We start from the raw sequence: 72,089 nt of genomic DNA on the forward strand, positions 1-72,089 counted from the left end.
TGAAAGCCTTGTTGACTGAAGCACCCATGTTAGTTTAGCCTGAATCGGGTAAGGAATTTATGATTTTTAGTGATGCATCATTGAATGGTTTGGGTTGTGTCTTGATGCAAGAAGGTAAAGTAATAGCCTATGCTTCTAGACAACTAAAACCACATGAAAAGAACTACCCGATACATGATCTAGAATTAGCAGTCATTGTATTTGCATTGAAAATTTGGCGACACTATATGTTTGGTGAAAAATGTCACATATGCACTGATCATAAAAGTTTAAAGTATCTGATGTCACAAAAAGATTTGAATTTGAGACAATGCAGGTGGCTTAAATTATTGAAATATCATGATCTAATTATTGATTATCATCCTGAAAAAGCTAATGTGGTTGCAGATGCTCTGAGAAGAAAATCCCTATTTGCCTTACGAGCAATGAATACCTAGTTGTGTTTGTCTGATAATGGTTCAATCATAGGTGAGTTAAAAGCTAGATCGACATTTCTATAGCATATTTCTGAAGCTTAAAAAATGATGATGAATTACGAGCTAAACGAGTACAATGTGAGTCAAATTCCGATTCAAAATTTTGGATTGCATCTGATGGTTATCTGTTATTTAGGGGAAGAATATGTGTACCGAAAAATTCAGAACTTGTACAGAAGATACTGTGCGAAGCTCACAATGGTGTTATGTCTATGCATCCGAAGAGTAACAAAATGTAAAATGTTTTGAAAAAGATGTACTGGTGGCCGGGAATGAAACGTGATATTTTTGAATTTGTATCTAAGTGTTTGATATATCAGGTACCTTCGGGATTATTACAGCTAGTTACGATACCAGAATGGAAGTGGGAAAGAGTTATTATGGATTTTGTATCAGGGTTACCTTTATCTCTGAAAAAGAAAGATGTCATTTGGGTAATTGTCGACTATTTAACAAAGTGTGCACACTTTATTCCGGTATGTATGGATTTCTTCCTAGATAAATTGGCTGAATTATATGTTTCTGAGATTGTTAGACTACATGGGGTACCAGTCTCTATTATTTTTGATAGAGATCCCCGGTTTACATCCCGATTCTGGAATAAGTTGCAAGAAGCTCTGGGTACACAGTTATATTTCAGCACCGCTTTCACTCCTCAGACTGATGGACAATCCAAACGTGTGATATTGATTTTAGAAGATATGCTTCGGTGTTGTGTGTTGGAATTCGAAGGTAACTAGGAAAAATACTTGCCTTTAGTTGAATTTGCATACAATAATAGCTATCAATCAAGTATTAAAATGGCACCATAGAAGGCTCTGTATGGTCATAAATGTAGAACTCTGTTGTATTGGACTAAGCTCAGTGGTAAAAAGATACATGGAGTTGATCTAATTCGTGAGACTGAAGAAAAAGTGAAAGTGATCAGAGACAGTTTAAAACAGCTTCTGACCATCAAAAATCTTATGTTGATCTTGAACAAAAAGAGATAGAATTTCAGGTCGGTGATAAATTATTTTTGAAAGTATCATCTTGGAAGAAAGTTCTTTAGTTTACCCGTAAAAGAAAACTGAGTCCACGATTCATCGGACTATATGAAGTTATTGAAAGAATTGGACCTATTACATACAGATTAGCATTACCATCGAAGCTTGACAAAATTCATGATGTTTTTCATGTGTCTGTGTTGCAACGGTACCGGTCAGATCCTTCACATGTTATTTATCCGACAGAAGTTGAAAGTCATCCTGATATGATTTTCAGTGAAGAACCGATCAAAATTTTGGCACGTGAAACAAAAGAATTAAGAAATAAAAAGGTAGCTTTAGTGAAAATTTTGTGGCAACGACATGGAATAGAAGAAGCTACCTGGGAACCAGAGGAAAAATGAGAAAGCAATATCCGAACCTCTTTACTGGTAAGATTTTCGAGGATGAAAATTCTTTAAGAACGAAGAGTTGTAACAGCCCATTTTCAATAAAATCAGAATATTGGTTTCAGGACCACAAATCTGAGTCAGAAAGAAAATTTATTTTAAAATTATTGCATGGTCCGCATCATGATAGGAAATACGTATAAAAATTTCAATAAGAAAATTTTACCGATTTCATGTTTAATTATGGAAACGACCAAATTGCCTAAAATGAAAAAGTTGAGTTCTATTAGCTATAAGTATCAAATAGCTATGGAATTCAAAACTTGAGGTCCTTATATGGTAATTAAACCATTAAGAAAGTTAGTAGATTTTTTTATGATTCATCCATGGAAATTTAGAAAAAGAAAAGGACTAATTTGAAATTGAAATAAATAAAATATGATAAATAAAATAAATGTTTAATATCATCATTTTATATCATCTTCTTCCCAAAATTCTATGGAAACCCTAGGAAAGAGAAAGAAAATCAAGCAAGTTTAATTAGGCAAGCAATCATGTCCCGTTTTTAGTAATTTTCATATTTTTGAGATTGTATAACTTAATCTATCTATTTTGGGGATCAATTTGAAAAGATATTAAGTGTTAAAATTATTCCATGGATGAATATACTGAAAATTTGAAATTTATGGTAGAAAATGAAAGGTTGTTGATAGATAAACAACTTTTGTTGATAGGTAAACAACTTTTGTAAAGTGAATTTTCATGAAATTGTGATTTAGGGACTAAATTGTAAATATGTAAAATTCATGGAAAATTTCTGATTTTTATGAAATATATGTGCTATAAATGTAATATGTAAAAATTGGTTAGAATTGGAATAAGGATTAAATTTCACGAATTTTATTTCCCGAGATTAGGGACAAAATCGTCATTTATGAAAAGTATAGAGGCAAAATGGTAATTTTTCCTAGGGTGTGAACTGGATTAAATTGAGTTGAAATGGATTAAATTGATGTTAAATTCATTTATATAGATTCGGATAGACCCTAGTACAACGTTGGATCGAGGAAAACAAAAAGTTTCAGATTAGTAGATCCTTATATACGAACGTTTATTAAGGTAAGTTCGTGTAACTAGATCATGTATATAAATATGTTTGAAATTTAATGTTGAATATGTATGAATTGTATAAATGTTTAATGTATAAAATCAATTACATGCCTGATATTTCTTGATAAGTATAAGTCTCGTTTAAATAGATGGAATTCAATGGATACAGGATTTCCTGATTGGTTGTGGTTTTGCATATGTTGCTAACACACCATAGCTCGAAAGAGTATCCTATTATAAGCCCTCTTGATGCTTCCCATTACATGGTTCCTGCGACCATCCTAATTGGTAGTAATCTTGCATGTGTTGCGAACTACCGTAGCTCTTTGTGAGCGTTCTGTTATACGATCGGTTGTGACCCTGTATATATTGCGGACACAAACGCAGCTCTTTATGAGCGTCCTGATATAGGCTCTTTTTGAGCTTCCTAATATGGCTAACTTGAACTTCCTGTTATATGGCTATCCGGAGCTCCTTGATAATAGTTTTTCAGAGTTACCTGTTAAGCTCAATGAGCTTCCTGTTCTAAACTCTTATGAGTTTCCTGTTATAGCCTGGATAAACTTCCTGTTACATGGCTCACATGAGCATCCTGCTATATAGCTCGAGAGAGTGCTTCCTGATTATGTGCCCTAATTGGGTACCCCAAATATGAGTTAACGGTTTACAGTGTTATACACTTCAAGTGTACTACATGTGTATCCATCGATATTTCAAATAAATTCAACGGGCAAAGTTCTGTCATGGTTAATCTGAACTTGAGATGATTTATGATAGAAATGTATATGTTATACGGAAATATGATAAGAAAAGTATGTGTATGAAAGTTATTACATGATGAGCTCATCTTTATTACTTGAAAAGTATTTAAAAATTCATGACTAACTTGCTTGATTGAGTGTATGTGATTAGGCAATTGGTCAATTTGTTGGGATGTATGTTATTTACATGATTACTTAAATTGAATATAAACGGTAAGTTAAATTCCTGTTATGCGAACTTACGAAGCATTAAATGCTTACTTTGTTTTATTTTCCTCTGTTTTATAGTGCTCGGAAGCTCGTGAAGGTTGGAATCAGTTGGAGCACCATCACACTATCCTTCAGCTCTTTTGGTATAAATAAAAAACTTATTTTGGTATAATGGCATGTATAGCCTAACTTGGCCAATGTTGGCACATGAATGGTTGTTTGTAATCTAACCATTGGAATGGCTAATAATGGTATGTTTAGTGAATATATATATGAGGTTATAATATGGTTAATATATATGTCCTTGGAATGGTTAGATTGATTTATAGAAAGTGTATAAGTCTTACAAAAGGTAAGTTTGAATACATGTGATGATATATCTTATAGAATATTAATATTCGCTTGGTTTTAATGTCTTGAATTGGTTGGTATATGTATGTGGGAGTTGATGTATGAAAACAATTTGGGTGATAAAAGATGCCATGAAAATGGCCTATTTTCGTCCACAAGGGTAGACACACGGGCGTGTGTCTCAACCGTGTGTGACACACGGCCATACGCACGGGCTTGTGGTTTGGCCGTGTGTCCTCTGCATCTTAAAAATTGATAAATAGAATGCTCAGAATTGGTCACACGGGCAGTGACACGGGCGTGTGTCTCAACCGTGTGAATCCTGCACCTAATTTTTTAAAATTAAATTCTCCATACGACCTAGCATACAGGCATGTGGCTGGCCGTGTGACCCAAGTCAGTAGCTACCATAATTTGAACACGGGCTAGGACACAGCCGTGTGCCTTACATCAAATGTGTACACGTCCTAAGACACGGACGTGTCACCTGGCCATGTAAGCCACACGGGCGTGTGTTTCCTGCACCTAAGAAAAATTTTGAAATTTTGCTAAAAATTTTCTGAGTTTCCGGTTTAGCCCCAATTTGATTCTAACTTGTATTTTGGGCCTTGAGGACCCAATTAAGAGATGATATGATTAATTTCGAATATGAATAGTAAAAAACATAAATTTTTGTAATTGATCTGTAAACTTCGGTAATGTTCCGTGACCCTGTTCCGATAACGAATAGGTTAGGGGTGTTACAAAATGAACACCTATATATGTTATACAGACTTATGATTTGATTATGTACGTTGGTTACACACTGAGTTATACTCATTCTGTTTGTTTACTGATTTTCAGGTAAACCATCGACTTAACAGGCTCAGCGTGTCAGGAGCTCGATCATCTCTCCTTTCTGATTATCTTTATTGTTTATATAAACTTATACTATCGCATGTTCTTTCGGGTTACAGTGTTTAACTTTGAATTAACTTGATGGGTCAATTGTTTAAATGTTTTAAGATAACGAATTTTTAATGGTTAAGGTTGGATTGTTCTTAAACTTTTTGATGTAACTCTTCAGACTTGGTCAAAGTTTAGGTCGGGTATGGGGTGTTACAAATCCAAAAATTCCTAATATTTTTTTTCTCTCAACATTTATCACTTCTTTTCCCAAATTTTTCTTATTTTCCACACACACTTTCCAAAAATTTTACTAGATATGTAAACTATACTTTAATACTTCTAAGTTGGCCTTCCTAATTTGATAGCAACTCTTATTTTCTTTACAAGATTTATTGATTAATCTCTAAAAAGTCAACATTGTAACTAATGATGCATTAGGATTTTTGGCAAAGTTCAGTTTTTATTAATTAAATGATTTTTGAGATATTGATTTTGTACAAAATGTCTAACCTCTTGATTCAATGATAACTTTTAGATTTGTATTAATATAAGTCCTTGAAGAAATTAAGATTAATCATATTTATAATCTTGAATTTCATGAATATTGATTAGAAATATTTAACTTTTTTTTAAGAAATTGTTGTTGCTAGTGTGAATTTCGTGGTTGTGTTAATCTTGTGTTTGACATATTGCATTCGCATAATATCAAAAAGCACTTATGTGATTTTTATTTTTGTGAAAAAACTACTAAGAGAATGCATAGAAGCAGCCACAACCCCTCCTCAACACTTAAATATTAGTTATATGTTGGCTTCGTGATTTTTTTTATATATAAAGAATTTATTTTTGTGTTCTCAATTTATCTTATATTTCATATAATTTTTCATAATAATTATATTTACTAAGTTGTTATTTGATAAATGATGAAAAATTAAATACTGAATTTTTAGTATAGAAATTTATAAATATTGAATTTATATTATAAAATTGTTTGGTATATTATCAAAAACGAAAACTACAAATAATCGTATTATTTGATAATAATATATCTTGATTTTTTTTAAAATTATTTATTTCATATTTTATTTAAAAAAACATTGATAAGGGAAAAATAATTCAATAATTTCAACACGTTAGAAAGTGTTATGGACAATTGTGAAAAAATGGAGTTATTGAAATTTATTTGATGTACCTTTTCTTTTAGTTATTATTTTAATAATTTTATAATACTCTTACATTTAACTATATTATACATTGATTTACCAGGAATTAATATTATATATTAGTTTATATGACATTTTTAAAGGTTTTAATCTTTTTCTAATTTGACCCCGCACTCCAAATTATTTGGCTCTACCACTGTATTTGAGAGAGTTATTTGTAACAATTTGGATTCGATTTTGGAGTTGCAATTATTCATTGGGATAAGTATATTGGGTTTAAGCTAGTAATTGTATTGGGTTAATTGTTACATAAAATCACTCTACGCGTAACTTTGGCGGAATAGAATTGTTGATCTGAGCTACATTAACAAATATTGCATGTTATTTCTCTCCTTACTTTGCTTCTTGTTTTAGTTTGTTATAAACTATTTTGTCCCAACATTTGTTCCAACAAAAGTTAGAACGACAAAATTAGAATGAAGTGCAAACCGAAGGATTTTTCATTTTCCATTAATCAACCACCGAATGTTGGCCCTCCGGCACCTACTCTTGTTCCTGACCTGATGACTCCTACTCCGTCAGAGTCGTTGATCACTTAGGTTATTCTAGACGAAAAGAGATGCATGATACATATCCTATACCGATGTCTTCGTTTTAAATTCTGACCCCAAGTGATGTTGATTTTCCCATTGCCCTAGGCAAAGGTAAATGCCAATGTATCTATCCTCTTTCCAATTTTGTTTTATGCAACCATTTATGTCATTTATCTATTCCTTAATTGCGTCTCTAAACTATATTTCTATTCTTAAAGTAGTTGACTTGAGTCATCCTAATTAAACTTAATTATCATATTCCAAACTTTAAATAGTTAATAATAATTGTATCATACTATGTTTATGTTATTAAAATAAAATTTTCTTATCATTTATATTAATATCTTATATAAATTTTAAAATTATATAGTTACTTTACTATATAACCCTTTACTATAATTTATATAAAAAATAATTAAAATGATATTCATTATATTACATTATATAAAATTTTAAATTTAAATTCAAAAATGAATAAATATAAAAATTATTAAAGCATAATATCAATTAAAGGAAATATAAAATTTTTCTTTATTTGAAAACTTTCTATATGCATTTACATGTGAATTATTTACAATATAATTATTATAATATTTTATAATAAAATATTATTAATTAATTTGATGTAATACGTTAAAAAACGTACAATTTGTAGTTTAATTATAAGTTTATTTTTAAAATTATAATTATAATATAAATAAATAATCTATTTTCAATTAGGTATTATAAAAATGATATATATAACTTTTTTACTAATATTTTTAAAAAAAAATTCAAGATCTAAAACAACAGGAGTTGAAAATAATTATGAGTTAACATATTAATAATTTTTTAATCTAAAAAAATGCAATTTAATGAATTGACCTATTAAATACTACATTACAAACCTTAAACTTTGGTATTAAAAAATTATGTATGTATTCAACAATTTATTTATATACTTTTCAAATATCTATGGTGTACAATTATAGCATTTTTACTACAATTTTATATGTTACTATTGTGTTATTAATCATTTACTTCTATTTATCAATAATTTATTTTTATATTATTTATCCTATTTTACTATTTTATAATTATTTAATTTTAGTTAAGAAGTTTATTATATGTTATGAATAAATTATATAGATACTTATTTAATAATTTGAGGAGCTTGGACTCAATCACCCAACTATTAAAATACCAATTTGGGTGATAATATTAACAACATAAAATTTGGGTCACCTAAGTATTAAAAATTAGGCATAATGCTAAAAATAACCTCTAACATTTGGCTATTTGATCACTTTGGCCCTTTATGTTTTTTTTTAAGCATTTAACACTTAATTTTTTTTGTCAAATTGATCTATTTCTAACAGACATGCTGATGCAGCCATAAGTTAAGTAACGATCAACATTAACCGCTGATGTGGCAGTCCAAATATAATTAAATGCTAACGTGACACTATTTAGTAAATGATTTTAAAATTATTAAAATTATTTTAAAATCATCATCATCGTCATCGTTTCTTCTCCATTGCTTCTTTCCATCGTTCACCGTTTCTACTTCTTCATTACCGATTTTCTGGGTTTTATTAGTGAATAGATCTGGGGGCAACTTAGGATAAAAAGCTTATTAAAGCATAATTTAATTGTTGTATATATATTTTTTGAATTGCTTTTGTGTCGATTAATGTTTTGTGTTGTATTTTCCCACCTGCATTTGCTATGTTTTTTTTAGTCTTTACCAAATTTCAAACCCTTAAAATTTGAAGCTCCGAGTTGAGTTCCGAAAATGCTCGCATTTAGATGCTAGAAGTAGATTTGGAAACAAAGAAAAAAAATCAGATTTTGAACTTTAAACTATGGGTGTTGGTAACAAACCCTAGAACACAAAAAGAAAGCGAGGAAGGAAAGGAGATCTAACCTTGAAATTATGAAACCAAGCCTTGTCAGTAGTAGATCTCGAGGTCGTGAACACAGTGAGTCGAGAAATTTTGGTCAATGAGTTTAGGGAAAAGAGGGACTGAAGGAAAATTCGAACGAGGTTTAACCGATCTAGCCTTGTAAGCATAAATTTGTAAGTTTCCTTTTGAGTGGCATATATGGTTGCTTGCTTATATGGTTGGACGTTATCATTTTGTTAATGAAATTTTGAAGTTATATTGACGATTGTCTCAAAAGATTGGAGGGGGAAATATTGTTCCATCTAGAAGCAACAGTAAAAGTGACAAGCTTGAGGATAGACATTGAACTAGTGGCGATCAATGGTGTTAACTTATCAGACAATTGTGTTGTTGATGAAGCAACAGTAAAGCTACAGATTTGAATGATTAGAGATGGAAAAGTATGCAACTTAGGGGATACATTTTGGGCCTGGACGAACAACTTTATTTTCCATTGCAGATTTGAATTATTGTTTTTTTAATAATTTTGAAATCATTTGTTGACATAGCATATAAAACAGATTAGTGTCATGTTAGCATTTAATTACATTTGGACCGCCACATCAATGGTTAATGTTGAACGTTAGTCAACTAATGGTCACGTTAACATGTCCGTTAAAAATAGATTAATTTGACAAAAAAATTTAAGTGTTAAAATGCTCAAAAAAATATAGAGGACTAAAGTGACCAAACAACCAAACGCTAGGACTATTTTTGACATTATGCCTAAAAACTAACGATTAGATAACGTGGTAGTGTCATGATACCTATAGATGATGCGTGGTATTATTATGTACTTGAATATAATTTTTAAATTAAAAGAAAATAAATAATACTTTTCACCCATAATTTTTTGAAAATTTTTATTTAGTATAAATAAAAGAACAAAATTACATCTATATAAATCAATTTATTGATGATATACCACAAATTTTTATAATATCAAGATTTAATTTAATAAATAATTACAATATTTACAAAGAAAAAATACTACTTTAAAATAATAATATTGTAATAAATAACGGATGGTATAGTTATTAATAATTCATAACAAAGAAGTAAATTAAAATAGATAAGAAAATAGTCATAAATGTCATCATTAAAATGTTAATATTTGCATAAGCTATTAATAAGCTTTTATATATTTATAAATGTCTATCATTAACATTATATTGATTTTGCAAGTTAATTCACGAATCTTAGATCATTAAATTGCATGTTTCCAGTATTGCAAAATATTTCAAAATAAAATTATTAGCCATTAATAGAAAATATAATGAAAAATATTTATAGTAAATTTTTTAATTAAAAATAATTATTATTATAAAATGATAATGCATGATGCACGATGAATGATATTAGTAGCAAACCATTAATAAATTAGTATACTTTGATAACAAAAAGAAGTAAATTACATAAATATATATATGACCACTCAGTGATTTTTATTTGACATCAAACTATCACATTAATTTATTTAAGTGCTAAAGTTACGGATGCTGAAATCATTTAGTTTTTAGTTACTAATGGTGTAACCTCCTCAATTCGGCCTAAACATTAAATCCGAATTCAGAAGATTATATTAGTCACAGTTCAAAGATAACATATTATAGACCATGAATAATAAAATAAATCGAATAATGAGCCTAAAGTGAATGTATAATTAAAAGTTGAGCCGAGACCCACTTGATGTTGTGCTCGCATCCTAACCTAGTAGATTATCTGAAAAGATGGAAACTAAAAGGGAGTGAGCTATAAAGCTCAATCTGAGTTCCATCACAAGATAATCGGTGTAACCGATTAGCATACAAAATCACACATCATATAATAACTCGCAATAGAAGTTTCAAAATATTGAATTAACATATCATATCATCTCTGATTTCTCAAAATCGTTTGCACATACTCTGTGAATGCAACACAGTTTCAGAATTAACAGAAAAGATCTTACCCCACCACTACACACTATAATAAGAGTTCCCCAGACCTCATTCATCCCTACACCTGAGTTGTGGTTAAACCATATAAGTTACAAGTTAATAGTTGCCAGATCGATGTGAATACACAATATAATTGCAGATAAAAGTTGGCAGATCATGGGTGGGCAAACCACCAGTGTTGGAGGGTTGTGAGTTCACAACATAATTGTATATGAAAGCTACCAAATGTATGTGGATAAACCACCAGATTTGCAAATTAAGAATCTGTTAGAACTTCCTCTTCAAATCTTCCTGCCCCATGCAATACAATATGGCATATTTATAACAGATCAAAATAAAAGTGAATAATATGCTTATGATAGACCGGTAAGGCAGCTATAACATACCCCTAACTAATCATTATAATAGCATATGACATACTTATAATGGTTTTGATTTAATGGTATCATAAGGCATGTTGTAAGTACATTCACAAATTTCAATACAATAGATTTATATATATTGTTCACATATTATGCGTATAGGTATAATACTAATTCAATCATTCAGACATTGGATTCTAACATTAATTATATTATCAAGACTCAATTGTATACAATTAAACACTAAAAATAGTTCGGGAAACATTCAAGGACTATATTGCATAAAACATAAAATTTTAGGAAAAATTATTAAATTTGAGAATCAGAGGACACATAATTGTGTGACGGACCGTGTGGGAAGCCCTGGACCATGTGGAGGGGTTACACGGTCGTGTGGCTAGGCTATGTAATAGACTAAAGTCGTGTGGAAATTGCAAAATTAAGCCGTAGGGGAGCACAGCTGTGTAGAGGGCCCTAAGCTGTATGAGAATTGAATTTCCTAGGGGTTTTAAGGGAAACATGGTCGTGTGAGGGGGTCATATGGCCCACATGTATGGCCCATAAGCCCGTATGGCTGGCCATGTGGCCTTATCCTGAGGCGATTTACCCCGATTTTCTTGTAAAGAAACACACACTTGTCTCTAGGATCTCGAGTGATGTTCCTCATGTTCAAGTTTGATTTGAGGTACCTAATGTAACAGCCCAATTTAGGGACTAGTCGGAATAGTGGTCTCGGGACCACAAATATGAAGTTGGAGAAATTATTTTATTATTATTTTGGAGTCATAGCATGTTTATATTAGTACATGAAAAATTTGGAGAGTTAATTTTGACGTTTGTGAGCCCGATTGTGAAAAAGGACTAAATCGCATAAAGTGTAAAAGTCCTAAATTGATATCTAAAGGTGTTAAATAGCTAGAGAAACTAAATTTGGGGCCTTTAAAAGGTAATTAGACCCCTATAAATAGGGTGGCCGGCCATAAGAGACATGTGTGGTCAAAAATTTCAATTTTTGGTGGATTAGGTGACCAATTTTGACTAAAATAGAAAATAGAAAAAGGAAATGATATCACCCTATTTCCCATTTCTTCTTAGCTGAAAATATCAGCCATTTTTGGGGTTTTAAGCTTCAAAAATTTTCAGCAACTTGAAGCACTCACAAGTAAGTGATCCTAATGGCTTTTCTAAAATATTTTTGTACTTTTGAAACCATTAAAGCATGAGTTTTCAAATAAGGGTGCTATCTTGCAAAATGATCAAGAGTTTAGGGTTTTTCCATGAAAGAATTTGTGTTGTTTTCTAAGTTTTTATGGAAGAAAATGAGTCTTGCTTGTCTTATAAACAACTTTTGTGAAAGGTGTTAGAATGAAAACACCTAAAGGGACCATTTTGCATAAGTTGCAAAATAAGTGATAAGTGTGTGAAATAGTGGAAATTTTAGGTTTCTATAAGAGTAAAAAGAGTTCAGATAAGCTTAAGAGGCAAATAAATTCGATAAAAATCAATTTTCGGGCATAGGGGTAAAATGGTCATTTTGCCCAAAGTCTAGGGGAAAAATGGTTATTTTACCAAAAATGTGAATTTTCAATTTCCTAATTGTAATTAGTAACTAAACGAATGTATTTTGCTAATATAGATCAAGAATTGTCAAATCCGAACCAAGACAGGGGGAAAGCCAAGCAAGTCGACTAAATTGTATAGTCACTACATTTTGAAATCTGAGGTAAGTTGCATGTAAATAATATAACTACATTTCTACTATTCGTATTTAAATTTTCATTGAATAGATATGGCATGAATTGCTTGATTTCGAGATTGAGAATATGTAATGATCATTGAGATGGTAGAATTCCCGTTGGGACCTTAGGAAGTAAACCGAATATTCATGCCGTATCACTTAGGTTATGTGTGAGCTAGTGTAAGACATGTCTGGGACATGCATCGGCCACATTATGAGAGCCATTGTAAGACCATGTCTGGGACATGGCATTGACATTGAGACGAGTACTAGTGTAAGACATGTCTGGGATATGCATCAGCCTTGGGACGTAAGCCAGTATAAGACATGTCTAGGACATGCATTGGCTACGAGATGTGTCAGTCTGAAACTATGTCTGGGACATGGCATCGGCATGGTTATGTGAGAGCTATTGTAAGACCATGTCTGGTACATGGCATCAGCCTCGAAGATGACAGCCAGTGTAAGACCATGTCTGGGACATGAATCGACACTTTACCCATGATTGAGGCCTATGGAATATCCGGTAGTGTTCCGAATGGTTCAACAACGAGATTTATAAATTTAAGTTAATGAGAAAAGTATAACCGTGTTGTGAGTATTACAGGTACCTAAGTGATACATATGTATAAGATGTGAACTCATTGTATATGCTATGTGAGTATGGAGTAAAGAGTAAGTCATGCTTATGCCCACTTTGGTATCATAAGTTGTTGGTAAATTGTAGACTTATTGTTGTATATTTATTTATATGCAACTTACTAAGCTTTATACTTACTCCCTTTCCTTTCCATTTCTTTCAGTGCCGCCTAACTAGCTCAAAGATCATCGGAAGTCAGAGATATCGATCACACTATTAGCCGAAACATTCAGTATAGTTGGAATTATATTTTTGAATATGGCATGTATAGGATTAGAACTTATTATTTTGAGTCTTGGAGATTTGGCCAAATGTGTTGGCTTAAGATAGATCCCGCACTTAGTATTAAGCCATGAATGATGGCTAATATATATTTTGAGTTTATAAAAGTTGTATCTACATGGTTGAATGAATGTCTATTGTGGCTGGTTTGATTTTGGAAATTATGCTTGTTTTGGTATTGACTGGTATTTGCGTGAAAATAGGTATGCAACGGTGGCAATGAGGTTTGGTAAATAATCTTATATTGCCCACACGGGTAGACACACGGGCGTGTGTCTAGGCCGTGTATGACACACAGTCAGCCCTATGGGCTTATGGTCCGGCCGTGTGACCCCTGTACATAAAAATTTCAAGTTACTATGCATGATAATAAACACACGGGCAGAGACACAGTTGTGTGTCTCAGCCGTGTGAAGGACACGGCCTAGTACACGGATGTGTGCCTTGGCCGTGTGTCAATTTAAGAATGCTAACGTCAGAAACAGAATACCCAAGTTTTTGCACATGGGTTAAAACACGGGCGTGTCGTGGCCGTGTGAGGGACACGGGACATTGACACAGGCGTGTGTCTAGCCGTGTGAAAGCCCTTGTAGGTGTGAATTAGAATTTAATTCCACACAGGTGTGGGACACGGGCGTGTCCCAGGGTGCTTAGGCCGTGTTAGCCACACGGACCATCAGCACGACCATGTCGAAATGGCTACATGGGCGTGTTACCCTTCCACACGGGCGCATGCCCTATTTGAAGGCAAATTTCTTAAGGTTGGTTTAAGGACCCAGAATGGTTCCGAATAGTTTTTAACGGTCGATTTGGGGCTCTAGGCCCATAATAAGAAGTTTAAAGTAGAAATTGAAAAAGTTTTATTTTGGACCAAGTCTCGGTGACTTGAGACTGTTTGTATGCCTGAGATAAGGTTAGGTAATGCCTCGTACTCCGACCCAGCGTGGGTTACGGGTATAGGGTGTTACACCTAAATTGAGTTCTTCAAATGATATTTGTGCAATAATTAATAACGGTTTTCAAGATTTACCACGATTTTCAAGAATTCGACAAGAAACTGTAAAAGATTTTATTAATCGGGTGGAAGATTAGTGTGGGGACCATGATATTACAAAATATGAAATTCAATTGACGAAACAAGGCACTTACCGATTATTGTCAAGGTTAGAGATGAAATTGAAGGCGTTACACTAAACCGATAGAAAGAACGGGTTGAACGGAGATTGATTTCGTATTCAAGATGCAAAAATATTTTCAGCAATGTAAAGAAAATATTTGCAAAGGAGAAGATGGGAAAGAATAGAGAGAAGAAATAGGGAAAAGAATAAAATTTTAGTTTAATTGGAAAAGAAAACTATAATTTTATTATGATTAGGAAAGAGATTAAATACCTAGTGTTTTCAAACTTTAGGGGTTGTTTGGGTAATTAATTCATTTTGGTGAAAATAAAAAGGGAAATGGGGAGAAAGAGTAATGTGGATTGAACTTAGAATTAATGGGAAAGGAAGAGTGCTTAACCATTATGTTACTGCCCATACTTAATAAGTTTTTACTACATTTAAAATATTAATTCTAAAAAAAATAAAAGGGATTTTAAAAATATAAAAATTTTCAAAACTCATTGTTATCTAAATCGGACCGGATGGACTGAGAACCAGTTGGGATATCAGCTCGATGAGAGGTAAAAAATCAGCTAACTCGCAAACATGGTATAAATTGGTTAAATCGAGCTAAAAATTGATTGAACCTACAGTTGAACCGATTTCAAACTAGTCTGACTAATGGATTCCCAAAACGACTGACCTGACCGGTTCAAAGAAAATAAATTATTAAAAATAAAAAAAATTATAAAAGTCGATTCAACTAGTTTTTAGCCCAGTTCAACCAATCTGTACTGGTTTGGGGGTTAATTGTTTTTAAAATTTTAAAATATTTTAGCTTTCAACATTTACAATTTTTTTGTCAATCTGGTCATTACCCTTTAAAAGTACAAAAAAATGAAAATTTTTAAAAATTATTTTTTTCTTTTTTTAAATAAAACATAAAAATTTATAGTTTAAAAAATTCAAAATTTTATAATTTTTTAAAAAATAAAATATACATGAAAAAATTAAAAAAAATCTTTAAAATTCAAAATAAATAAAAATAATTTTTAAAAATATAAAAAATTCCAAAGTTCATTGTTATCTAAATCGAACAAGATGAACCGAGAACCGATTGGGATATCAGTCCGGTAAGAGGCAAAAAACTGGTTGACCCGCAAACATGATACGGACTGGTTGAACCGAGCTAAAAAAATCAATTGAATTGACAGTTAAACCGATTTCAAGCTAGCCTGATTAATGGGTTCTGAAAACGATGGGTCCAACCGGTTCAATGCAAATAAATTATTAAAAAATTATAAAAATCAATTAAACTAGTTTTTAGACGGATTCAACCAGTCCATATCGGTTCACATGTTAACTAGCTTTTAAAATTTTAAAACTATTTTAGCCTTCAACATTTACAATTTTTGTTGTCAATTTGGTCCTTACCGTGAAATTTTTTTAAAAAAGAATTTAAAAATATTCATATTTAAAAAAATTAATAAATTATAATTTTCGAAAAATAAAAAATATATGAAAGTTTTTTAAAAATATATAAAAATTTAATGTTATTTAAACTGAATCAGATAGGTTGGATCAAGAACCCGGCTGGGGTATCGATCCAAAGAGAGGTAAAAAACTAGCTAACCTGCGAATTGATACAGGCTTGTTGAACGAGTTAAAAAACTAGTTGAACTTATTTTTATAATTTTAATTTTAATATTTTATTTGCTTTGAGTCGATCGGACTAGTTGTTCTAAGAATCAATTGGTCAGACCAATTCAAAATCGATTCAACTACCAATTCAACTGGTTTTTAGCTCGGTTCAACTAATTTGTATTGGTTCGCGAGTCAACCATTTTTTTACTTCTCATCGGATCGATACCCGAACGGATTCCCAATCCAATTGGTCCGATTTAGATAATAATGAATTTTGTAATTTTTTATTTTTTGAATTTTAAAGAATTTTCATTTTTTTCATAAATTTTATGATTTTATTTAAAATATTAAAAAAAATTATGTACTCTTTAAAAGGTAAAAACCAAAATGAAAAAAAAAACCGTTAATGCTAAAAACGTTATTCAATAAGTCATAATCTCTTTGCATTGTGGTTTCTCTTTTTAATCTTAAACAAACAGTCTTGAAGCGTCAGAATGAGTAAAAAGAACAACAAATAGAAAGTCGAATCAATGACGTATCGATGCAATCTGCACTAGAAGAGACGACGCAATGAACATGAAATCTTGTTTTATTTCTAGAGTTCATACAAAATACAATAACGATCCCAGATTTTATTTTAAACAGGATTCAAATCCAAAGCTGTTTATTCCAACATAACTTAAACAGAAGTAGGGATATTAATACAATCTGAATGCCAGAGATCTTTTTGCTCTCAATTGCAAACTTCATATATTTCATATAAACAAATTTAAGATAAAACAACATAGAGATTTCCAACACTGGATGGCCCTGCACTGCTTTATATTTTCATACAAACCATTCTATGGTCTTCCACTAACAAAACATAGATTACTCAACATATTTGTAGCAGCATTTCCATCCCTCATCTATCGGACTCCCAAGTACAAGTTTTGCAATCTATGCCGGTTATTCAAACATAGGTAGCTCCAAACTGCATCTATATTGGGTATGTAGGGCTTAGAAAGCTTGAAAAACTGCAACAAATGCTTGGGGTGGCAACGATCAAATGCATATAAGATAGCTTATCTACTCAGGTAAAAGCTGTTACAGGGGTTCGGGACGTGTCTGAACCACATAAATATCTTTTCCAAGAACACATCCTTCCACATCCTGAGGGCAGCCAAACTTCCTCTCCAGGAAAAATCCAACTGCAGATAGACGCTGACTAAGCTGTTGACGAAATACCGGATCAACCGTCAAGGGTTTTTTGCTGTAGTCTACTGTCAAACGGATTACTTCCCCATCAGCAGGACTTGCACCTGATACCACCATCTCCTCACTGAAATTTGCAAATGCTACTGTTTTCACAAGCCCATCAAACTTCCCGGAAGATAAACGCCATGGTGTGCCCCTAGTTCCTGAAGCGAGGGTTTCACCCAGCCCTGGCGCAATCTCAGCCTCAACATAGTTATGGTCATGATCTGTTGGGCTGATTGTGTGGAGTACAAATGAAAGATCAGGTGAAAGCATTTCCTGAACCAGGACTGCCATTGTAGCATCTTTCTGGGACACACCAGCAGCTCGCCGACTTAGTACTGCTCTTCGGGTATAGAGCGAGGCCCATACTTGGCTAACAGCACTGGCAAAAACAGTTGGATTTGAAGGACTGACATTTGGGATGGATTCATAAAGTCCAGCAGCTGACATCCCCGCCAAATCCTCAACATTGGCACTTGAACGAACAATTAAGCGTACATTGCCTGGGAATACTCTCATTATGCTATCAATTATGTCTTGTGGGGGCTGTACGGAAGAGACCAGCTGCTGGAGTTGGTGGCATAAATTATCAAGCTCACCATCCTCCAGACCTGCTGTTTCGATCTTTTCTCGAAGAGACATGAACGTTTCCATGGATTTGTTTTGCTCTAAAGCCCATTCCATGGAGCCAAATGGTATAACTACTCCAGCAGGAACACGAAATGAAGCTGGCACCCCTAGGTCACTGTAGACTGCAATAAAGAAACAAAAGAAAAAGATGAAAAAGAAAATCATGCAGAACAACATATAAATGTACAATTTATAACACAGAAGATGAAAGTCCATACAATGATAACAAATGAATTTATCAAAAAATTAGGTGGTTTGTTAAACAAAAAAAAAAAAATCATTGATTCTTATTCATATATAAATACTTCTTATGATCAATATGAAGTTAGCTGCCAAGAACAAAAATGTTACCCTTATCAGAAACTGCTGCCAAGGAAGCTAAACGGCCACAAGCAGCTGCCTTTGCTCCTGAAGTTTGTGCATCTGCATCAGCAAGCAGTATAAGTCCAGCTGAAGAACTACCCTGTATAAAGAACCATTATCAGTTTGATTACTAACATAAAAAATAACTTTGAGATTGCTAGTCTCTTGCAACCTAAGATAGAAGAGAGAAAACCTTGCCTTATTGGAGTAAGAGGCTTTAGGAGACAACCCCGTCAAATCAGGAGGACCACGCATGTCAACAGCAGATGAACCATTAGTTGAAAGATTTTTGGCAACAGAATCAGCATCACAATCATCTAAAGAAGATGGACTTATGCTCACACCACTTGACGATGCATCCAATCTTCAAAGAATTTATGAAATCAAGAAGCAAACAAAACAAACCATTCAAGTGTCAGACTCAATGGTATATAGAGCTTAGAGCTAGCTATCATTAGTTGATTGATGAGAACAAACATTGACTATACTGCAGAAAAGTTCAGAAACAACCTCACACATTTTCCTTCAAGCTTTTGTATATAAGAAACTTTTTCTTCATCTTCACATGTAACAAAAATGACCTTTTCCTGAACAAAAATATGTACTTTATCAGTATGTCATCTACTAATCAATGTTTCCATCACAAATTCTAAGGTAAAATTAATATCATAAGAGGAAAGAACTTGCTTGTCTGGCCCTAACACCAAGATGAGATAAGTGAGGCAGCTCCTGCAAAAGTACAACTCCTGCAATATTAGATCCAGCTGCTGTCACCTGCAACATGTAAATGAGATTACATGATCACTTTGCTTGTAAACGAGAAAATGGTAATAATATTCAAGCATCAAACAAATAGCTAACTGAATGGCCCAAAACAACAACAAAAAATAGCTAACTGAAAACTATCTCAAACCTCCTCGTCTCCATCAGCTTTATTAACCACAAGAATAAGAGGTCCTTCTAAAGATGATGGCAGCGATCCAGGGACAATGTTCTCAACCTGAAGCAAAAGTAATTTAGCATCACATGGAACTAAAAAATTTGCAGAGGTACACACGTAATAAAGGGGCACAATTTCACATGCATTTATTGGAAATTGGAACAATTAAAGTTGACATCAGATTATCAGATGACAAAGTTTAATGTCATACAATGTTGATAGTCTTACTGTGAGGAGCTTGTTGCAACACCTGCTAGTGACATTGTTAGGGATTTAGTTCTTATTTGATTCAGATTTTAGCAGGATTTGATTTATCAGATTTTACTTATTAGTTTAAACAAAACTTTCCTGATAAACAAGGATTTCCTGCTGTCATAGTTTAGCTTGAATGAAACTAGGGTTTTGGATCTTATTTCCTAAATTTAAAAGGAAAATTATTAATGAATAAAGAAAGTTAAAACTTAAAAGTTCCAATAAATTATAGGAAACTCCCTTGGAGTTCCAAGGTAGGCAACTCCCTCACAGTTCCACAACTATAGGCAAAAGTAGGAATTTGAATAAGGACAAAGACCCTTTCTTCGGATCTAATTTTGTGTTAATTCTCAGGTAACTCAATCAATAACTCGGGAACTTAACATATGCATTTGACCCCTCTTTTTTGGTCGAGTACAAGTTGTGCCAGTGGTTCTCTTCTAGTGGCTAAAAAGTATTAAAAAACATCCATCATCGAAAAAGAAAATTTGAAATCCTGGAATTTTGAATTATTTATATTTTTTAAACTCTAAAGCCAAGATCTAAGTAAACATCCTTAAGTCTCGTCAATACCAAATAATATTTACTTTTGGTTAGCCCCAAAAGATATTATTATAGCCTGTAGGACCATTCTAAATATTGCTATATTTTGAGAGACCAAAAAAACCATGTTGCATCAGGAATCAACCGTAACTGGACATCACCGTTCTATTACTTCTCTATTTTTAAAATCCAACTAAGAATTTTTTAGATAGAAGTTAAATATTTTTATGCACCTAACTCAGGGATAGTTGCAATTAGGACAATGCATGTTGTCTTATTTCACTAACTTATTTTCAATTGCAAAAACATAACTAGGATTTACTTCCTAATGTAATGTGCAACCTCTTTGATGCGACAATGTGTTTATGGATTCAGAAGGAATGGAATGAGCGAGACAAGGTGTAATAATAATATCCTCGTCAGTTGCATTAAAGTGATTGAGGTACCTGAACTAATGTTCCGGACACCACTCCTGGAACAAGGACATCCCACCCTTCAGAACCAAGTGCTGTTCTAACAGCTTTCAGGAGAAGGGAACAAAGTTTTGAAACCTGAAAAATCACCCTACAAATGAAAATTTCAAGTTACGAAAATAGAAAATAGTAAACTACACACAGGTAATATGATTTTCTCCGTGCAGCTTAACTAGCAAAATCTCACAAACATAAAGAGCAACATTATCAGGGAATTCATCAGAAAGATAAATGTTACCATACCCAGCTCGGATCTCAGCTTCAGCATATGTCCTTATGCTGTTCTCTGGAATTCCAAGAGCTTTCCCTAGCATCTTCAAGATTGACCAAACAATGTCTTAGGATTCCAGTTCATGTATAAACCTTAAATTAAATTACTGATGATATAAAGCTGCACCAGTGGAGGTTGGAACATTGAGGAACAAACTGATCTATATATTGAAAATTGCTTATTCTTCCAGAGTTTATCTGACATTGCCTCTAAAGGTTGCATTTTAAACAATTCATTAACTTTAGCAGTAAACGAATTTAAACATTTGGTTCCATAGAAAACATTTGTTAAGCTTACATCAATCTCAAGTATTTACATTCACAAAAGTTTCATCATATAGCACAAAACTTTGCTTTTCACAAGAACATTTCTTTACCTGCACTTTTTGAGGGAATAATTGGAGAAGGACTTCAGAATATTCCTCAGTCAGCCTCCTTGATCTGTCAAGTGTAGCTTTGAGTCTTAATGCCCAGATTCTTTTGCCATCTTCACTTCCTTTATAATAAACAAAAGGGGCCCAGAAAATGAAATAAAGCAATATAAGGAGATCTATTCTACTAAACATGAAATTTTTTTCCAGATTTAAGCGATAAAAGGATAATAAAGGTACCTTCCTTCTCAAAGAGACCTTTCTCTTGCCAGGCAGTAAGTTCACTCTGAATAGCAGCACATTCTTCAGGTTTCCAACCAGATAAACTAAGCTGATGAACACCCACAATTAAGGCACAAAGTGGATCATTCCAAGAGCTTATGTTCTTTGATTCCAGATTATCTGCAAACCAATTGGCCCCTCCTACAGCTTCGAGCATGTTGAGTAGCCTAAGTCAATGCAAGTCAGTACTGCATGAAGAGAAAAACGGAGAAAGAAGAGCATAAAACTAAAAGTAAAACGTATTGCTTGCAGAATCTAACTACAAACATGGGAAACCAGAAAATGCACTGTTTCTGTTTCCACAGAAATCTTGAATAATTTTTCACTGGAAATGCAACAAAGGCTTTCTGTTGAGGCTGAATAAATATGAAGTGCATGACCATGATCACCTTTTATAAAGGTTCCACTATCTGCAGGTTTGGTTGCAAGGTAGAGCATATCTCTAGCTTTTTGCATGATTTGCAGATTTGATGTATGAATACCAAGAAGCTAATGTCTATTATGTGCTAAAAAATGAGAAACAGTAAGTTTCAGGTCTGAAATTAGAAACTCAGTTTAACAACCCAACCAGCCCAATAAAAACATGAAATAGCTTTTTCTAGCTTCAGGTTATTGCCCTTAAGATTGTCAAAACTCATTAATGTGACATCACTCCATCCTATTAATATGAGTTCTCGACATCAAACGTGGATATCTACTAAAATTATTCAAGGAAAATAATATAGACAAGTGACATAGGACATCAAGAGGCACTGCCTCTAACTGACAAGAATTTGGCAAGTAAAATGATAGGTTAATTAGTATTTTGGCAAAAATACTAAGATTGGAGGTTAAAACAATGAGGACGCTAAAAGAAAAGTTATGGTTTATAAGTGGAATGTTCAAAATTTAAGAAGAAATGAAGAAATTAAAATGCTATCCAGTGGCTGTTTTGATCCTGTGAAGGTACAGTTGAGCAACAAATTAAGAGTTTTAGGCTTTAGTGTTGGTAGCTGAAGTTAGTACGGTTGGGGTTAGTTTCTAGTAGAGCAGATAGTGAACAATGTAGTAAATTAACAGACAAGAAAGAAGAGAAAAGATATAGGACTCAGAACGACACCCTAAAGCCACATCAAACAATGTCCACACTCAAAATCTTCTTGTAAATTAATCTCGGCTTTTCCTAACCGCTTTGTTTTCAGCATGAAGAAGTTCGTATTGGTTGGAGTCATCCCATGTAAACACAATCTTACAGTAAACAAGTGGATAAGATGCCAATGGTTCATCTGAACTAAGTATGACATAACTCATTCACTATATATCTGGAATATTTCTAAAGAGTTGACTATCTTTACAAATTCAAGCACATCAAGTATCAAAAGCAGACCAAAAATTTAGATATGTACCTGCTTAAGAGGACAAAGGAATAGTCCTCAAGACCAGTCTCACATAGTCGCCACTGATAGTTGCACACAACAGCACCAGTTAAAACAAGACACGAGTGCAAAAAGAGAAAACTTCAAGCTAAATTTCTGTTTATTTTACGCTTGCTGAAAAACTAAAAAGAATGGACTGACCTTTTGGCGCATTGCTATTGCAGCATCAGGAGCATCATTTCTAAGACCACTTTCAAGACCCTTCACAATTACTTCTCTCAAAGCACCCAAAGATCGCATTGTCTTGATTAAATCCAAAACTCTACTCGATCCTTCTGCAGCATCCAGACTCTGGAAATATAAAAATGCCTCTTAGAAAAATAAGGACTACAACAAAAATTCATTGTCTAAAAATAAATAATTAGAACAAAGACTTTTCAACTATGAACTTTTTCTATGGATTCTCAGTTGTATAACAAGCTTTTTTCCAACTAAGTGGGACTGGCTTCATGGATCAGAATCTGCTATCATATTCTATTTGGAAACATATCCAAGTAAAAATATTAAAGGAACTGAATGCATGTTTTTTACTCAACGATGAACTTTCTGTCAAACTCCATTAATCACTAGATAAAAACTCTAACTACAAAACCATAGCAATAAATAAAAAACAAGAGCAAACAATTATAAAGATACCTTTTTGCACTCCAGAAACATTACAAGAGCTGCAATGCCCCGTTCATCAAAGGATTCTCTAATTGACTCAAGTTGCTCAGTGAGGCTGCAATAACATAAAATCTTAGATAGATGCATAAATGTCTAGCAAGGAGTCTTAAGAATCGAGACATAGCATCAAAAGAAGAATTGGACCACTCCATGAACTGGAAAACACAAAGTAATATGCATAGATAATACAAAAATTCCAAAAAGTCAGCTACATTTATGCATAACTAAAGAAAGCAAGTAGGAAATCCACTCTGTTTGCTGCAGGCAACGTTACATGGTAAATCACAGAGATGAGTTAATAACAGATAGAGTGGGAGCTAAATTCAGATCTTGTAGCAGCAATCCAAGAATTTAATGGAAGTTGCAACAAGAACCATTCGAATTTCTAGAAGTTTACTTACAAAGCAAAAAGTAAATTTATTGTATCAGTATCGCAGAGGACTTTATGCTACTGTAATGTTGCTTATTATTATCTTCAATGAGACATTTTCATTAAAGTATAACCCATGAAGGAAACGAAAAGTAAAAGCAAGAAATACTAATCATTCAAATTGAACCTTCCAGCATTGAAAAAATCTTTGAGCTCCCGATGGAATATCTTGAATTGTTCCACAAATGCTTCACTATATTGTCCAGGTTCCCTGGTGATTCTTGCAAGCATTGCTTCTGTTGAAACTAAGTCTTCAGGGCCAGCATTTCGATGAAGCTTGTTCTGTATTGTATGCTTAATTTCTTGCTGGAACATATAAATTGAAATTTTAGTAATTAATTTGAATTTCAAATTATAAAAAGGGTAAACTACACTTGTAGTCATCCAACTATTAGAAAGTTTCTTCTTCGGTCACCGAATTATGAAAAATTCCAAAATGGTCACCCAACTATTTGATTTTTTCTTTTTTGGGCACCAGTCGTTAAATGGCTGATGGAAAGATGACGTGGCAGCTTTTAAAATTGGCATAATAGAATTTTAACCCTCAAGATTTATGCATTGTATCAATTTAGTCTTGATTGTAAAAAACTTAAACCCACAATGTTTACACATTGTGTAATTTGGTCCTTTTTTTTTCAATTTTGCTTTTCTTTGTGATCCTTCCATCTAAAAAGCTAAAAAATTCTATCAACTAAATTTGATCAAAAATATACAAAAATTGAAACACCCAAAAGTCCAAGATAATAATTTTCATCGTTTCTCATTCTTTTAAAAATAACCCTTAATGTCACAAAAAAAAAAAGAAGAAAGAAAAAAGACCAAATAACACAATGTCTAAATGTTGAGGGTTAATTTTTTTGAAATCAAGACTAAATTGACACAAGGTATAAATGTTGAGGGTTAAAGTTGCTATTATACCAATTTTAAAAGCTGCCAAGTTATCTTTCCATCGGTACTTGAACTGTTGTTGACCAAAAATGAGATTTACTAATAGTTGGGTGACTACCAGTGTAATTTACCCATAAAAATCGAGGTGCCTGTGAAATCTGACCTTGAGGTCGTGAGGGATATCATTCCGGTGAGCAATGTCTCTAATTCGAGTAAGTGGGACAGATGCAGTAAATTCTGCCTTAAAAGATGGCAAACAAGGATGGATCTTGCGAATAACAAGCAATTCCTAGAATTTGGGAAGAAAAAGGTAACTGAGAAAATTATACAACGTGATAGTCTGATATGCATAAATCATATGATAAACAAATATTGCCATTTAAAGTGCATGAGAGTTGTCTTGTTTGTTCCTTTCCTCAAAATTTGATGCTTGCAGCTAGAATAGTTACATATTCTAATTTCCTAAAATAAAAAGATTTAAGAAACATACAAAAATCAAGAGCAGACCAATCTGTAAAATAGGCTAATTTTAACACAGAGGTATACTCTCACGAAGATGTGGAAACTCAATTATTTAAGAAACTAAGTGCAGCACTTTCTGTAAAACCGTATGAGGTCCAATCAAAGTACTCCCAATTTTTTATTGAATCAACATAGGTGCCAGTGATTTTCAAATTTCAAAATACTATAAGCTTCAGCTACACCAGCACTTTAGTCCATTAAAGCCTGAGACCAAGTAATTGGTGATAAGAAAAAAATTTAAGGACTACCAGACAACTTACTAACAATTATAAAGAGCAACACACATTTTTTATTCATTAGATAACACTAGCTTAGATATAATGTTTGTAAAGCTACTTGAATACGAACACTGAACATATTGTCTACAGACACAGGTGTCAGCAGCTACTGTACCTTAAGTTCCTTATGAACACTGAACATACTGTCTACCAATAAACTAAACAAGGAATCTTTTGTTTGGATCATCCATGTTTTGCTTCGGTTCTGACAAATTCAAAGACAAAGATAAGCACTACCTAATTCTCTTTTCTGCCAGAATGCACCTTACTCTCACTTTGCCAAAGTTCTTATAGTGATCCACCATAGAAAAAGTATAAGAAAATGCCTAAATAACATCTAACATGTCAGTTTCTATCATCCTGTGCTAAATGCCAATTTATCATCTAGATTCTCAAAAATGGTTACAAGCAAAAGTCTTTAGACCATGCTAAAAGGATGGATAAACCACAAGTTAACATAAATTTGCCAAGCAAGATAAGTAGGGAAATAAACAAAGAGCAACGATGATATCAATCCTGATACATGAAAAGAAACATATAACCTATACTAGAGTGTGTTTTTATTAATCTTGTTCAGAATGTAGTTTAAATTGGGTGAACCAGAATCCATGGAATTGAACCAAAGAACTGGCAAAGGTTATATTTTTTCACTAACTCCATTGAGAACTAGAGTAGGATACATGACATCAAGCAATCCCATCCTGTGCAAAGCAAAGGACCAAAAAAAAATTTAATAACCATGAATAAAGACAGCAAACTGCAGCAATAGAGCACCTGAGGTGAAGAATCTTTCCTACTAGAGATTCGCTCTAATTCACGAAATATAAGCCTGGAAATCTCAGCATGTCTGTTTGGCCGGTGATGACCCCCATCTTCAAAACAAGGAATTTGTCCTGTGTTTATCCACTGTATAAAAAGAATATTTAAGAAAAGTGTGGAAGAATAAACACCAAAACATGCTGTCATAAAAGAAATGTAAACAACCTTCAGATAGATAGCAGAGCATATTAGAGCTTCCAACCGTTCCTCACGTTGCAAACTTCCAACTAATAGTTCACGAACCACTTCAAGCTTTCATAATAGGAAAAATAAATACAGAGAAATGTCATTGGCTGAAGAAGAAATATAAATCAAAATCATGATAATCGACCACAAAGATAGAAGTTTAAAAGCTAAGTCATGATTTAAAATAATAGATGAACAAGATTCGCATAAACAAGCGTTTTTATTTTTTATTTTTTTTATTTTTGTTCAGAAGATAGGCCAGGGAAGATAAGACATATTACATTATAAGACATATTACATTACCATCTTCCCAACTACCTATGTGCAAACTCCCATGCATCCAACTGCCACCACCCCAATGCCCGAAGAAAAAGAAATTCAAAAACTTTATGAAACAGGGAAGACTACTATTAGCAATATCCTAGTTCTTCAATTTTGAAATTATATTTAAATACATTCAAACTATCAGTGTGTTACTTGTTCATGTAAAGAAAATAATAATTCATGGTTTTTTCATTTCCTTATTCCCACAATTTGATCATACCTTCACAACTTCTATTGACCTGGCTTGAGGCATGACAACACCAACCACAGAACCACTGATGCATGATGCATGTACTATGAAGTGCCAGCATGTGAGCTAGATAGATTGAATGGAACTTCATAGAAAGAGCTCATGAAAAAGGGTTTCAGCTAATATAAGGTTCAATGAAATTGTATTCAAATAAATGCATTAACACTATCAAGCTACACATGTCCATAATGCTAAACATCATAAAATTATACTGTATGTTTAGTAAATTTCAAATTCAAGTGCATGTATATATATTGATTATGACATTTCTAGAATTTTTCTATGAATATGAATTTTGCAATCAACAAAATGACTATGTGTACCTTTCTCCACCAATTCCTTGCACTTTTATCACCTTCAACTAATTTCAAAGCCAACCCTTCAAGACCAGTCGTATCCCATCTCGTCTCCAATTCTCTGTTGTGATGTTCATTTGACCGCATGAAGGAAGCAGGCCTCCCTTGCCATTGTCCAACAAAAGGACTTGCCTCGACCTCCAAGGCATCAGTAGTAGATGTCGATTCACTATGACCAGCATCATCCACACTGTCAACATATTCTTCCGAACTTAAAGGCAATAATTCCAACGTCTCCTCTGTGGAATTCCAGTGACATATCATCCCAAAATTTCCTCCCTGAGGCAGTTTCAGAACACGGTTATTTCCACCTTCCCATGCTACACTCTTGTCCTTACTAACAACCACAAATTTGAACTCAACAGACTCGCCCCCTTTCAACTCCAAGTCACATATCCATCCATCCTCACTCCAGTTCATAGGCACCTGCTTCTTCCAGGATCCCAATTCTTTTGTGGACCCCAAGATCACTACATGCTCACCAAATTGAACTTGGTGGTCTAAACAGACATTAAGCCCTACTTTGCCACTTCCAGACATTGGTTTCACTTTCGTCATCTTCTTCTTCTTTTCTTCTTCTCTGCTCCAAAAAAAGAAACCCATTTTAGCAATCTCCATCCTCAAGAGGATTCGATACCATTTCATACAATCAATCAGGAAAAAACTATGTCATTAGATTTTTCAATCATAATAAAAGTAAAACTCAAATAACCTTTCCATTTGCAGACATTTCTCATCAGCAAAAGTTAAGTATAATTAAATATCAACAATGATAAGAAGGAGAAGAAGCCTAGACAACGAATGTTGTAAAAAGAAGAAGAAAGGAGAAAGGCGAAAAGGGTACCTAGTGGGAGTAGAGGAAACGGCGAAAACAAGAGAATGAGAGTGTTTACGGTGGCGGTTGATTCCCGGCGGAAACGGGAAAGGAAAAGAAATCCTGAGGCTGAAAATAGTAGCGTCGGGGAGGAATTTGAGTTGCTTCCGAGCTGGGATTTGAAAATGGAGTGAACGTAGAGAAATAGAATCCATTGCTTCTTTTCCCTTTTTTTCTCCTTTGTACGTCTTGGGATTGAGATCTTGTGCTTGTATAGGCAGAGAGAACAAAGAAATGAAGCCTACTATACTGATCTCTCACAGTTCACTGAATCATGGATTGGGATTTCTGGTCTCAATTGCTGGGTTTGCGCCACGTGGGATGCTCAACCCAATTGTCTATTTGTAAATTCCTAGTCACGTATTTTCTGTAATTAAATTAAAATATGACCAAGATCCAAGATATTTATACTTGAAATATGAGAATCCTTGGAAGATATTTATATTCATATAATTTAACTGTCTATTTTTATTATATTTTTTTTTATTTTCAAGATGATGAATAAAATAAATTATATAAAGTCAATTTCCATAATTAAATATATTTATTGAATAAAATAAAGGTTAATCGTTACTAGGATCGTTTTAGTTTTAAGAAATAATTTATTAAATTTATTTTAAAATAAATATAAATTTATCTTTATAATAATCTCATTCGTTTGTCAAGATTTTATCTGTTATAAAGAGATGATTGTTATGCACCTAAAACAACATACTATTATAGATAAATAATTATTATAAACTTACCATAAAATAAACAAAATTAAAATACCTATAACAAGTGCATGCATTATTACTTTTATGTATTTTTTACTTTATATTTTTTCACATGATTAATTATGAACTTTATAAATCTAACAAGTTCAATTAATCAGTATGAGTTATCAAATTAAATTAATCAACTATTAAATTCAAGTAATCAATTTATAAGATTATGATGTTCCAAATTCATATTAAAATATTTAATTATGGAACTTAATAGTTTATTGGATTGATATCTTTAATTCTATTAGTTGAAGATTATTTCATTTAATAAAATATAATTAATAGATTTTTTTCATGTGAAATTTAAATATTTTATTGAAATAATATTTTAGTTAAGATTATTTTTATCTAATAAATTGTAATTAATAAGTTTGCTTAAATGAAATAGCTGTAATTTTACTTTTTAAATAGTATGTTGTTATAGAGAACTAGATTAAAAAAGAATGTACTTCATAACTTTGTAGCTTTGGTTGTTGTTTTTATAAGTGGAAATTTGCTATAGAGAGTTAAAATAAAATATAAAAAAAAATTATTTTACTAAAAACTTGGTTGTTATAACAAATATAAATAATTTTATTTATTTCATAAATATTATTGTTTTGAGATTGTTTCTTAAAACATGATTTTTAAAACTATCTCAATACTCATTAGTGTTAAGGTATTCCTTAAATAATCAAGATTTTTTCGCCTTTGGAATTATGGCGGGTGTTAAGAGATAAAATCTCAACATTTAAAAATACCTCAACACCCAATTAAATACTCTAATGGACCCCTAAATCTAAATGATTTTTTAAAATTTTAATAAGAGTTCAACAGGCTCCAAAGATCATTTAAATTTTCCAACAGAATCCTAAGTCTAAACATTTTTTAAATATAAACAAACATTGACACCTATAATCGTTGATGTCCATTTCAATACCATATTAAAACTCTAATCCTAAACCTTAAAAATTTCAAACTTTTACTATTTAAAATTTAAATGAATCTCGATATCAATGAGTGTCAAGACCCTTTCACAAAACATTAACCTTAAACTTTATAAATAACCTATTCCATTAGTTGATTTTTATAGAAAACTCAAAGGACTCTAGTATATACTCTATCATGTCCCACCTTATTATCTTTTATTCGAAAATCTCTAAACCCAATATTCATAGTGACCTCTTTATTGAGATTACAAGGACATATTGTTTATGTTGCAACAAGAACAAATAAAAGAGTGTTATGAGCCCGAAAAATTAGAAAATAAAAATGTTAGACAAGGAAATCTATTGTTACTTACATATTATTAGTTTATTTACAGTTAATTATTTTGGTAAGATGAGTTATGTGTCGCACTTTCTTTCTCCTCCAGTTTTAGCATTAGAGACCTAATGTTCATGTGTTGCATTTTTCATGCAACGAATGAACGATAATACTAGAAGATGTAGCACAACTAATGAGCCTTCATGTCAAGGGTTTTGCAATAACAAGAACTACTAAATTTGATTTACAAATAGTACTCATTGAATCATTAGAGGCTTTCTCTCATAAGAAGGATTATAATAGTGTTGGGCTTGGTGGCATGTACCTCTAGACTCAATTCCGAGCTCGATTTAGTCCAAGAATCGGCTAAACCTGAATAGCTCTGATACCACTAAATTTGTAACGTCCCCTAACCCTATACCGTCACTGGAACAGGGTTACGAGACATTACCAGTCAGTACAGTCCAATTCTGGTCATTAATTAAAATAAATATTCACACACATCCTAGTTTTAAGATGTCGTCCCTTTAATGGGCCCTTGCGGTCCAATATGAACAGTAAATTCAATTCGGGACTAATTTAGAATCACTACGAATTTTTAGTAAATTTCAAAATTCATACTACATACCGTTGCCAACCATAATTTACTCATTTCATCAATACTTCTACAACCTAAATAACTCTCATTAAACATCCTGGGTACATGCCACTATCAATACTCAACATACTTTACCTTAATGAATTCGGGATCGTCCTGGGATGCTGATTCAACGTACTATCTTTACTTAACCTGGGCACGAAAACAAACCGTACGCTGAGTATGGTATACTCAGTGGTATTTCTATAATCCGAACAATTAATAATATAACAAATACTTAAGATCATAATAACAATTACAATTATTCAATTATTTATTCATAGATAAATTTCAACTACTTACCATATAAATTTTATACAAATCATATAATAAACACAATAACATAATTGTTCAATTCTTAACTAAATCCATTATTATTTACTCCATTCTTTCACTTACTACTCGGTATAGCTTTCCTTAATTTACTCACAATTCAATATCATTAAACTATATTCAACTATACACTTATCAATCATATTCCATTTTAATTCATTTCAATAATAGTCAATTTCATTTATATCATATCAACTTACTATCCCTGATATCTTTCAGTATATACATATGATTCATATATCTCAAATCACATTTCAATTCATCAAGTGGCATCATATATCATCAATTCGAACTCCAATCATTTCATGAACCTTTGGTTCATATTTTCAATTTCATATATAAATTTTCAATTCTCAATTCAATTTCTCGTTTCATTTCAATAGCTTGATCAATCAAATTTATTCGATTTATCTTTCACTTATTTACCCCTATTAACAAACCTGGACTTTGACGGATACACAGATTCCAACCCAAACACACCAGTACGGCACATTGTGCCTAAAACGGTACATAGTACTTGATCAGTATACGACACATAAAGTGTCTGATACGACACACGAGGTGCTTGATACGACACACGAGGTGCCTGATATGACACACGAGGTGCCTGAAATACGACAGATAAAGTGTCTGATCAGTAAAGCCGACAAATCCCATACACTTCCAGATCCTATGGCATGCCAATTATATCCGACTCAGCCCGACAAGTTAATAGGGTATTTCATTCACTTTCTCAATTTAATAATTCTTTCATCAATATACCATTATGATAATCACATATATTCACCCATTTTCACAATTCATACAATTTCATTCAATTCAACAATATATTTCAATTATTCACATTAATTTATAATTCAATACAATTCAATTCACTTTTCAATATCAAATATTCAAATATCACAATCTCATATATTCATATCAATTTCCTCATATTTCCAATCAATATATTTTTCAATATAATATTCATTCAATATTCAAATTTCTACATAAATCATATATATTATATAATTCAATCAATATAAATTCAATCAAAATAATTTCAATCAATATAAATTCAATAAATTCATCGCATACCAAAATCAATCCATTCCAATTGTAAAACATCATAATTCTAACACTAACAATTGCCATATGTATATAAATATAACAAATAATAACTAAGTTCGGATTATAGAAATACAAACCGTAATTTTCGAGCTAACTCCAGTTGACTTTGTCTTGTCCTTTTTTAGCCAAGATTTCCGGTACCACATTGACTACGAAATTAATACAATTCATAATCATTAATACATTACTAATTTATATCTTGAGTTACAGAATTCTAAATTAAGATCCGCTAATTTTTCCTGAAACTAGACTCACAAATCTTCTTACAATAAAATTTTCAGAATTTTTGGTTTAGCCATTAAGTACAGTTTATTCTTTAAATTCACCCCCATTCTGCTGTCTGATAGTTTCGTCTCTTCTTCACTAAAAATTAATTATCTCACAGTACAGAATTCGGATAATATTCCTGTTGATTTCTCCTGAAAATAAACTCATTATGGATTCTAAACACATAACTTTAAGCCTCTAATTATTTTTCTTTAATTTTTGGTGATTTTCCAAAGTCAGAACAGGAGAACCCGAATTCATTCTAACCTTATCTCACAAAATTCATTATATCTCATAATTTACAACTCAATTGCTTATAACGTTTCTTCTATAAGAAATTAGACTCAATAAGTTTTAATTCCATATTTTATTAATCCTCTAATTCAATTTCTAAAATTTTTGGTGAATTTTCAAACTTAGACTACTGCTGCTGTCCAAAATAGTCTTAGTATAAAATATTGATTTACTTTAATTTCAATTTAATCCTAACTAAATTCACTTACTTTTCTATCTTAATTCATACTTTATTTCTACTCAATTTTTTAACCAAACTTAGACATAATTATCTATTTTTCATCATAAAACCATAATTTCAAAATTCTTTCAATTTAGTCCTTAAAGTATAAAACTTATGAATCACTTTACAATTCAATCCTTGTATCATTTTTAACTTGAATTTCTATCAATTTAGCCCTTAATTCATCATTTTATTTAACATGGACAATATCTAAAAATCTAATAACTTTCAAAATATCAACTTAATTTCATCAAAACTTTGTTCTAAAACTTCTAAAACATCAAAATTAAGTAAAAATGGCTTGATTGACTTACCAATTAAAGCTTAAATCTTCAAACCTTTAATTTTCCCTTTTCTTCCCTTCTTTCTTCCTTTTTCTCCCCTGCTCTCTGTTTCGTTTCATTCTATCTCTATTTCCTTTCTTTTGTTTCTTTAGTTTATATATATAATATAATATAATATAATATAATATAATATAATTAAAACATAAAGTATCTTTATTATATAATAATATACTAAACATAAAAAAAATCTTAGATTTTCTTCACAATAAACCGCCTTAATTTATACTTTTTGTATAATTTCCCTTTTAGTCCTTTTTATTTTCTTTTAATCTATAATTCAACTTTCACACTTTATTCAATTTGGTCCTTTTACTTAATTACTCTTAATTAAATTAAATTCACTTAATTAAACTCTAATTAACTACTCATTTTACTTCGTAAATATTTTTAATAAATATTTACGAATCCATTTTTCAGAAACGGAGACCCAAAAATATACTTTTTCGATAACGGTAAAATTCAGGTCATTACAAACCCCTCAAACACACTTTATGGGTGCCCACTTCTCGAAATCATGTCTCGAAAATCTCCTCGAAAACAACTCCTTGAAGACACTCCTCACATCCACCTTTCGGCTCCGCACCACATAAGCCTCATGCATTAATCACCACTCTTAACACCAACTACCATGTCCTATCTGAAGTGATCGACATCATGTCTAATCACCACCCTAACTAGACCTATGGTGACAGACCACTTGACCACCTCGGAATCATAGCTAAGGGTATATAAACCCTTAACCTTAACCAAAGGCAAGATTTTTGTCTCTCATCCGCTCTTTCTCTTTAATACACTCACTTCCCATATTCGATTAACCTCATAACCACCGTTATTGAACTACCATACACAATGGCTCTTCCCTTTACCCTAAGCAAGGTGAACCCCCTTACATGATCATTATATCTATATTGTCTAATCCTTGTATCCATAATTTGTGCAATGAACATAAACCACTTCCACCCTCACAATTTTTTTTTGATGGCAAACCCACCAGTCAAACTCAGTACCAAACCCAAAATACGAACCAAACCCAAACAATCAAAACTTTTGGAAATTATTAACATGATCCTTACAATTACTACACCTTGCCTTACCCGTATCAACAATACTACGAACCTTATCCAAGTTATCAAAGCCAGGCCTATGTTTACAAAAACCCAAATGTCAACTTCTAAAAAATTGTCAATGTTGCACTAAGACCACATCACTTTTCACGTCATTGCAATTTAGTCCTATTAATAGTTTAATACATCCTACCTTGCTTTTTCACTCAATTTCTTTTGGTATTCATTAGCTTTCTCTTAAGTGATAAAATTTTATTTTATTTATCATCGAGAATCTATCACATATTTTCTTTGAAATTACACTATTTACGATTAAAGGGTTTTGGATATTATAGTTTTTCTTTTTTTTTTAAATTTATTTTTTTAATGTTATTTGATTTGAGATTACTTAAGAAAAGTTAAGCTACACCCAATGTTACTCTAAAATAAGGTTTTTCTTATTTTAGTCACTCTAAAATTTTTAATTTCAATTTGGTCACTCTAATTAAGATAATTGATCGAACAGTCACTCAGTTAAAAATTTTATTAATTTAATAATATATTATTGACATGGCACATTAGCCAATTGAATGAATACATGTAGCACTTTTTTTATTCTACTTTTTGACTAAAATATTTGGAATAATTACAAAGAAGTCCTTGAGCTTAGTCAAAAGTAAAAACAAATGTGTCACATGTTTTCATTCAATTGAATAATGTGTCACGTCAGCAATCTATTAATGAATTAATGAAATTTTTAACGGCAGTGACTAGTTTAATCAATTATCTTAATAAGAGTGATTAGTTTAATCAATTATCTTAATTAGAGTGATCAAATTGGGAAAAAAGAATTAAAATGACTAAAATAGGAAAAAAACTATTTTAGAGTGAGCTTGAACGCATTTTACCCTTCAAGAAATTAGAAGACCCCACGCAGGTATTGTGGACGATAACAGGAAAGCCAGCCATCTATCTTCACAGCCATCGTTACCTCCCATCTTTAATCTGAGGTATTATATATTTTTATATTATTTCCGGCAAATTTTCTTCTGTTCTGTTCATGATTTTTAGGGGTTTTATCTGCTGCTTTCATTTTGAACTTGTTACTTTTAAGTGTTATTTGCGGAAATGTATCTGAGTTTCTTTTTGTTGTTGAAGCTTTATGATTAAGTTTTCCCCATTAATTTTGAGGCGATTGCTTAGTTGAACTTTTAGCAGTTCTTGGGATAAACTTTTAAAATTTTGCTTCTGGGTATTTCAATAACTGCCTATATCTACAATTTTGCTTAAATTTGAGCAATAACTTGGATATTTGAAGGGGGGGGGGGAGGTCAATCCAATCTCACACTAATGTTCTTAGTTCATTAAAAAAAAAAAACTATCAAAGCAGTTAACATTTAACAAAGATTAGTACTTTTAAATTTCAACTTAAATATGAATAATACCAAAATATACTTTTTAATTGATTCTTTGTGTAGTCATTGCATCTTGCTATAGCATATGGAAAAAAAAACCTGATTTTTTTTCTTGTAAAGGTACTAGACAAATCTTTTTTATTTTTATTTTTGCTAATTTTTGGGTGAAAATGCTATTTCTCTGGGAACCAAAAAGAAACATTTTTGTGTAATTCTTTAGCTTGATTGGAGTAATCTTCAAACTTTTTTAGGTTTTATTTGAAATTTCATACTACAGAAGTTCAAGGAAGAGGGGCCAAAGATGCAAACAACTTCTCAACTTCATCCAACATATTACTTTTCTAGTAGGTCAGTTTCTCTCTCGCTCCTAAATTCCTTCTTTGAACTTCATCTGTGAGATTTAATATCTTTAAACACAGTGATTGTAGAAGGAGCTCTATTAGATCCAATGGCCGCATGAAACTCAGAGGTTGGAATTCAAGTCAACTTAGCTTCAATGGAAGAGGTCAGAGTCTTAGATTTCTAACACCAATCCGCAAAACTAGATTGTTTGTGATTTCCAACGCAGATGATGGCCATGCATATGCCCCTGTAATAGAAGAAGACATCAATACGAACCATGCACCCTCCTCAGAACCCGAAACATTCTTTAGCAAATGGTCTCCTCCAAAGTACTTATGGAGAGGATTATCTGTTCTTGTCCTTGCTGGACAGGTTATCATTCGAACTCTAAAGGGTAAAGTCCACTGGAGGAATACCCTCCAACAACTGGAGAGAGTTGGACCTAAATCAGTTGGAGTTTGTCTTCTAACTTCAGCATTTGTTGGCATGGCCTTTACCATTCAGTTTGTAAGAGAATTTACCCGATTGGGTTTGAACCGATCAGTTGGTGGGGTATTGGCCTTAGCGTTCTCAAGGGAGCTAAGTCCTGTGGTTACATCAATTGTGGTTGCTGGGCGTATTGGCAGTGCATTTGCCGCAGAATTAGGAACGATGCAGGTCTCCGAGCAAACAGACACGCTGAGAGTTCTTGGATCAAACCCTGTTGATTATTTGGTGACACCCAGAGTCATTGCTTCCTCTTTAGCTTTACCATTTTTGACTCTAATGTGTTTCACAGTAGGGATGGCATCAAGTGCGCTGCTGGCTGATAGTGTTTATGGGATTAGCATTAATATCATCTTAGATTCTGCGCAAAGGGCTCTTCGATCATGGGATATAATTAGTGCAATGATTAAGTCTCAAGTGTTTGGTATGATCATATCTATTGTGAGCTGTGCTTGGGGAGTTACCACCATGGGAGGAGCCAAAGGTGTTGGCGAATCAACAACATCAGCTGTGGTTATTTCTCTTGTTGGTATTTTCATGGCTGATTTTGCACTCTCATATTGCTTCTTCCAAGGAGCCGGAGATTCGTTGAAAAACTGTGTATAACCAGGTTGGCCTCTTTGTCAGCATCTAACTCTTTACACCTATCTCAATGTTGTTCAATGGATGGCTCCTAGAGGACAGATAACATAGAGGGGAACTATATAGGTTCTGTATAAAGTCTTGCAATCTTTGGCTAGTTTGTCCCTCCCTTTTCTGTTGTCAGTGACTCAACATTACTCTATGTTACTCGGATTTGGGTGTATAAGATATGAATATGCATCCAAGATGGTATGTTGAAATGTTTTAAAGCTTATTTTTTATGTAGCTGGAGGGTCCTTAAAGGGTTATAGTTTCACATCCACATCCACATATACATTGAAATACGAGTATTTTAAAAGAATTGTTGCCTGAAGTGATTTTAATTTTATTAGAATGATAAGATATTTTCTTATTTGGAAATCAATGGTTGCCACTTTGTGTAAAATGGTTTTATTCACATGCAACATTGTGGCAACTTTTCTGTTTGAAAGAAAGAAATCAGAGGGAAGATCTGTTTTTAGTTTGTTTTATTCATTCAACTCTGAACTTCAATGATGGAAGTTGCAGCTGTACCATTTTCTTTCAATCTTTTTTATAATTATTATACAATATTTTTATTTTAAAATTTTGAATTGTTTAAATATATATTTACATTTTATTCAGAATAATATAGAAGTGTATATATATATATAAGATAAATAGTTAACTAATTAAAAATACTTAAATAACTATATAACATAATAAGTATTAAATATATAAATAATTTATCAATTCAATCTAACATTTCATTAATATTCATTTTCACAAACTAGTTGAACACTTATGTCAAACATAGTATAAATTTTATTTTATTATTTAATTCAAATATACTTTTTAACAAGTTTTGATAATTTATTATATACATTCTTCCATAAAAAAAATATATACATAGATTTTAATTGGTTGTCCTTAATGGTTATTTTTTATTTTAATCTTATCGCTATTACTGAGTTTGAATCCGAACATACATTTTATCACCACTATCCAAATGGACGCTTTAATCACAGATAGAATGACTAAATATTTGTAATCAAGTCTTCTATTGGCATCAATCCTAATGACAAAAATGACTTATATTCAAATCTTCAATTAACATCGTTACAAAATTTAATCCTTGAATAACTCGAAACGCTACCCTTTATAAGAAAAATAAACGTATAGCATCTAATATTCCATATAAAATTACAACTTGAACCAAAACAAAATATCATGACTCCTTGAGATGGTTTTTATCCATAACAACATATCCACTATTAATATTAACTTCTTTGATACAATAATTAAATTTGCTATTATCATTTTCTTAATCCTACCGAAATTAATCCCATAGCAAATTTGCTAGATTTAATCATTTTGTTTAAGGGGAAAAAAAAGAGTAAAATGGAATTACCCGCACCATAGTAGTTATTTAGTCCTTAAAATTAAATTATGAAATCCTAAGTGATAAAAGATCAAAATAAATGGTGGTGAGTCATTTAATTTAACTTTACAGAAAGTGTAAAGAAACATATCAATTGTTGATAAAACTCACCATATGCAATATGATTACACTACATAAATATAATATGAAATAATAATAAGAAAAAATAAAAGCATGAGATGACATTAATATTCTTTTTTTTTTACAAAATTGAGAAATTCCTTTTAAAAGAAGAACCGAGAAGTTGGTATATTTTAATTTATCAAAATTTGGTTATTGAATTTTATAAAATCTAATAACTTATTGTTAAAATTTTACCTTGATATCAAAATAATCAACACTTTATATCCACGAAATTAAAAAAAAAATTCAAATTTATGAATTTATTAAAAAATGATTAAAGTTTTTTTTTAAATACAAGGTTCAAATTTTGATAAATTAAAATAAAAGCATTAAATTTTTTTTAAATTTTTGTGTAGTGATATTCAAAATTTATATAATACATAGTAAATTAAATACAATTACCACAAATAGAAATATATGAACACGAATTACAAGTTGTAAATTGTAATAACTACTTTGGTATATGCAATCAACAGGATATTCATACGTGGGGTTTGAAGTTTCCATCAATGGAATCAACCTTGCTATGGAGTTTAACCTTTTAATATCTTCCTTAGATCATAAGTAATATAGCACTGACTGATATCCTATTACATTTTTTCTTTCTCGTTTCACAAGCAATCTAATTCAGCTTTGTTTTTGTTTATGGCTATGAGCAAAAAATGGTGAAGCAAAGCAATCAACTCTGGTTTGCTATTCTTGTTTCCATTGTTTTCTGTTTTGTTTTGCTTGGATTATTCAGGTCTATCTCATGTCAACAATGAAGTCCCCTTTTTACTTCATACCTTTACCATGGACAAAGATTCCCAGAATTTTCCCATTGATGGGAAAAGAGATAATCCATGTTCAGGTAAATACATGTATGTTCATCGTCTTCCGAGTAGATTCAATTCTGATTCGCTAAAAGATTCTCGAACACTTAATAAGTGGTTCGATATGTGTTCGTCGATTATGAATTCGGGGTTTGGCCCTAGGATTGAAACCCCCCAAGGTGATTTATCTGATATGAATTAGTTTGAAACAAACCAGTTTTTGCTTGAAGTTATTTTCCATAACAGGATGAAACAATACAAGTGTTTAACCAATAATTCATCGATGGCTTCAGCTGTTTTCGTACCCTTCTATGCTGGCCTCGATGTTGGTCGTTATCTTTGGGACTATAACACAACTGTAAGAGATTGTTTGCCTTATGATATCGTCGACTGGCTTCGAAACCGAGCTGAATGGAAGCGGTTATGGGGTCAAGACCATTTCTTCGTTGCAGGGAGGATTGCTTGGTATTTTCGTAGACGATCTGGAAATCAACAGAATTGGGGGGGAACAAGCTTATGCCATTGCCTGAATCAATGAATATGACAATGTTATCTACAGAAACAAGCTCTTATTGCAATGAATTTTCCGTACCATATCCGACTTACTTTCGTCCATCAACCTACATCGACGTAATCCATTGGCAGAAACAAGTGAGGAGTCGGAAAAGGCGATACCTGTTCTATTTTGCCAGTGCTCCACATCCAACCATGAATGACTCGATCCGTATCCAGATTATCAACAAATGTTTAACGTCAAAAAACACATGCAAGTTGCTCGATTGCAACTCCAGTGCAAACAAGTGTGGCACTCCAGTTCAAGTACTCAAGGTGTTTCGCAACTCGGTCTTCTGTTTGCATCCTCCGGGGGACTCATACACTATGTGTTCGATGTTCAATTCGATCCTGGCAGGCTGCATTCCCGTATTTTTCCATCCTTATTCTGCATATGCACAATATATATGGTACTTCCCAAAGAATTACACCAGCTACTCGGTGTACATTCCTGCAAATGACATCAAACATGGCAGTGTGAGCATAAATGAGAGTATTAGAATATACCCCATACCTTGCCCATACCTTTCCCATACCTACCCATACTTTGGAAAGGTCAAAGTTATGGGCACCAAATATTTATTTAGTGTTGGGCATGGGAAAATAGCAATTTTTGGTCCCTAAGTGAATAGTGACTTTGCAAGGTGGCCCTTGAATCTCAACTATAAATAGGCCAACCATTGCTCATTCTCATCATCCCACATTTGCCATTCTCTACTTAAGGCATTGTTTCTCTCTCCCTATTTGTAAAGTTTCACTTGTATTTTTGGAGTGAAATATATTTGGTAGTGCCCGAGGACGTAGGCAAGATTTGCCGAACCTCGTTAAAATTCTGGTGTTCTTTACTATTTATTGTTCATATTTTGTGAATTTGATTGTAGTGATTTATTGTGCTATTAAATTACGATAGAGGGATATTCTGGCTAGGAAAGACTTGGTACTTAAGTGATCCTCGTGATCCACCTCTCTTTCCTGGGAATTGAACTTAGTGTGATTTTTTAGTACAATAATTTTACTCTTTCACACGCTTCCGCGCAACAATTGGTATCAGAGCCAAATTCGTACTTGGGGAATACGACCGTTTACGGTACTATTCACGTATACGGCACTATTCACGTATACAGTACTATTCACATATACGGCACTATTCACGTATACGGTACTGTTCACGTATACAGTAGTTGGGATTGAGGAGAAAAATGGCAGCAGCATCGTCATCAGCAAGGACTACTGTGACAAATGCAAAATTTGAAGTAGAGAAATTTGACGGTACCAATAATTTTGGTATGTGGCAGTGTGAGATCCTGGATGTCTTATGTCAGCAAGAGCTGGATATAGCCCTTGAAGAAAAACCTGACAAGATGGATGACAAGGAGTGGGCCAAGATCAATAGACAGGCGTGTGGTACAATCCGCCTATGTTTGGCCAAAGAGCAGAAGTACTCCGTCATGAGGGAGACATCAGCGAAGAAGCTGTGGGATACATTAGAAGAAAAGTTTCTAACGAAAAGTCTTGAAAATAGGCTTTATATGAAAAAGAAACTTTTTCGGTTCACGTATGCACCCGGTATGTCGATGAATGACCATGTGAACTCATTCAATAAAATTTTAGCAGACTTGCTAAATTTGGATGAGAAATTTGAAGATGAAGACAAGGCATTATTGTTGTTGAATTCCCTTCCTGATGAATATGATCATCTTACCACCACATTGCTTCATGGGAAGGACACAATCACATTTGATGCAGTTTGTAGTGCGTTGTATAGATCTGAGACTCGGAAGAAAGATAAAAGAGATCACAGAGATACAATTGCAGAAGTCTTAACAGTAAGAGGTCGTTCACACAGCAGCAAACCTGGTAGAAGGGGTAAGTCCAAAGGGAGACCCGCCAAAGATGAATGTGCCTTTTGTCGTGAGAAAGGGCATTGGAAAAAGAATTGTCCTAAGTTACAAAAGGGCAAGTCTATTTCTAATGCATGTGTAGCGGAGCATGATGAGGAGTCAGACTTTAGCTTGGTTGGCATGGCAATGGCATGTCAAACGGATGAGTGGATATTTTGGATTCGGGATGTACTTACCATATGTGTCCTAATAAGGACTGGTTTTCTAGTCTTGAAGAACTAGAAGGTGGAGTTGTTTTATGGGCAATGATAGTGCCTGTAAGACAATGGGTGTAGGTACAATCAAATTGAAGAACCATGACGGCTCAATCCAAGTCCTGACAGATGTTCGCTATGTACCCAGCTTGAAGAAAAATCTCATCTCATTAGGGGCCCTAGAATCTAAAGGGCTCACAATCACTTTGAGAGATGGATTACTAAAGGTAGTAGCTGGGGTATTGACGGTGATGAAAGGCACTAGAAGAAATAACTTGTACTATTTAAATGGAAGTACAGTTATTGGATCAACATCAACAGCTTCTGCGAAAGATGCAGATTCAGAGGCTACCAGGTTATGGCATAGGCGATTGGGACATGCTGGTGAAAAAGCTTTGCAGACTTTGGCGAAGCAAGGCTTGTTGAAAGGTGCAAATTCTTGCAAATTGGAATTTTGTGAACATTGTGTTCTGGGCAAGCAGACGAGGGTAAAATTTGGTTCAGCAATTCACAATACGAAAGGAATTCTGGACTATGTTCACAGTGATGTGTGGGGACCTACCAAAGTGGCTTCTTTGGGAGGTATGCACTATTTTGTCACTTTTCTTGATGATTATTCAAGAAAAGTATGGGTGTATCTAATGAAAAGAAAAAGTGAAGTTTTGGATGCATTTCTGAAATGGAAGAAGATGGTGGAGACTCAGACTGGTCGAAAGGTCAAACGACTTCGATCAGATAATGGTACTGAGTACAAAAACGATCCATTTCTACAAGTATGCCAAGATGAGGGCATTGTGCGACACTTCACTGTTCGGGATACACCACAGCAAAATGGGGTGGCAGAACGCATGAATCGGACTATACTGGAGAAAGTTCGATGTATGTTGTCCAATGCTGGATTGGGCAAGGAATTTTGGGCTGAGGCAGTTACATATGCGTGCCATCTAATTAACCGATTGCCATCAGCTGCAATAAATGGAAAAACTCTGATGGAGATGTGGACTGGTAAACCTGCTACTGATTATGATTCTTTACATGTTTTTGGTTCCACTGCATATTATCATGTAAAAGAATCTAAGTTAGACCCAAGAGCAAAGAAAGCATTATTCATGGGTATAACTGGTGGTGTAAAAGGATACCGTCTCTGGTGTCCTGATACAAGGAAGATTGTTTTCAGTAGAGATGTAACTTTTGATGAATCAACCATGATGAAGAACGAGGATTCACAAAAGGATGACAAAACCAGTAGTACTTTACAGCAGGTGGAGTTTGAAAAGGTTAATGATGATCCAGCTAATATTGAAAGAACAAATGATGAAGAAGTTTCGACCCAAGAACTTCTACAGCAACAAGATTCAATTGCATATAGGAGGCCAAGAAGAGAGATTCGTAAGCCTGCTCGCTTTGACGATATGGTGGCCTATGCACTTCCAATTGCAGATGATGATGTTCCTTCCACTTACACAGAAGCAATAAGTAACTCTGATGGTGTAAAGTGGAAGCAAGCTATGAATGAAGAAATGCAGTCTCTTCATAAAAATAGGACTTGGGAGTTGGTGAGACTGCCCAAGGGAAAGAAGGCAATTGGATGCAAATGGGTATATGCAAAGAAGGAAGGATTTCCTGGTAAAAATGAAATTCGATACAAGGCTAGATTGGTAGCAAAGGGTTACGCTCAGAAAGAAGGAATAGACTGCAATGAAGTGTTTTCTCCAGTTGTGAAGCATTCGTCTATTCGGATTTTGCTAGCCTTGGTTGCGCAATATGATCTTGAACTAGTTCAGCTTGATGTGAAGACCGCGTTTTTACACGGTGATTTGGAAGAGGAAATCTATATGACTCAGCCAGATGGATTCAAGGTTGCTGGAAAAGAAAATTGGGTTTGCAAATTGACAAAGTCGCTTTATGGATTGAAGCAATCTCCGAGGCAGTGGTACAAGCGATTTGATCAGTTCATGAAAGGGCAAAGGTACACAAGAAGTAAATTTGATCATTGCGTATATTTTCAGAAGCTACAAGAAGGAACTTTCATATACTTGCTCTTATATGTTGATGATATGCTGATAGCATCTAAGAGCAAAGTTGAGATTGAGAGATTGAAGACTCAACTCAATCTCGAGTTTGAGATGAAAGATCTAGGTGAAGCTAAGAAGATTCTTGGCATGGAAATATGTAGAGATAGAGCTCATGGCAGAGTTAGCTTGTCTCAGAAGAAGTATTTGAAGAAAGTACTACAGCAGTTTGGCATGAACGAGCAGACCAAACCTGTAAGTACCCCGTTGGCTTCTCATTTCAAGCTTTCTGCACAACTATCTCCTTCGACGAATACGGAACGAGAATACATGTTGCAAGTTCCGTATTCTAATGTAGTGGGTAGCTTGATGTATGCAATGGTGTGTACAAGACCCGACATTTCACAGGCAGTTAGTATAGTGAGCAGGTATATGCATAATCCTGGAAAAGGACATTGGCAAGCTGTGAAATGGATTCTACGGTATATTCAGAAGACCGTGGATGTTGGATTACTGTTCAAGCAGGATAATACACTTGGTAAAGGTGTTATTGGGTACGTTGATTCTGACTATGCCGGTGATTTGGACAAGCGAAGATCAACCACCGGTTATGTGTTTACACTTGCTGGAGGACCAATAAGTTGGAAGTCTACACTACAGTCTACAGTTGCGTTGTCAACCACAGAAGCCGAGTACATGGCTGTAACAGAGGCTGTAAAGGAGGCTATTTGGTTACAAGGTATGACTAAAACCTTGGGGTTGGTTCAGGAGCATATTAACGTGTATTGTGATAGTCAAAGTGCTATTCATTTAGCAAAGAATCAAGTCTATCATGCACGTACAAAACATATCGACGTACGATTCCATTTTGTGCGGGAAATTATTGAAGAGGGGAAAATTTGTCTTCAGAAGATCAAGACTGCAGATAATCCCGCAGATATGATGACCAATGTGGTAACAGCAACCAAGTTCGAACATTGTTTGAACTTGATCAATATCCTGCAAGTTTAACAGTCGAAGAAGGCACTATCAAGTATTGTTGTCAAAGGCAAAAAGAATTGTGTGAAGATAAGATTATCCTAATCAAATCTTCAAGGTGGAGATTATTAGAATATACCCCATACCTTGCCCATACCTTTCCCATACCTACCCATACTTTGGAAAGGTCAAAGTTATGGGCACCAAATATTTATTTAGTGTTGGGCATGGGAAAATAGCAATTTTTGGTCCCTAAGTGAATAGTGACTTTGCAAGGTGGCCCTTGAATCTCAACTATAAATAGGCCAACCATTGCTCATTCTCATCATCCCACATTTGCCATTCTCTACTTAAGGCATTGTTTCTCTCTCCCTATTTGTAAAGTTTCACTTGTATTTTTGGAGTGAAATATATTTGGTAGTGCCCGAGGACGTAGGCAAGATTTGCCGAACCTCGTTAAAATTCTGGTGTTCTTTACTATTTATTGTTCATATTTTGTGAATTTGATTGTAGTGATTTATTGTGCTATTAAATTACGATAGAGGGATATTCTGGCTAGGAAAGACTTGGTACTTAAGTGATCCTCGTGATCCACCTCTCTTTCCTGGGAATTGAACTTAGTGTGATTTTTTAGTACAATAATTTTACTCTTTCACACGCTTCCGCACAACAGAGAGCCTGTCTCGATTTCCGGAGGATCGAGTGGTAGCTATGAGAAAAGAAGTTGTAAAGCTAATCCCAAAGGTGATATGGAGACCCCAAGTCTGGAATTGAGGATGCACTTGAAATCGCTGTAAGAGAGTTGAAAAAGTTAAGAAAGATGCGAAGGAAGAAAAGGATCCCAGTGTTGGATTTGCAGCATGGAACTGTTGGAAGTTGAAATTATCTGGAATAATGGGAGACCCTCCATTGGAGCAATTATTTTAAAGAACGAAGATCAGCTTACAAATACAAAACTTACGCAAACATTAATTCATTGCTTATTTATAATCTCCTGATAAGATTTCCCATTGTTTTATTTCTTTTCCTTCAAAGTCCGAACCTATGTATCCACCTAACACTTGTTGGTTAGGTAAATGGTTTCTTCTTTACATTCATTATCAGCCTAAGAAAACTAATGATGATTGCATGGATTCTATATTAAAGTTGGAAGTTAAAATCTCCGCTGAAGATAATAAATAGAATGTGTTGAGAGGTTTAACGATTTCAAGTAGATTACATTTCAAAAATTTCTTTTAAAATAATCAGAAATCTTTCAATAATTATAATTTTCGTTTTTAGCACACGCAGATATTACTCATATTATTTGAATACATCTTATTTTTCTTTTGCTGATGATAGATTCAAATATCCAAACATGCTTTACGTTTTTAACATTATTTTAAGATTTCTTCCTTATATGAGATAGAATATCTAAATGAGGAAGAAAAGATCCAGCCAATATTTAATCGATTTGCCAGGCAATTGAGAAGAGGTATTAGGGGAAAAATCATCATTTGTATTATCCACATGAACATTGAATATTGATATTTATGTATTTAACTATTTTTTAAATGATTTCGAACAGAAATGCTAGACATGTGTAAAAGAACAAAAATACGAATAATATATGTAAGTATTATCATGCAAGTTGCAACTTGATAGAAACTTTTGCTTTATTAACCTGGAATCGACATTCTCAACATATTACAAACGTAGATATAGCTACAACCAAGCTTGCACAACCTATCACCAAAAGCCCTTTTATTATTAAATCTCACAGAAAATTTATTCTAAAAACAAAGTAGGGGCCTTACATTAGGTTCATAACTCACCTTAAAGATTGTATTGATTTGAACTAGTATGCTCTGATTTAAGGTTTCCATGAAGACAAGGGAGGAGTATCCGATTCATAGTAGGTTGCGATAGTGCCACCATATCGGTCTCCCTTCACTGAACCTGCTGAAGCAATGGATTCTAGCTCTGCCATCTCTTCGGGTGTTAATTTCACGGACAAAGCTCCAATGTTCTGATTGAAGTTTTCGATCTTGGTAGTTCCAGGAATGGGACAGACATCGTTCCCTTGGTGATGGACCCAGGCCAATGCAAGTTGTGATGGGGTGCATCCCTTCTTCACTGCTATCTCATTAACTCGCTCGTACAGGCGTTTGTTATGCTCCAGATTTTCTGGCTGGAACCTTGGGAGATACTGCAACAAATGAAAATTCATTCAAATGATTATCTCATACCAGCACCAGCCCTTTCTCTGTAAATAACACAGATTCATAATTCAAGACATTTTAGAAAGCCTTCACTCAAATTTTGTTTTAAACCTATAAAAGAAACTCTAAAGAGATATTTGCAGCCTAGCAAAACTCAAGGGAGGGACCATATTTAGGGACAAAAATATTATGGTTAGCCCTCTGCCTGGAAAGAGGAGAATATTGCAGAACATTTTAAGCATTAAGAAAAATAGTAGCCATCATGCCTGGAAGCTCTTAAAGATTGTTATGTCAGTATTACTGTAGATTCTATCTGATTCACATGTATCAATTAGGACAATCTACCAAGAACATGAAATTAGATATGCCAAAAAGTAACAGATAAATCATTCTTCTTATGAACAAATATGCAATTGTGAAACACAGTTACAAAGAACAAACCTTTCTAAAGTCACCTTCGGACAAAGTTTCCATCATTTTGGGGCCAGATGAAAAGAACCCTCTCCCCAGAGGACTGTAAGCAACAATGCCAATCCCAAGTTCCCTGAGAAATTCAAAAGAATCACATCAAAATAAAGAAACCCAAATCAGTAACTTTTTCAACAAAATTTGGTAAGTCCCTTATTGATAAACAACCTGCAAGTAGGAATTATGTCAGCCTCAACATCCCTAGACCACAATGACCACTCCAATTGCACAGCAGTTATTGGATGAACCGCATGAGCCCTCCTAATGGTCGATGCAGAAGCCTCGGATAAACCTATGTACTTCACTTTACCTTCTTCAACTAATTTCTTCAGTTCTCCAATCTGGTTATTTAAAAACAATCCATAATACAGATCACAACAATAGAAGAAAAAGTAAGGCAAAGGACAAAAGTTAAACACAAAAACAAACCGTGACTTCAATGGGAACCCTTGTATCCACCCGATGCTGATAATAAAGATCAATGCAATCAACACCAAGACGTTTCAAGCTACCTTCACAAGCAGCCCTTACATAAACAGGGTCACCCCGGATTTCCCTTTTCCCATCAGTATAATCGATACCGAACTTAGTAGCCAACTCAACCTTGTTTCTTACACCATCTTTTAGGGCCTTACCAAGAAGGATTTCATTGGTATGTGGACCGTAAACATCAGAGGTGTCAAGAAAGGTAACTCCAGAGTTAATAGCATGGTGGATGAGAGCTATCATGTCGGGTTCAGGCTTTGGAGGACCATAGAAAGCTGACATCCCCATGCATCCAAGGCCTTGTGCCGACACTTCCAGGCCCTGAGAACCCAGCTTGATCCTCCCAAGCTTTGTGGCGGCCATGTTTTCAGTGGTAACTCTGGTGAATAGTTTTGAGTATGTGTGGGTTGTTGAGGAAGGATGGAATGGATGGCTAAGTGATAGGTAGAGACTTAAAAAGACGATGTAAATTCGAAACCGATGGCGTAACGCTCAATGTTATAGTAGCTCAAATGACGTGAGGGCCTATGCAACACTTTGACATACCCTGCCAACCCGTGCCGTCTTTTACCACCTGCGCTTTAGATTTTTATGGTAAGGACTAAGGTGTTAATGCCGGGTTCGATTTGGAATGAGTTGATTCTATACATAATATTAATATATTTATATTTATTTAAATTCAGTGACTTTAAATTTGAATATAAAATTTTATTTAAATGTATTTTTATTTATCAAAGACTAACTCAAATTCATTTTAGGTTCATTCATATTATTTTTATTTTTTTAAATATTTATATTATATTATTTTAATATTTAATAATTATATATATTTAAAGTTTTTAATGTTTATATTTGAGTAGTATTATATATTTAATATAAATTTATTTTTGTAATGTGTTTTAAATTACATAATATGTGAAAATTACATAATATAAAGTATTAGAAACCTAAAAATGGGTCGGGTCAGGTTTGGGCCTTGAATGTTCAAGCCCGAGCTTGACTCATATTTTAAACGGATCTATTTTTTTATTCAAACTCATTTTTCAGGTTTAATATTTTTATTCAAACCCTCTCAATTTCGGACGAGTCTTCGGGCATGAACGAGTAGCCCAACCTATGAACAACTCTAATAGTCACCCAAAGTTTTAAGCATTTTTATTTTTGTCACCTACTTTAAAATTTTGTTGTTTTAGTCACTCTTATTAGCTTAATTTCATTTTGTAGTCACCTCACTTTTAAAATACTTTTGGTCATTAGATGAAATGTTAGCATTTCTTATTTTGAATATTATAATAGAAATATAGCCTTTTAACATTTTACACAATCCATTAATTTGGTCATAATTTTAAAAAATTCAACAAAATTTTATCTCGATGTTTGCATATTCAATTAATTTAGTCATAATCTTAAAATTAAAAAAAATTATAATTATAACAATTTCAAAATAAAAAGTACATAAAAACATTTTTTTTATAAAAGTTCAAAAATATTTTAAAAAATAATATATAAACAAAAATATATCTTGTGAAATATTTAAACATATTGAAAATTAAAAAAAAAGTGTTGAATATTTTTAATATTTTATAATATATTATTTTTATATAAAAAATTAAAAATTTATTTCTCCACATAGTTTTCTCTTTGGACTTTTTTTATTTTAACCCAGAACCACCATCCTGCAGTCGTTTTAGGCGCTTATTTCAGCTCTACACATAGGCACCATCGATGCGTTATGAGCAAAATAATTGAATAAGCAAAATAGTAGCATTTTGCTTTGGTTGTTATTTTTTGTTAAATTTGTTATTTTTTTGTTATAGAATTGTTTAAGTGAAACAATGCGTTTCCCTTTAGCGATTGGTTGTAAAGGTATTAACAAACGTAAAATGCAGTGATTGGGTATTAAAGATAGGAGTAGTTACTTTGTTACCAACTAAAGAAATCATTCCAAAACTCTCATCTCTCTTTCTCTCACACACAATTGTTTTCACTCTTCTTCTTTCTCCTTCCTTCTTTGTGAATTATTTTGGGTCGCATCATTTTGGTATTAGAGCCAGGTTATGGTTGGTGGTGATAATGTTTCTCACACTTCAAAGGAAAACTAAGAATTAGAGAACCAAATTGATGCTCGAATGTAAGTGATGCATGATGAAATCTTGATTGAGATCAAGTTTGAGTTGCAAATGGAGATCAAAGGGTTATTTGAACATTATTTAAGTAAGTTAGTGCCTTCTATGGAAGGTATGCAGAGAGTGATTCACCCTATGGAAGCAAAGGCATTTTGGGTGCTCTTCTAGGTCTGCCTGTTAAGGAGGTTGTTAGGGATGCTAGTGGATGCGTGGTTGTTGAATATGTTAGTTTTAGACTTAGATAACGGGGTGAAGTTGTCAATAAAGCTCATAAGTTGAAGTGTCCTCGCTTTGATGGGACTTATTTAAGAGGACGGTGGTATAAAATAGAGCAATATTTTGAGGGAGAATTTGTGCTTGAGTTTACTAAAATTAGGATAGTGATACTTCAACTATAAGGGAAAGCTTTATATTGGCATCACTTTTATTGCCAACAAAAGAAAGGGTTTTATTGTTGGAATATGACTCTTACTTTAACTAGATGAAGGAAATGTTTACCCCTAACACGTTCCAAGATCCAATTGTTGAGTTAGTTTCCTTGAAGTAGAAAAGAATATTAGATAAATACTACGAATCTTTTGTAAGTATTCTCATCCAGTTACAATTGTTAGAATTGTATGCCCGTAGTATTTTTTATTAACAATTTGAAGTTGGAGATAGGTTAGTATGTTAGATTGTTCAAACTTAAGGACTTAATTGAGTGTTTGCATAAGGCCAAGCAAGTCGATTTTATTTTGTTGGCTAATCAGAGGAGCGGGTTACTTCTTCTTAGTCTTTTTCACCTTTTAGGATTAGTTCATTGTTTCCTAGTACATGGATTGCTAAGAATTCTTCTCCAACAGTAGCAAGTCAGGTTTCCAGTTAAGGATTGACATTAGCTAAAGCTCTTTCTATGAGTGGTGGATCGAGGGCTAAGTTACCTTCTCTCTTTGAAATTCAAGATAGGAAAAAGAAGGGGCTCTACTATTAGTGTGGGGCTAAGTTCATGCCTAGCCATAGGTAATAAGTGATCATGAAGATTTTTTTAGACTGTGTGAATGAAAGAGAGTATCTTTGCCATCTGATTTTATGGCTCCTACTATTTCTCTACATGCTATGCAGGGTTCTTAGGGGCGGTACCATGAGGGTGAAAACCAAGTTTGTTGACCATTTAGCAGTGGTATTCATTGATTGAGGGAGTACTCGCAATTTCTTGGATGTGAAATTGGCTAAGATGTTGGACATACATGTTTGGAAGCAGTATAGTTTAAAGGTGACTATGGCTAATGGAGGTCTTTTGTTTACCAATGGAATGTTTAGGGGGTCCAATGGGAATCTCAAGGTCATGAATTTGTTATTGGCTTTGAAAGGGTATGATGTGGTGCTTGGGGTTCACTGGCTTATGGAGTTGGGCTCCATTACGAGGAACTTTACTTCCCTTTAATAACTCTAGAATATAGAGTTATTTTAATAGTTTTCAGCTTACATTTTCATTTCAAGTTCAGGGTGGTTGAAACAATTCCTGTTGTAATTATTCTAATTTCTCGTAAGTAAGACTAATTGAAAACTGTTGTTGGAATAATGAACTTTGGTTGATTTATATGCTAAAACATGAGTCTTTCATCCATGAAGGTGGTTGATGGATTCGGAGGGATGAAAGAGTTGAAGTTCACATGCTAATGTTCAATGTTGCAACAATGTTGTAGCATTGGACCGACGAGGTCAAGCCCAATAGTGTACATCTTTTGGACGCCCAAATTAGTTTCATTGGGCTTCATAACATTTCTTAACCCAATAATGGAGAGAACTAACCAACTTGGATAGCCCAAACTGTCTAGGAGAGTCCAAGCTTGTAACGTCCTCTACTCAACTCAAATCGCTGGATCCATATATTAGATGTCACAATACAAAATACTTAATAGAAAATTTATACAACATGCGTAAACTATATCTAAACATACTTTATCATGCTTTGAATTATTATTTAATATAAAAGAGAATATCAAATAATTAAATTAAGGTATTAATTAGTGTACAATGTTACAACATAAAATTTTATTAAAAATAGGTTTTTTAAGGTATGGTATACTATACACCACACACCTAACACCTAGAGTGTCCTCTGTATGCATAATAACCTAACTTACCGTTTCACTGACGCATTCTTAGCTTGGTCCCTCCTAGCAAACCCACTCTCACAATAGACCTGAAGTATGAACAAACACTTGTAAGTTCACGCGACCTTAGCGAGTTTTAACACATAATACCTTGGATCCTTTCTAGTTGAACTTCTCATCTTGAAAATTTCAGATTACATCTTTTCTTTGCCGAATACTTTTCTAATATCAAATATATACATATAAGCCAACTTTCATACTTAACGTATCAACTCTCGCTTCACTCCTTGGCTGAATCTAGATCTTACCAGACGATATATATCTTACTCATTCTTAGAACACCAAAGGTATGTAACATTCCGAATTAGGGCCTAGTCGGAAGAGTGCTTTCGGGACCACAAATTTGACGTAAGAAAATTTATTTTTATTATATTTTTATGGTATACAATTTTAAGAAATGATTTCGTGAAAATTTCGTTCGAAAATTTCGACGTTTGGGCACTCAATTTGGTCAAAAGGACTAAATTGTAAAAAGTGCAAAAGTTGAGTTCTACATGTTAGAGGTGTCTAATTGTTATGAAATTATAAATGAGAGGTCATTAAATGGTAATTAGACCATTTTATAATTTTTTAGACAAAAAATGGCCTTGATTGGGTAGAATTTGAAAGAATAGTAAAAAAGGCATTTTGGTCATTTAAGGGCAAAATGAATTAAAAGACAAATTTTAAAACCCAAATGTGTCCCTTTCTTCTTGATTCAGCCGAATGCACCAAGAGCAGCCATGTTTAGGGTTTGGCCAAGCTTCCAAGCTCAATAGAAAGTGATTCAGAGCTTTATTTTTAACGTTCTATTCATTTTTGAAGTCCCGGTAACATGTTCTAGCTATTTCTACCATTTATTTGAGCTAGTGTTTGTGTTTAAAAATTTACCCATGAATGATATGCATGTATTTTGATGTTTAATGGTAGAGTATGAAGGCTCGGTGTGTAATAAACGACTTTTACTGAGTGGTTTTTGATGAAAACGTCCAAAAGGACCGTTTTGTAAAAATTGTAAAATTAATCATAAAAGGGTGATTTAGTGGAAATTAGGGGTTTTTATAGTTATGAAAATGATTCGTCTAGGCTTGAAATGTAAGGAAATTGAATAAAAATCATTTTACGAGCCTTGGGGCAAAAGTGCAAATATGTGAAAGTTTAGGGGTCAAAATGAAAATTTGTAAAAATATGATTTTTGGACCCATATGAATAATGTGACTAATTAGTAGGCTAAATGTGATATTATAGATCAAGGAAAATAAGATTCGAGATTAGAACAAAGTTGAACAAGGTTAAGCACAAACTCAAAATAAATAGTCGTACTCGAAACTGAGGTAAGTTCATATGTCAATGATAATGCAGCGATATTATCATTCATACTTGAAATTAAATTGATGTATTAGCATTGTGTGATGGATATTTATTTAGTTGATATAAAGATTATATATTGTAATAAATGCCTAAATATAATTGTATGCAATACCATGTTTATTTCATGGACTAATGTCTAAATAAACATGGAAATGTGTTGAATTGGATGTACATTGCATGATAAGCTATGCATAATTAGATGCTTGATGAAAAGAGAAAAATCCCGGTTGAATAAAAAGGGAAATCCGATGGATAAACCATGGCTTACATGACTTGAGATCCTGCATCTGTTGCAAAAATGGATTTAGCTCAGACCGGTAATCTGTTGATCTCAAATATAGAAAAAGATCAAGCCCGGACGGGTGTTCCTTGAGTGATCGAGCCTCATGAAGAAAATGTGTGCATTAAGGATTTATCCCGGATAGGTAATCCAATTATGATCTGAATTTAGCCTGGACTGGTAATTTAGATCCGATCTCATTTGAGTATATGTCATCATAGGGGATTTAGCCTGGACTGGTAATCCCACCGTAAGATGTGAGGTTCGCGGGAGTGCGTACTTGAGATGATCACTTGTATGACTTGACGGTAAATGGATTATCCATCGAGATTTCAATAGGTATTATAATGAATAACGCGATGAAAGTCTCGAGATAGGCGTGGTGATAAAGGCAAAGTTAATCGATATGCTAGAGATATGTACAGGTACGTACATTATACTCATAAGTGATGCCTTATTGAAATGTGATAAATGATGAGTAAGCGAATTCATGCATATGTATGTGTATTCATGATGAACAAGTGAAAAGATTTGAAAGACGAACCATCCTAATGCTTATGGTTATGAATTGTTTTGCAATATCATGTTAACTTACATTTGTAATTGAATATGGGATTTAGGAAATAATGAGTCCATGATAAATGTGATAATGAAATTATGATAGCTATTGTGATTTTGCTTCGAAATAGTGTTGAATAGCAATAATAGCCTGATTTTGAAAAATCTCCATAAATGGTGAAAGTCGAATTAGAGGCTGAATAATATATGAAATTAAAGTTTAATGAGTCTAGTTTCACATAAAGGAAACGGTGTAAGCAAAATAATTTTTTTATTATGAGATATTTGAATTCTTGTGAGACAGAGTCTGAGTGATTCTAGACTCCCCTATCTTAACTTTGGAAAATTACTAAAAATTTTTAAAAAATAATTATGAGTTAAAATTAATATGAATGAAATCCTTAATAAGTCTATTTTCAATAGAAAGAGACAGGAACATTATCCAAGTCTCGTACTATGAGATATTTGATTTTTAGTAGATAGAGGATGAAGCTGTCAGACAGCAAAATAGGGGAGAGTTTAAAGAATAAACTGTACTTATTGGATAGACCAAAAATTCTGGAAATTTTATGGTAAGAAGATATATGAGTCTAGTTTTAGGGAAAATTAATAGATCTTAATTTAGAGTCTTGTAGCTTGAGTTATAAATAATTTATCGACTATGACTTGAGTAGATAGCTTGACCATAATATGAGTAAAAGTGTAATTATAGTTGTTTTACCTAAGGAAATATGTTGTTATAATGCTTATTATTTTCATATGGACTTACTAAGCGTAAAGCTTACTCCCCCTTCCATTTCTTCTAGTGTCCTCAGGTCGGCTCAAGGTTGGATATCGTCGAAGGCAACCTCACATTATCAAGCTACCATCTTTGGAGTATTGTTGAAACTTAATTTCTTCAAGTGAGTGGCATGTATAGGGACTTAATTATTGATATGTGTTTTTATGTTTTGGCCAAGATGTTGGCTAATATTAATTCATTGTATATAGCCATGAGATGTGGCTTATAATGATTTTGGCTTGTAAGCCTATTTGTTCATGGTATGTGTTAATGTCTTGTGATGTGGTTATGTGATTATGCTTGTTCACTATGTATGAGAAGTATATGGCACATGTACATGATGAATGCCCCAGGACCATTCGAGATGGTCGTGGCCATGGAGTGAATGTGTGGCATGGTAGTAAGATGATAATGATTGAACATGGAAAATTGTTGAATGTGTAGAGATTAAGTGTTGGGTAATAAACACATGTATGACAACATGCAAATTATGTAATTGAATTTCACCAAAGGTTGAATAAACATTAAATTGATGTTATAATTTGTGCCTATGATGTGTAAAAGTATGGGGGAAAAACAAGGTCAACATAAGGCTTGGAAAATAGCCTAAGCGTTAGCTACACGGGCAGAGACACAGCCATGTGTCTCAACCGTGTGGAGGACACGACCTAGTACACGAGCGTGTGGCCAGGCTGTGTGGTATAAATTATTTTGCTAACGTAAAAAACAGAGAGTTACACGGGCTGAGGACATGGGCGTGTCCCAAGCCACACGGGCGTGTGTGACCACACGGCCCTACCCATACGGGTGTGTGATTCTCCAAAGCAAGAAAATTTATTAAGTTGCCCAAAGTTTATCGAATGTTTTTAGTTTTGTCCCGAACCGCCTCGATGTATGTTTTAGGCCTCGAAGGCCTGTATAAAGGATGATATGCATGTGTTTGAAAATTTTAATTTTGGGCGAAATTTGGTGACCTGGTTTTGTATGTTTGTGAATGTACGCCTCGAACCCTGTCCCAAAGTTGGATACGGGTGAGGGGTGTTACAAGTACCTCTTAGAAGAATATCTATACAGAGCCTACTTTCAACGGATTCTTCTTCAAACAAATATTGAATATTTTTTCCAAAGATGGTTATTCACAGATATTATTCTTTGGCAGATAAGCAAACTAACTGATATTTTACGATGAACTCCCTACTGATATTACATTTGGCGGATTCTCATACTGAATTTGATAACTATCAGACTACTAATCAAATCATATATTGAATAAACCCCAAATAAAACTTATACTGATGATGAAATGTTCTAGATCATCCAGAAGAATTCCAGACGCCTATGTTACATAACACGAGAATACCCAAATTAATAAACGAATTAGATTTCAGATGGCCTCTAAATGAGACATGAAAACCATTCAGATATGGCGAATACTAGATAACTCAATTTTCATCTCTACATAGCGTAGACAAACTCAGCCTAGCGAACACTTAAACCTTTCATAAATACAAATACTCCAATATCCAATACTACTATGGCAAATTCCCTCTTTAGAAATACAGATGCATACTCTCTTTTAGAAAAAGCCCCTTAAAGCTCATTCAATTTTATCCCAAGACTAAACAAACCAAGTTAACTTTAGACTTATCAGACCTTTATCATAGAATTAGCTATTGAAGAAATCTCAAAACTTACCCAGATCTTGTGACAAAGGCAGTTAACCAAATTCTGCCACACAGGTATTACCAGTTACGCCACATAAACATTTTAAGATTCACCACAAAGGCAATACAAAATACACCACTAAGGATTGGCAGATCAGGCCATACATAGAGTTACTTATTTACTGTCTCCGCAGACTTTCTAAGAATGTGCCATGAGTTTCTCCCGCATGGTCTTATATATATCTTTATGTCGTGAGCTGCCAGTCTGGTTTACATCTCACCGAAGGCATTACCATGAATATTCTCATTATCATATTATGCCATGGGTCTCAACTGCATAGACTTACACATCTTCATGTCGTGATATGCCAGTCCAATTTTTGTAACAGCCCGATTTTGGGCCTAGTCAGAATAGTGGTTAAGAAAATTTATTTTTATTATATTTTTATGGTCTACGATTTCAAAAAATTATTTTTTTAAAAATTTCGTTTGAAAATTTTGACGTTCGGGCTCAATTTAGTCAAAAGGACTAAATTGTAAAAAGTGCAAAACTTGAGTTCTATAAGCTAGAGGTGTCCAATTGTTATGAACTTTTATATTGGAGGTCCTTAAATAATAATTAGAACATTGGTTAATTTGTTAGACAAAAATGGATATGAAATAGGTGAAATAGAATATTTTTAAGTTAGGGGCATTTTGGTTATTTAGTAATTAAAATGAATTAAAAACAAAATAAAAGCCAAAATTTCATATCCATATTCTTCCTTGGCCGAATTTCACATGAAGAAACAATGGATAGGGTTTTCCAATCTTCCAAGCTCGATTGTAAGTCCATTCTTGCCCCGTTTTTAATGATTTTTACGTTTTTAAAATCCTCGTAAGAAGATTTACCTATTTCTACCATTTATTTGAGTTATGATGAAGGTTTAAGGTTTGACCCATGCTATAAATTTCTGCATTTTGATGTTCAATGGTAGATTATGCATGTTTATGGTTGGAGAAACAACTTTTGCTAAGTAGTTTTCGGTAAAAATGCCTAAAAGGACTAATTTGTAAAAGTTATAAAATTTGTCATAAAAGTGTGATTTAGTGGAAATTGTGGGCTGCTTTAGTTATGAAAATTATTTGACTAGGCTTGTATGTTAAATAAATTGAATGGGAATCATTTTACGAGCCTAGGGAAAAAAGTGTAAATGTGACAAATTTTGGGGCAAAAATGTAATTTTTCCATAGTATGATTTTTGGATCACATTGACTAATATGACTAATAAATAGACTAAATGTGATATTATAGATCAAAGAAAACAAGGTTCGGACCTAGAACGGGGGAAAAACGAGAAATTAACGGTTAAGTCCCTTTTTGCCATTTTGGTGTCGAGGTAAGTTCATTTGCAAATTATGCAACATGTACCATACTTTAAATGCTTTAATATTTCATGTATGGCAAGTACATACATAGTTAAAATGATGTTGTATCATATGTTTATTGCCTAAATTTTATCATGAATTATCCTTTGATTATTTCATGAATATGTGATGGGTGCTATGAGCATTGAAATCGACATTATGAGCAAGTTCGACAGAAATATGGTATCGAAGAATCTCGTTTGAAACTTAGGAATATTTTAAGATACAAGTGACATGTCACTAGGAATTATTGTGATCTGTACTCATTGAATTGTGGTCTGAGTTCATGATATTTGTGACATCTGAACTCATTGAGTTGTGGTCTGAGTTCTTGATGTATGTGACACATGTTTTGGAATCCGGGTACTGGTCTCACGTATATTACCGACGGTGGGGTAGTTTGACATGTGTTGCGGATACCTGACAGACTGTGTGAGCAGACTCGTGAGGAGCTCGAAGCAAGTAACATGTGATATGTGATATGAGGTAGCGTTGGCTATATATGAGGCACTTAGGTGCGAGATTCCAGTGTATCCGATAATATTCCAAGAGTTCAATGGGTAGTTTCAAAGAGAAGTTCAATGGTGATCTTGATGAATACGTCAAAGACGAGAAAGAAGTTGTTATGTGCAAGTGGGCACAAGTATGTATATCGAACTCATGAGAACATCATGGGATGTGATGAACTTGTGGTAAGAATATATATAAATATATATGAAGAATAAGTTTAAGTGATTTGATAATAAAGTGCAAGTTTATGTTCATTAAGTTAAATGTATGATTAATGCTTGTTTAAATTGGATTCTATTTGCATGTGAACTTACTAAGCTATATAACTTACCCCCTTTCTTTCCCACGTCTCATAGGTTTATTCAACTAGTTCGGGTTGGAGATCATCGGAGATTCTATCACACTATCAAGCTATCATTTGGGGTATAAGTTAATGTAAGTATGTTAAGTGTATGGCATGTATAGGGACTTAGTCATTTTGTGTATGTGTCATTATGATATGGCCAAATGTATTGGCTTGTAATGAATAAGGATTTGATTTGGTATGTAGCCATATAAATTGGCTTATATTGGCTAATGGGTTGCAAGCATATTAATTACTCATATGCCTATGCCAATGTCATTGTGTGATGTGGTTTATAATGGTATGTTAAGGAAAGTTAGTACAAGGGAATCATGAAAGAGTAAAATTAGCATTAAAACAGTTTTGGACAATAGCAGTAGTAAAATTTTGAAAAATCACCAAAAATTGTAGAAATCGAATTAGAGGTTGAATAAAATATGAAATTAAATATTATTGAGTTTATTTTTACATAGAAGAAACAACGTAAGAAAAAGAATTTATTTTATGAGATATTTGAATTTTTGTGAGACAAGGTCAGAATGACTTCGGGTTCCCTTGTTCTGACTTTGGAAAATCATTAAAAATTGTATAAAAATACTTGGGGGTTTAAACTTATATGTTTAATTTCTTAATGAGTCTAATTTCAATAGAAACAAACAGAAACATCATCTGAATCCCGTACTAAGAGATAATTAATCTTTAGTGAAGAAAGATCGAAGCTGTCAAATAGCAGAATAGGGACAAATTTTGAAGAATTAACTGTACTTATTGGCTAGACCATAAATTCTAGAAATTTTATGGTAGGAATATATTTAAATCTAGTTTCGAAAAAAATCAAGCGGATCTTAATTTAGATTTATGTAGCTCAAGATATAAATAATTTAGTGACTATGACTGAAGTGGACAGTTTTGTTATGAACAGTAAATAATTGTTTTGATATGTTTAAGCCTTAATTATGGTTGTGTTGGTAACTTAATTATGCCATGTTAAGTTCCATTGAAAGTGTGTATGTGAGTGTGCATTTGAGGGTGGAAAATGGCTTGGTAAATAGCCATTTTCTTGGCCCCACGCGTAGAGACACGGCCGTGTGTCTCAGTCGTGTGAAGGACACTGGCTTAGCACATGGCGTGTGAATTGGCTTTGTGACCCTATTTCGATTGATGATGTCATAAACAGAGAGTTACATAGGTTTAGGACACGGGTGTGTCCCAAGCCACACGGGCGTGTGTGACCACACGGCCTACCCACACGGGCGTGTGACTCTTGTTTTGAGGAAAAAATTTCTAAGTGATATGAAAGTTCTGAAAGTTCTCGATTTAGTCCCGGACCACACCCATTGTATGTTTTAGGTCTCGAGGACCCATATAAGGGACAGTATGCATGTGAATGAAAAATTTTAAATTTGGACTGAAATCCATGTCTCAGTTTTGTACGAATAGTTATGTTTATGTCCGGTAATGCCTCGTACCCTGTCCTGGCATCAGATACGGGTAAGGGGTGTTACATTTAGTGGTATCAGAGTCATGGTTTAGTCGATTCTTGGACTAACATAGTGTATGTGAGTCTAGCTATACATGCTATATTAATACTCATGATAGTGTGATATCTCCCGACTTTGAAAAAATAGCTATACAACTATTTTTTTGATAATGCTGATAATGATATTAAAATGATTGAAATGTGCTTATGATGTGTCGAAATTTGGAAAAAAGGTATGAATAGAAGTTCAGGATATGTATGTGTTAATGTACGAAATGAGATAACAAAAGTTAGGAAATGTGAAAAGTGGAATGAAATGAAAGTTTATATGGTGATAAGCCTATCCATGTTTGTTTGGCATGCATATGATGTTATGTGCCCAACATATTTGATTAAATGAATTCAATAAGTAAATTTACTCAAATTAACAGAATGTGTGTTTATGTACACTTGTTTGAATAAGATAATCCAAAAAGTTCGTGTAACATAACTATGTATGTTAATTAGCTTGAAGTGAATTATGTAATTGTGATGTTATGATGTTGGTGATGAATGCTAAGTCATATGTGTGTACTTATGAGAGTCAAATTAAAGGCTTTACGACCTTGCCCCCTTACCAGTGTTGCTTTATAACGAAAAGTCACGAGAATCATGTGGAATAAGTCCATAAATGTGAAACTAAGGAGTTTGGTGGTGAAATAATTAGTAATGCATACAGAAATAAGAATAGTTTGGAAAGTGGAAACAATTTTAGAAGAATATCAGATTGTTCTAAGGATTATTGAGATTAAGCAATGTCACGGTTAAAGAAAAATTTAATATCAGCTAATCGACTTATTCAGATATGATGTCTGAAGTATGTGTTTGCTGAATTTTTTTCCCAAATTGGTTTTCGTCAGTGAGTGGAATAATGCGAGGTTCATGATGATAGAATTAGTCAGATAAATGATAATTGAGTAGTAAAGATGTCTGTGTGTGACAGTTACAGTTGAAATGAATATGGTGTGACAGTTACAGTTGAAATGAATATGATGATCTTTTTTGGGTATTCTATATATTCTTTTATCCTCAGAGATATGTGTGTGATTGTTCATTTTCTGGTAAAATTCTTATCGTGTGAGAATGTTAGCTGATTATAATGTTAGACGAAAGTTCTATTGGTCTGCTTGGTTCATGATCGGCATTTCTTTATCTTTTCGGAATTCTATTTTGATATGTTGGAATAAAGTTGATGGTAAAAATTTATGTGAGACTATTCTTATATTTCTATTGATTATGGTTTTGTTTTATATATGCGGGAAATATATTATCTCTGTTATGAAGGAATTCCAGAGTCGGTAAGTAGTGTTTTTCTTATGGCTTTCTCTGGGGAATTATCAAGATCTTTATTATCTTATTGTGAGTTATGTTCTCGAACTTCCGGTATGGTATCGTATTTTGGATTTCTTTATCTTGGTTTTTGTATCATTCTTATTTCATGAATTATCAACCATGGCTTATCTTTAAGGTGTGTTCTTCAGCTTGTGATAACTATGTCTATTATGATTATGCTTCTGGTTCGATCATAGAAACATGGTGATTCTGGTGGCTGGATTTCTCTAACTTTCGTGTAAGGAATTGACATTGGCAAAGGTATAAGTGGTGAAATCACAAGCTTCAATTTGTATGATGGATTTCTTATCTTAGGTAAGTTAATTAAAGTCAATGCATTCAATCGGGATGCCTTTGTTTCTTTGAACTAATGCAATTGTAAAGGTCTTGATTAGCATGATAAGAGAATTTTGAAAGATTGTATGTTTGAGTTGTTTTAATAGCATGAAAAAAAGAGCATTTTGTTATGTTATTATTTGATAGTCGAAATCGACTTGGTTGTTTTTATTAGAGTAAGTTGGTCAGTTGAAATGTGATTTGAGTTACATGTAGTTAAAGTATCCTTAGTTATGGTAATAAATTTTATGCATCCATGGATATATCGAGAGACAGTCTGAATGAAGAATTGATATTCTAGAGAGTATGATACCTGTAGAAGGTCCATTTCGCCCGGGCCCATAAAATTGTCCAAAATAAATAAATAAATAAAAACAAAAACCAATAAATAAAAGTCCATTTACAATAGTATTTTAAAATAGCCGTAAACAAAAACAAAGTAAAATATCAATCCAGATTACAAAACTTTGGCCCAAATTAAATTAAATAAACCTAGCCCGAAACCCGAATAGAAACCCAAAACCTACCGGCCTAACAACCTTAACCCAAATACTTGGACTCAATAGTCCAATCCTAGCACGGGCCCAGTAGCCCAATTCCAAGACTAGCCCAAATGGCCCAGCACATTTGAAGTTTTGGGAAGACTCTTCCCCCGTGCTGCAGCGCTCACGCCTGGTCCCCTCCGTACGGCCATCCCCATGTCAGCCGAACCTACAAGGAGAAGAGAGTAACAGAATATAGCAAAGCAATAGCAGAAAAATGAAAAATTTGTATTTTTTTAAATCTCTATTCGGCTATAAAAAGAGGCCGATTGTATACTGTAAAAAAAGGCGGGACGCATATTGAATACGAAATAAAAAAAAGCAACCAAAAAAAGTTAGAAGGTGACTTCAAACTCCATTTTTTTCATTTTTCGTTTTGCTTTTCCTCTTTGTTCCTGCATATAGTTCTTTCGCATGAGAAAATAAAAAGGAAAAGAGAGGGGTTTACCTTCATGGATGCGCCATCAAAGTCCTTATCTCCTTCGTCGAAATCGGAGTTTGAGATGGGGATTTTTGGGTGGAGATAGGCCTTAAGTCTTGGCTTTGACGGAGATAAAAGGGTCCCCGCCACCATTCACCGGTTACGATGGTGAAATGGTAGTCGAACGGTAGAAACAGATGGGGAGAGAGCATCTAGGGTTTTCTATTTCATTTCATTTTTTTCTTTTTTATGGAATGGCTGACTGTTTGGTTTTTTTTTTTAGTTTTATTTTTCCCTTTATAAACATCATGAAACGACGTCGTTTAAGGACTAATTCAGTGGCCTTAAAATGACGTCGTATGGGCTATACCCGATGACCCGACCCAGACACGGCCAGGATCTGCATGTTTCGATCTTTGAGGGGAATTTGCGCGATTAATCCCTCCATCATGCTCTGCTATTTGATTGAGCCCTATTTCTATTTCTTTTGTATTTTCTTATTTCAACCTAGAATTTGCGCGCCATTTCAATTTAGTCCACGCCTAAACACCGCGTTTTGGGATGTGGGACAATTGCGTTTTTAATCCCCATTGGTTTGCGCACGTCGTATTTTGGTCCTCAATGTTGTTTTAATAGCTTTATTTGCTTGTAAATTGTCCTTTTGATTTTATTTTTATTTCAATTGAGTATTTTTTATTTTCAGTTTATTTTTTTTCTTTTGTAATTCTATGTTTTAAAGATTTATTGATATTTATTTTCATACATTGTTATTTTATATATACATGCATAACTTATATTAAATTACTTATTTAAATTCCCTTTCAAACATGTTTATATATATTTCTTTTAAATCTATTTATGTATACCATTGGTTTCTTTTAAAGACCCAATTTTAAATTATATATTTTATTTATTTCAAGCACTTTCTTATGTTATCATTATTTTATATATACATTATTTATATTAAGTTTTTCACTTTATGTATATTATTAATTGTTGATGAATAAATCTTGTTTCAAATTATTTTGTATGATCATTGATTTCATATTATATAGATTGTAATTCATATATATTCTTTTGTATATTTTTATATGGTTGTATTTATATAATTCATTTATGTTAAAACTTTCTAATATGTACATTATTTGTTTTAAAATTTTATATGGGCATACATTATTATTTTTATGTACATAAGTTATATTATATCTTTATTTATAAATTTTGGATTTAAATTGTTTTGTATAGCACTAATTTTAAATTTCTTCTTATAATACTTATTTTGAAATTCATTCATATGTTAAACTTTATATTTTATGAATTATTTATTTTTATTTTTATTTATTTTATGATTTATTTCAAATTTTTGCATGTATTGTTTGTTCATATACATATAATTTACTTTTAATTTTTTTTTACATTGTCAATTTCAAATTTATCTTCCTTACATTATTTGTTTTAACATTGCTCATTACCATTTAAAAGTTTTTTTTTGTTTCATTGCTTAAATAGATTTTTTATTCATTAGTCTTTATTTAGAAATGTTAAATAGTGTATGTTGTAAGATTATTATCATTGGGTGTGATTTGATTTACATATTTGTATCTTTATATTATTGTCAATAATTTGTATAATATGCTATCCATGTATATTTTCCACATTTGTTACTTTGTTCTTCATTTCCGTGTATTGTATTATGATTGAGATTGCCCACTTATTTGCCTAAAATCGAACATTTCATTTTCTTTACTTCAAACAAACCAAATAAATGTATTTCAAGTCCGTTTTTATAATTGCTCCTATTTGAAAGCTTCTAAAAAAAAACAAGGCAATATTTTGTGTTTGGAAATTCAAGAAATCGTGCCCTAACGTGCTGGGTTTCGATTTTTCGTTTGACCAAATAGCCAAATATCCTTTTAATTGCATGTTTTGGAAATCATAAGATGATCTCGGTTTTGAGGATTTAAAATGTCGTATCCTAACATATTGGATATGATATTTTGTTCCTTCAGAGTAAGTGAATCTTAAATTCCAATTCGAGTTATTCAAACATTTTGAAAAGAAAGTGTATTTCAAAATCTTTTCAAATTTTTGACATTAGGACATTAATTAATCAATTAGGTACCAGTTTTGGGCGTTGCGAGAGTACTAATCCTTCCTCGTACGTAACTGACTCCCGAACCCATTTTCTTGAATTTCGTAGGCCAAAATCAATATTAAATAAAATAAAATATTTTATTAGGTGATCCGATCACACCTAAACAAAACGGATTGGTGGCGACTAGAGGTGTGCATGGGCCGGGCCGGGTTCGGGCTGGGCCCATAAAAAATTTTGGCCCGTTTTCAAGGCCCAGGCCCGGCCTGGCCCGAAATATGGGCCTAGAAATTTGTCCAAGCCCGGCCAGGAAAAAAATTGGTAGGCTCGAGCCCGGCCCGGCCATATTAAAAAAAATTTGCTTTTTTTTTATTAAATAAAAAACTTTAAAATATAATAAATCAAATACATTTAAAACATAAAAACAAATATTAAAACAAAAAAAAAAACAAATAAAAAATAAGATTAAAATAATTCTTAAAATAATACATAAATTAAAAATAAAATAAAAAGTAATTATATTAAAATTGAAAAATTGAAACAAATTAAAATTAAATTAAGAACTAAATTATATTAATAACAAAAGTTTTACAATATTAAAATAACATTAAAAACAACAAAAAGAGTAAAGTAAAATGCTAAAGTTACTTAAAATTAAAAATAAATTTTTTTTAAAAATAATTTAATATTAAAATCGGGCCGGGTCCGGCCCAGGCCAAAAAAATCTTACCCGAGGCCTGGCCCATTTTCTAAATGGGCCTCATTTTTTGTCCAAGCCCATTTTTCGGGCCTATATTTTTACCCAAACCTTTCCATTTTTCGGGCGGGCCGTCGGGCTGGGCCGGGCCGCCCGACCCACGCACACCTCTAGTGGCGACTCCATATTTCATTGTAAAGTTGATCCCCGTTTTTCAAATTAAAAATGGTTTCGACAATACCGAGATATACCTATTAGATTCGTTCTAATTTGATAATGTTATTATGAGTTAAAGCTGTTCTGAATGATATTGTTATCACATTTATGAAAATTTGGATGGTCTGTGCATGTTAGGAAGTTGAAAACAGTTGAAGATATTATTAAACAAAGCTATGGTTTTAAGTTCAATTTGAATTGAGTAAGGAATTTATGATTTTTCAGTGATGCACTATTGAACGGATTGGAATGTGTTTTATTACTAGAATGTAAAGTGATGGTTCATGTTTTCATACGGTTAATGTCACATTAAAAAGAACTATTTGACCAGTGATTTAGAAACGGTCACTTTTATGTCCGTATTGAGAATTTAGTGATATCGTTTATTCGATGAAAGGTGTCACATGTTCCCTAATTTCAAGAATTAAAGTATCGAATGTCATAGAAAGATCTGAAGTTAAGATAGTGTTAAAGACTTGAGCTATTGAAAGATCATGAGTAGTTATTGAGTAATCTCTGGGAAAGCAGATATAGTTACAGATGCTGAATGGAAAAATCTTTGTTTATTTTGTGAGTGGGTTACACGATTGATCTTAATTGATAATGACCTGATTTTAGCTAGATTAAAAGCTAAAGCGATGTTTCATTGCAAGATTGAGAATTTCAGAAATGTGTTAATGAATGGTAAGCTAAACAAGTTCAGTATGAGTCGATTTTTGATTCTGAATTTCAAGTTAGGTCATGATGACTGATGTTATTGTTCCGAGATAGAAATTGTGTGCAGATGAATTCAGAGCATATGCAAGAAATTTTTGTACGAGGCTTAATAGTAAGTCGTTGGTTCATTCTGGGAGTAATAAAAATGTGCAGTTATTTGAAATAGATGTTTTGGTGTTGGGTATGTAACATGATATTTTTGAGTTTATGCTCAGTTGTTGATTTGATAATGGATAAAAGCCAAATATCAAGAGCATTCAGGTCTATTGTAGTCAGTGATAACCTTGATGTGATATGAGATAGAGTTACTATAGATTGCGTATTTGAATTATCTCTATCTCTAAAAAGGAAGATGTTATTGGACTGTGATTGATCGTTCGTGTACAGATTTCTTGTTTAACAAACCAACCGAGTAAAATGTTTCTAGGATTATTTGATTATGCAAAGTATCAGTCTCCATTATTTCGAATTGAGATCCGAGGGCTATATCCCAATTATGAAAAAAAAGCTACAGGAAATTATGAGTACGCAATTGCATCTTGGCACGGTAATACACCTATAAATCGGTGGTAAGTTTGAGAGAGTAATTCAAAACTTTGACGATATGCTCCGACACTGTGTGTTAAAGTTCAAAGGTTATTAGAAAGAGATATACAAGGTTGATTTGAGTTGTGATTTCGAGAAATTAGTGAAAGTGTTTCATGAAAGTTTAAAGCAATTTCTTATGGTAAGATTTTTAAGGATGAAAATCCCTAAAAGGGGCAGAGTTGTAATAGCTCGATTTTGGGCCTAGTCAGAATAGTGGTTTCGAGACCACAAATTCGGCGTAAGAAAATTTATTTTTATTATATTTTTATGGTCTATGATTTCACAAAATGATTTCTTGAAAATTTTGTTTGAAAATTTTAACGTTCGAGCACTCAATTTAGTCAAAAGGACTAAATTGTAAAAAGTGCAAAAATTGAGTTCTATATGCTAGAGGTGTCCAATTGTTATGAAATTTTAAATTGGAGGTCCTTAAATAGTAATTAGACTATTGGTTATTTTTTTGGACAAAAATGGACATGAAATAGGTGAAATAGAATATTTTTAAGTTAGGGGCATTTTGGTCATTTAGTAATTAAAATGAATTAAAAACAAAATAAAAGCCAAAATTTCTTTTCCATCTTCTTTCTTGTCCTAATTTTACATGAAGAAACCATGGATAGGTTTTCCAAGCTTCCAAGCTCGATTGTAAGTCCGTTCTTGCCCTGTTTTTAATGATTTTTCCGTTTTTTAAATCCTTGTAAGTAGATCTACCTATTTCTGCCATTTATTTGAGTTATGATGTAGGTATAGGGTTTTAAATATGTTATAAATTTGTGCATTTTTATTTTTAATGGTAGATTATGCATGTTTATGGTTGGAGAAACAACTTTTGTTAAGTAGTTTTCGGTAAAAAGGCCTAAAAGGACTAATTTGTAAAAGTTATAAAATTTGTCATAAAAGTGTGATTTAGTGGAAATTGTGGGATAATATAGTTATGAAAATGATTTTACTAGGCTTGTATGTTAAAGAAATTGAATGAAAATCATTTTACGAGCCTAGGGGCAAAAGTGTAATATGATAAATTTTAGGGGTAAAAATGTAATTTTTCCATAGTATGATTTTTGGATCTCATTGACTAATATGGCTAATAAATAGACTAAATGTGATATTAAAGATCAAAGAAAACAAGGTTACGAACCTAGAACGGGGAAAAAAATGAGAAATTGACGGTTAGGTCCCGTTTTACCATTTTGGTGTCGAGGTAAGTTCATTTGCAAATTATGCAACATGTACCATACTTTAAATTCTTTAGTATTGCATGTATGGTAAGTACATACTTATTTAATATGATGTTGTATCATATGTTTATTACCTAAAATTTATCATGAATTATGCTTTGATTATTCCATGAATATGTGATGGGTGCCATGAGCATTGAAATCGACATTACGAGCAAGTTCAACAGAAATGTGGTATCGAAGAATCCCGTTTGAACCTTGGGAATAGTTTAGGATACAAGTGACATGTCATTAGGAATTATTGTGATCTGAACTCATTGAGTTGTGGTTTGAGTTCATGATATTTGTGACATTTGAACTCATTGAGTTGTGGTATGAGTTCATGATGTATGTGACACATGTTTTGGCGTCCCGATACTGGTCTCGCATATATTACCGATGGCGGGGTAGTCCGGCATGTGTTGCGGATACCTGACAGCCTATGTAAGCAGACCCGTGAGGAGCTCGACAGTGAGCAACATGTGATATGTGATATGAGGTAGCGTTGGCTACATATGAGGCACTTAGGTGCGAGATTCTGGTGTATTTGATAATATTCCAAGAGTTCAATAGGTTGTTCCAAAGAGAAGTTCAATGGTAATCTTGATGAATACGTCAAAGAAGAGAAAGTAAGTTGTTATGTGCAAGTGGACACAAGTATGTATATTGAACTCATGAGAACATCATGGGATGTGATGAACTTGTGGTAAGAATATATATATATATATGAAGAATAAGTTTAAGTTATTTGATAATAAAGTGCAAGTTTATGTTCATTAAGTTAAATGTATGATTAATGCTTGTTTAAATTGCATTTTATTTGCATGTGAACTTACTAAGCTATATAGCTTACCCCCTTTTCTTTCCCACCTCTCATAGGTTTATTCAACTAGTTCGAGTTGGAGATCTTCAGAGATTCTATCACACTATCAAGCTATCATTTGGGGTATAAGTGAATGTAAGTATGTTAAGTGTATGGCATGTATAGGGACTTAGTCATTTTGTGTATGTGTCATTATGATATGGCCAAATGTATTGGCTTGTAATGAATAAGGATTTGATTTGCTATGTAGCCTTATAAATTGGCTTATATTGGCTAATGCGCTGCAAGCATATTAATTACCCATATGCCTATGCCAATGTCATTGTGTGATGTGGTTTATAATGGTATGTTAAAGAAAGTTAGTACAAGGGAATCATGAAAGAGTAAAATTAGCATTAAAATAGTTTTAGACAGTAGCAGTAGTAAAACTTTGAAAAGTCACCAAAAATTGTGAAAATTTAATTCGAGGTTAAATAAAATATAAAATTAAATCTTATTGAGTCTAGTTTTACATAGAAGAAACAGTGTAAGAAAAAGAATTTATTTTATGAGATATTTGAATTTTTGTGAGACAAGGTCAAAATGATTTTGGGTTCCCCTGTTTTGACTTCAAAAAATAATTAAAAATTGTATAAAAATAATTGTGAGTTTAAATTTATATGCTTAATTTCATAATGAGTCTACTTTCAATAGAAACAAACAAGAACATCATCCAAATCCCGTACTAAGAGATAATTGATCTTTAGTGAAGAAATGTCGAAACTGTCAAATAACAGAACAGGGACAAATTTGAAGAATTAACTGTACTTATTAGCTGAACCATAAATTCTGGAAATTTTATGGTAGAAAGATATTTGAGTCTAGTTTCGGAAAAATTAAGTTATCTTAATTTAGAGTTCTGTAGCTCAGGATATAAATGATTTAGCGACTATGAATCAAGTGGATAGTTTTGTTATGAACAATAAATAATTGTTTTGATATGTTTAAGCCTTGATTATGGTTGTGTTGGTAGCTTAATTGTGCCATGTTAAGTTCCATTGAAAGTGTGTATGTGAGTGTGCATTTGAGGGTGGCAAATGGCTTGGTGAATAGCCGTTTTCTTGGCCACATGGGTAGAGACACGGCTGTGTGTCTCAGCCGTGTGAAGGACACGGCCTTAGCACATGGGCGTGTGACTTGGCCGTGTGACCTATTTCGATTGATGACGGCATAAA

The 72,089-nt window shown here is 33.1% G+C and overlaps 3 protein-coding genes and 1 pseudogene across 7 annotated transcripts; 2 read left to right on the plus strand and 2 right to left on the minus strand.

Moving 5' to 3' along the window:
- Positions 1–17,129: 17,129 nt before the first annotated feature.
- LOC107903789 (phosphoglucan, water dikinase, chloroplastic) lies at positions 17,130–29,299 on the minus strand. Its single transcript, XM_016829956.2, has 19 exons — positions 28,900–29,299; positions 28,023–28,635; positions 27,105–27,191; positions 26,895–27,026; positions 25,484–25,609; positions 24,560–24,738; positions 23,973–24,057; positions 23,478–23,627; positions 23,307–23,359; positions 21,880–22,088; positions 21,646–21,764; positions 21,242–21,312; positions 20,972–21,089; positions 19,704–19,790; positions 19,478–19,564; positions 19,301–19,377; positions 18,989–19,154; positions 18,779–18,890; positions 17,130–18,549 (listed from the first exon to the last, which is right to left on the minus strand). The coding sequence occupies exons 1-19, from the start codon at positions 29,082–29,084 to the stop codon at positions 17,645–17,647; spliced, it is 3,561 nt and encodes a 1,186-aa protein (XP_016685445.1). The 5' UTR covers positions 29,085–29,299; the 3' UTR covers positions 17,130–17,644.
- Positions 29,300–36,073: 6,774 nt separating this feature from the next.
- LOC107903788 (protein TRIGALACTOSYLDIACYLGLYCEROL 1, chloroplastic) lies at positions 36,074–38,330 on the plus strand. 5 transcript variants are annotated; one of them, XM_016829951.2, is made up of 3 exons: positions 36,074–36,199; positions 36,856–36,952; positions 37,024–38,330. In XM_016829951.2, exons 2-3 carry the CDS (start codon positions 36,906–36,908, stop codon positions 38,036–38,038), a joined length of 1,062 nt encoding a protein of 353 aa, XP_016685440.2. In that variant the 5' UTR covers positions 36,074–36,199; positions 36,856–36,905; the 3' UTR covers positions 38,039–38,330. The 5 variants fall into 5 exon arrangements, with proteins under 5 accessions (XP_016685440.2, XP_016685443.2, XP_016685442.2 ...); XM_016829954.2 differs by having other exon boundaries at positions 37,033–38,330; XM_016829953.2 differs by having other exon boundaries at positions 36,077–36,199; positions 36,882–36,952.
- Positions 38,331–40,388: 2,058 nt separating this feature from the next.
- Positions 40,389–47,250, plus strand: LOC107902318 (probable xyloglucan galactosyltransferase GT14; annotated as a pseudogene).
- A 432-nt stretch (positions 47,251–47,682) lies between these two features.
- Positions 47,683–49,640, minus strand: LOC107903787 (probable aldo-keto reductase 2). The gene is made up of 4 exons (XM_016829950.2): positions 49,144–49,640; positions 48,883–49,055; positions 48,688–48,790; positions 47,683–48,233 (listed from the first exon to the last, which is right to left on the minus strand). The coding sequence occupies exons 1-4, from the start codon at positions 49,561–49,563 to the stop codon at positions 47,898–47,900; spliced, it is 1,032 nt and encodes a 343-aa protein (XP_016685439.1). The 5' UTR covers positions 49,564–49,640; the 3' UTR covers positions 47,683–47,897.
- Between the last annotated feature and the right edge of the window lie 22,449 nt (positions 49,641–72,089).

The sequence above is a fragment of the Gossypium hirsutum genome, chromosome A10, assembly GCF_007990345.1.
Source record: "Gossypium hirsutum isolate 1008001.06 chromosome A10, Gossypium_hirsutum_v2.1, whole genome shotgun sequence".
In the NCBI taxonomy this organism is placed as follows: domain Eukaryota; kingdom Viridiplantae; phylum Streptophyta; class Magnoliopsida; order Malvales; family Malvaceae; genus Gossypium; species Gossypium hirsutum.

What these genes read in the sequence shown, in the direction of transcription:
- LOC107903789 (XM_016829956.2), bottom strand. Translation starts at nt 29,084, where the DNA reads ATGGATTCTATTTCTCTACGTTCACTCCATTTTCAAATCCCAGCTCGG. An exon ending in GTTTCCTCTACTCCCACTAG is followed by an intron (nt 28,636 to 28,899) that starts GTACCCTTTTCG and finishes TTTTTGGAGCAG; the next exon opens with AGAAGAAGAAAAGAAGAAGA. An exon ending in CAAGGAATTGGTGGAGAAAG is followed by an intron (nt 27,192 to 28,022) that starts GTACACATAGTC and finishes CTATTATGAAAG; the next exon opens with CTTGAAGTGGTTCGTGAACT.
- LOC107903788 (XM_016829951.2), top strand. Translation starts at nt 36,906, where the DNA reads ATGCAAACAACTTCTCAACTTCATCCAACATATTACTTTTCTAGTAG. An exon ending in ACATATTACTTTTCTAGTAG is followed by an intron (nt 36,953 to 37,023) that starts GTCAGTTTCTCT and finishes CTTTAAACACAG; the next exon opens with TGATTGTAGAAGGAGCTCTA.
- LOC107903787 (XM_016829950.2), bottom strand. Translation starts at nt 49,563, where the DNA reads ATGGCCGCCACAAAGCTTGGGAGGATCAAGCTGGGTTCTCAGGGCCTG. An exon ending in GGGTTCCCATTGAAGTCACG is followed by an intron (nt 49,056 to 49,143) that starts GTTTGTTTTTGT and finishes TTAAATAACCAG; the next exon opens with ATTGGAGAACTGAAGAAATT. An exon ending in GACATAATTCCTACTTGCAG is followed by an intron (nt 48,791 to 48,882) that starts GTTGTTTATCAA and finishes TGAATTTCTCAG; the next exon opens with GGAACTTGGGATTGGCATTG.